At 44.9% G+C, this 71691-nt stretch overlaps 1 protein-coding gene and 1 pseudogene across 2 annotated transcripts; one reads left to right on the forward strand and one right to left on the reverse strand.

Annotated features, from left to right (window-relative positions):
- Positions 1-17354: 17354 nt before the first annotated feature.
- ITGAM (integrin subunit alpha M) lies at positions 17355-55150 on the reverse strand. Of its 2 annotated transcripts, XM_089895860.1 has the most exons (30): positions 55062-55147; positions 53968-54073; positions 51082-51185; positions 50706-50776; positions 50442-50559; positions 44917-45047; positions 44328-44473; positions 43423-43576; positions 42035-42185; positions 40977-41050; positions 38231-38360; positions 37818-37960; positions 32324-32464; positions 32026-32235; positions 28033-28163; positions 27324-27487; positions 25079-25233; positions 24851-24982; positions 24605-24678; positions 24231-24372; positions 24013-24135; positions 22316-22395; positions 21364-21447; positions 20940-21015; positions 19978-20085; positions 19695-19778; positions 19423-19536; positions 19236-19337; positions 18899-19009; positions 17355-18452 (listed from the first exon to the last, which is right to left on the reverse strand). In XM_089895860.1, the coding sequence occupies exons 1-30, from the start codon at positions 55087-55089 to the stop codon at positions 18381-18383; spliced, it is 3459 nt and encodes a 1152-aa protein (XP_089751986.1). In that variant the 5' UTR covers positions 55090-55147; the 3' UTR covers positions 17355-18380. The 2 variants fall into 2 exon arrangements, with proteins under 2 accessions (XP_089751986.1, XP_089751987.1); XM_089895861.1 differs by lacking the exons at positions 17355-18452; positions 18899-19009; positions 19236-19337; positions 19423-19536; positions 19695-19778 and having other exon boundaries at positions 20879-21015; positions 55062-55150.
- Positions 55151-59212: 4062 nt separating this feature from the next.
- LOC111182296 (small ribosomal subunit protein eS26 pseudogene) lies at positions 59213-59747 on the forward strand (annotated as a pseudogene).
- The last annotated feature ends 11944 nt before the right edge of the window (positions 59748-71691 follow it).

Consider the following 71691-nt stretch of genomic DNA (forward strand, 5'->3'; position numbering starts at 1 on the left):
GTGTAGGGCACAGTTTCCTTGGGAGCTAGCTGGAGACAGATCATTCAGGAGAGAGGTGATGAGGGCCTGTGGGTGAGCTGGTGGCCATGGGGATGAACTGAAGGCTAACTTGTCCCTAAGGTATGGACAGTGGTGATGGTACCTGTGTACTGGAGGAGGGACAGGTGCTGGGCTAGGGCAACTTTGGTGTTGAGGAAACCAAAACATGGTGTTTAAGAGTTTGAGCTCATAAAAAAGAATGAAATAATGTCATCTTCAGCAACATGGATGGACCTGAACTAAGTCAGACAGAGAAAAACAAATATTATATGATATCACTTATATGTGGAATCTAAAAAAATGGTACAAATGAACTTATTCACAAAACAGAAATAGAGTCACAGATATAGAAAACAAACTAATGGTTACCATGGGGGAAAGGAGGGTGGGGAGGGATAAATTTGGAGATTGGGATTGACATATACACACTATATATATAAAATAGATAACTAATAAGGGCCTATTGTATAGCACAGGGAACTCTTCTCAATACTCTGTAATGACCTATATGGGAAAAGAATTTTAAAGACTGGATATATGTATATGTATAACTGATTCACTTTTCCGTACAGAAATTAACACAACATTGTAAATCAACTATACTCCACTAAAAATTTTTTAAAATAATAAAAATAAATTTAATTTAATTAAAAAAAAAGCGTTTGGGCTCTTTCATTGAAAACCACTGCTCCCAGGGAGGGAGATGTGGAGGGAAAGGATAAGGGCCTGTTATTTTTCATAGCAAAGCTTGTAAAATAATTTGTGCCTATGTATAACTTTGATAAAAATACAAACTTTAAAAAATAAAAATTTTAAAAGTTAAAAAAAAAACAACGTGGGCTCTTCCGACCTCTGTATGCCTGTTTCCTCCTCTGCAAAATGGGGTGATAATAAAAATACACACCTCCTATTTTTGCTGGGACAGTTGAGTTTGTAAGTGTGAAAATGCTTGGAAGAATATTTAAGAGCTTTTATTATTGGCTATTATCCTTACTATGCTATGATGATTATTGTGTTAGGTAAGTGCGCTTCCCAAGGGGGGAAACCTCCACATCCTGAAGGTGTGCAGGGCTGGATCTCAGGAGAAAAATCTGGGCTGGAGATGAGTTCTGAAACCATCGGCAGAAGTGCTGGATGAGATACTGATGGGAGTGTGAAGAGGAAGGAGAAAAATGGGCCTGGGCTGGGTCCCAAGGAAACGCCAATGATGGCCACAGAATAGGGGCTCAAGAAGGTGGGGAAAGAAAGTGTCTGCAAAGAAGGAGAGAGAAGGGCACAGTGCAAAGGCAGCGTGGAGAGAAGGAGTATGAACAACATCACAGGCTGCCGTCAAGTGACACTGAGTGAAGTAAGAAATGAGGAAGTCTCTGGATCTGGCTACAGAGGCCACTGGTGACCCTGGAGCGGGCTGTGCCAGGGCAGTGGGGGAGGGGGAGGGGACGGGGATGGGAGTAGCAATGTCACCGGAGGGGAGCAGCCCTGAGGAGACCTCAGACACAACATGGCTGGATAAAGGCCCTGGAATTCTTGGCAATGAAGAAAATTTGAGAGAGGGAGAGAGCGAGGGTGCAGGGGTTCAATTCCAAGAAGGAAGTGGTGACAGAAAAACCCAATAAAGAGAAAGGAGAAGTGGCCCAGGTCCTGGAGAGGATAAAAGACAACCAGAAATGATTTAAACCAGAAGAAGCCTGGGAGACTCAGGGCTGGTGTTGTGGACAGGTCGAGAGACCACCAGCCTTCGAAGGACCTTGAACCTGGCCTTTCCTTCGCTCTCTTTTCTTAGACTTGGGTTCCACCCTGGATGAGTGAGGATGGACAAGATAAGAATCCTGGATGAGTAAGACTCCATCTCTTCTCTCAAGCTGCCCAACATACTTCCATGATGTTTCAGAGAAAAGCCACGGTAAGGCACCTTGCCTTTGGCAAGGATAACTTGGATCGTAAAAGTGTAGAACAGGATGGGTTCTTAATTCAGCGCACTCATTTTACAGGTGAGGACAGTGAGGCTCCAGCCAAGACCTTAGGGTGTCTAAAACTCACAGCCCTATTTCAGTGAATCATGACTTTGACATTTCCAGAAAAAGATGGCAATTGAAGGGGATGATATAAGCAAGGAAGGGGTGGACACCCCAGTTACTCATCTTCTCAGCCCAGTGGGATCATGAATCAGTCACATCCAGCTTTTTTTTTTGAATTTTTGAACTTTATTTATTTTTTGTATACAGCAGGTCCTTATTAGTCATCAATTTTATATACATCAGTGTATACATGTCAATCCCAATTGCCCAATTCATCACACCACCACCACCACCACCCGCCACTTCCCCCCTTGGTGTCCATATGTTTTTTCTCTACATCTGTGTCTCAATTTCTGTCCTGCAAACCGGTTCATCTGTACCATTTTTCTGGGTTCCACATACATGCATTAATATATGATATTTGTTTTTCTCTTTCTGACTTACTTCACTCTATATGACAGTCTCTAGATCCATCCACGTCTCTACAAATGACCCAATTTCATTCCTTTTTATGGCTGAGTAATATTCTGTTGTATATATGTACCACATCTTCATTATCCATTCGTCTGTCAATGGGCATTTAGGTTGCTTCCATGACCTGGCTGCTGTAAATAGTGCTGCAATGAACATTGGGGTGCGTGTGTCTTTTTGAATTATGGTTTTCTCTGGGTATATGCCCAGTAGTGGGATTGCTGGATCATATGGTAATTCTATTTTTAGTATTTTAAGGAACCTCCATACTGTTCTCCATAGTGGCTGTATCAATTTACATTCCCACCAACAGTGCAAGAGGGTTCCCTTTTCTCCACGCCCTCTCCAGCATTTGTTGTTTGTAGATTTTCTGATGATGCCCATTCTAACTGGTGTGAGGTGATACCTCATTGTAGGTTTGATTTGCATTTCTCTAATAATTAGTGATGTTGAGCAGCTTTTCATGTGCTTCTTGGCCATCTGTACGTCTTCTTTGGAGAAATGTCTATTTAGGTCTTCTGCCCATTTTTGGATTGGGTTGTTTGTTTTTTTAATATTGAGCTGCATATATATTTTGGAGATTAATCCTTTGTTGATTCATTTGCAAATATTTTCTCCCATTCTGAGGGTTGTCTTTTCGTCTTGTTTATGGTTCCTTTGCTGTGCAAAAGCTTTGAAGTTTCATTAGGTCACATTTGTTTACTTTTGTTTATATTTCCATTAAACTAAGAGGTGGATCACAAAAGATCTTGCTGTGATTCATGTCAAAGAGTGTCTTTCCTATGTTTTCCTCTAAGAGTTTTATAGTCTCCGGTCTTACATTTAGGTCTCTAATCCATTTTGAGTTTATTTTTGTGTATGGTGTTAGGGAGTGTTCTAATTTCATTCTTTTACATGTAGCTGTCCAGCTTTCCCACCACCACTTATTGAAGAGACTGTCTTTTCTCCATTGTATATCCTTGCCTCCTTTGTCATAGATTAGTTGACCATAGGTGTGTGGGTTTATCTCTGGGCTTTCTATCTTGTTCCATTGATCTATGTTTCTGTTTTTGTGCCAGTACCATATTGTCTTGATTACTGTAGCTTTGTAGTATAGTCTGAAGTCAGGGAGTCTGATTCCTCCAGCTCCGTTTTTTCCCTCAAGACTGCTTTGGCTATTCAGGGTCTTTTGTGTCTCCATACAAATTTTAAGATTTTTTGTTCTAGTTCCATAAAAAATGCCATTGGTAATTTGATAGGAATTGCATTGAATCTGTAGATTGCTTTGGGTAGTATAGTCATTTTCACAATATTGATTCTTCCAATCCAAGAACATGGTATATATCTGTTTGTATCATCTTTAATTTCTTTCATCAGTGTCTTATAGTTTTCTGCATACAGGTCTTTTGTCTCCCTAGGTAGGTTTATTCCTAGGTATTTTATTCTTTTTGTTGCAATGGTAAATGGGAGTGTTTCCTTAATTTCTCTTTCAGATTTTTCATCATTAGTGTATAGGAATGCAAGAGATTTCTGTGCATTAATTTTGTATCCTGCAACTCTACCAAATTCATTGATTAGTTCTAGTAGTTTTCTGGTGGCATTTTTAGGATTCTCTATGTATAGTATCATGTCATCTGCAAACAGTGACAGTTTTACTGCTTCTTTTCCAATTTGTATTCCTTTTATTTCTTTTTGTTCTCTGATTGCCGCGGCTAGGACTTCCAAAACTATGTTGAATAATAGTGGTGAGAGTGGACATCCTTGTCTTTTTCCTGATCTTAGAGGAAATGCTTTCAGTTTTTCACCATTGAGAATGATGTTTGCTGTGGGTTTGTCATATATGGCCTGTATTATGTTGAGGTAGATTCCCTCTATGCCCACTTTCTGGAGAGTTTTTATAATAAATGGGTGTTGAATTTTGTCAAAACCTCTTTCTGTATCTATTGAGATGATCATATGGTTTTTATTCTTCTATTTGTTAATATGGTTTATCACATTGATTGATTTACATATATTGAAGAATCCTTGCATCCCTGGGATAAATCCCACTTGATCATGGTGTATGATCTTTTAATGTGTTGTTGGATTCTGTTTGCTAGTATTTTGTTGAGGATTTTTGCATCTATATTCAACAGTGATATTGGTCTGTAATTTTCTTTTTTTGTAGTATCTTTGTCTCGTTTTGGTATCAGGGTGATGGTGGACTCATAGAATGAGTTTGGGAGTGTTTCTTCCTCTGCAATTTTTTGGAAGAGTTTTAGAAGGATGGGTGTTAGCTCTTCTCTAAATGTTTGATAAAATTCACCTGTGAAGCCATTTGGTCCTGGACTTTTGTTTGTTGGAAGATTTTTAATCACAGTTTCAATTTCATTACTTGTGATTGGTCTGTTCATATTTTCTATTTCTTCCTGGTTCAGTCTTGGAAGGTTATACCTTTCTAAGAATTTGTCCATTTCTTCCAGGTTGTCCATTTTATTGGCATAGAGTTGCTTGTAGTAGTCTCTTAGAATGCTTAGTATTTCTGCAGTGTCTGCTGTAACTTCTCCTTTTTCGTTTCTAATTTTATTGATTTGAGTCCTCTCCCTCTTTTTCTTGATGAGTATGGCCAATGGTTTATCAATTTTATTTATTTTCTCAAAGAACCAGCTTTTAGTTTTATTGATCTTTGCTATTGTTTTGTTTCTATTTCATTTATTTCTGCTCTGATCTTTATGATATCTTTCCTTCTGCTCACTTTGGGTTTTGTTTGTTGTTCTTTCTCTAGTTCCTTTAGGTGTAAAGTTAGTTTGTTTATTTGAGATTTTTCTTGTTTCTTAAGGTAGGCTTGTATAGCTATAAACTTCCCTCTTAGAACTGATTTTGCTGCATCCCATAGGTTTTGGATCGTCGTGTTTTCATTGTCATTTGTCTCTAGGTATTTTTTTATTTCCTCTTTGATTTCTTCAGTGATCTCTTGGTTATTAAGTAGTGTATTGTTTGCCTCCATGTGTTTGTGTTTTTTACGTTTTTTTTCCTTGTAATTCATTTCTAATCTCATAGCGTTGTGGTCAGAAAAGATGCTTGATATGATTTCAATTTTCTTAAATTTACTGAGGCTTGATTTGTGACCCAAGATGTGGTCTATCCTGGAGAATGTTCCATGCACACTTGAGAAGAAAGTGTAATCTTCTGTTTTTGGATGGAATGTCCTATAAATATCAATTAAATCTATCTGGTCTGTTGTGTCATTTAAAGCTTGTGTTTCCTTATTAATTTTCTGTCTGGATGATCTGTCCCTTGGCGTAAGTGAGGTGTTAAAGTCCCCCACTATTATTGTGTTACTGTCGATTTCCTCTTTTATAGCTGTTAGCAGTTGCCTTATGTATTGAGGTGCTCCTATGTTGGGTGCATATATATTTATAATTGTTATATCTTCTTCTTGGATTGATCCTTGATCATTATGTAGTGTCCTTCCTTGTCTCTTTTAACATTCTTTATTTTAAAGTCTATTTTATCTGATATGAGTATTGCTACTCCAGTTTTCTTTTGATTTCCATTTACATGGAATATCTTTTTCCATCCCCTCACTTTCAGTCTGTATGTGTCCCTAGGTCTGAAGTGGGTTTCTTGTAGACAGCATATAGATGGGTCTTGTTTTTGTATCCATTCAGCAAGCCTGTATCTTTTGGTTGGAGCATTTAATCCATTCACATTTAAGGTAATTATCGATATGTATGTTCCTATGACCATTTTCTTAATTGTTTTGGGTTTGTTTTTGTAGGTCCTTTTCTTCTCTTGTGTTTCCCACTTAGAGAAGTTCCTTTAGCATTTGTTGTAGAGCTGGTTTGGTGGTGCTGAATTCTCTTAGCTTTTGCTTGTCTGTAAAGCTCTTGATTTCTCCATCGAATCTGAGTGAGATTCTTACCGGGTAGAGTGATCTTGGTTGTAGGTTCTTCCCTTTCATCACTTTAAGTGTATCATGCCACTCCCTTCTGGCTTGTAGAGTTTCTGCTGAGAAATCAGCTGTTAACCTTATGGGAGTTCCCTTGTATGTTATTTGTTGTTTTTCCCTTGCTGCTTTCAATAATTTTTCTTTGTCTTTAATTTTTGCCAGTTTGATTACTATGAGTCTCAGCGTGTTTCTCCTTGGGACTCACTGCGCTTCCTGGACTTGGGTGGCTATTTCCTTTCCCATGTTATGGAAGTTTCCAAGTATAATCTCTTCAAATATTTTCTGTTGTCCTTTCTCTCACTCTTCTCCTTCTGGGACCCCTATAATGTGAATGTTGTTGCGTTTAATGCTGTCCCAGAGGTCTCTTAGCCTGTCTTCATTTATTTTCATTCTTTTTTCTTTATTCTGTTCCACAGCAGTGAATTCCACCATTCTGTCTTCCAGGTCACTTATCCGTTCTTCTGCCTCAGTTATTCTGCTATTGATTCCTTCTAGTGTAGTTTTCATTTCAGTTATTGTATTGTTCATCTCTGTTTATTCTTTAATTCTTCTAGGTCTTTGGTAAACATTTCTTGCATCTTCTCGATCTTTGCCTCCATTCTTTTTCCAAGGTCCTGGATCATCTTCACTATCATTATTCTGAACTCTTTTTCTGAAAGGTTGCCTATCTCCACTTGATTTAGTTGTTTTTCTGGGGTTTTATCTTGTTCCTTCACCTTGTACATAGTCCTCTGCCTTTTCATCTTGTCCATCTTTCTGTGAATGTGGTTTTTGTTCCACAGGCTGCAGGATTGTAGTTCTTCTTGGTTCTGTCTGCCCCCTGGTGGATGAGGCTATGTAAGAGCCTTGTGCAAGTTTCCTGATGGGAGGGACTGGTGGTGGGTAGAGCTGACTGTTGCTCTGGTGGGCAGAGCTCAGTAAAACTTTAATCCGATTGACTGCTAATGGGTGGGGCTGGCTTCCCTCCCTGTTGGTTGTCTGGCCTGAGGCAGCCCAACACTGGAGCCTACCTGGCCTCTTTGGTGGGGCTAATGGCGGACTCTGGGAGGGCTCACGCCAAGCAGTACTTCCCAGAACTTCTGCTGCCAGTGTCCTTGTCCTCACGGTGAGCCACAGACACCGCTCACCACTGCAGGAGACCCTCCAACACTAGCAGGTAGGTCTGTTTCAGTCTCCCCTGGGGTCACTGCTCCTTCCCCTGGGTCCCGATGTGCACACTACTTTGTGTGTGCCCTCCAAGAGTGGAGTCTCTGTTTCCCCGAGTCCTGTCGAAGTCCTGCAGTCAAATCCCACTAGCCTTCAAAGTCTGATTCTCTAGGAATTCCTCCTCCTGTTGCCTGACCCCCAGGTTGGGAACCTGATGTGGGGCTCTGAACCTTCACTCCAGTGGGTGGACTTCTGTTGTATAAGTGTTCTCCAGTCTGTGAGTCACCCACGCAGCAGTTGTGGGATTTGATTTTACTGTGATTGTGCCCCTCCTACCATCTCATTGTAGCTTCTCCTTTGTCTTTGGATGTGGGGATCTTTCTGGTGAGTTCCAGTGTCTTCCTGTCGATGATTGTCCAGCAGCTAGTTGTGATTCTGGTGTTCTAGCAAGAGGGAGTCCACATCCAGCTTTGTCCACCTGGCACCCCGAGCCTGGAGCAAGAGGTCAAGGGCAGCGGGAGGGTCTGGGGAGATTTGGAGAACAGTCATCCTTTCCAACTGCTGGCATTCCTGGCTCAGTAAGTCTCTACTCTGTCCTTGAGCTCAGAGATGCTGAAGACGATTCCAGAAGGATGGTGGGGCAGGAGGGGCTGCATCTGATCTGCCACATACTGGGGCAGGGTTGGGGTGGTGGAGAAACCAGGACAAAAGCTGTTTTAATTCAGGTCTGGTTTGCCTGAGCTAAGTGGAACTGAATTATTTGGGATCTGTCTCCTAGGCTGTTTCTTTTCCATGGAAAAAAGAGAACAGAAATCTAATGGGCAGAAACCCTCGGGTTTCTCATGTATTTCCACCCCATGTTCACCCACAGGGCCTGAATGGATTTTCCCTAAAGTTTCTGCCCTTCCTCCTGCTACAAGCAACCCGTCTCACTTCTCTGTCTTCGAAGGACAGTTTCCTACCTTGCCCCCACATTTTCTCAAAACAGAATTTATTTGAATTGTATCGTGTAGAAACACACACAGGCATAGGTACTCAGGAAGATGCTTCTCTCCAAAAGCATCTGGTTCTCCCTACACTCCTGGATCCCTGGGCATGGAGTTCTGGTGTGATGGATGATTTGAGGGTGCTGGAGAATTTTAGCCAATGCTTGGGAAGGTCGGGACATGGAAGGGAGAAGCAGGCATAGCATAATAACATCTTACTGGCAGAAAAAAGGAGCTGTGATAATCCTAACATTTATGTCACTGTGCACTTTATTTTTTTCCAGTTTTATTGAGATATGATTGACCTACAGCACTGTGTAAGTTTGACATACAACGTAATGATTTGACTTACATACATCATGAAATGAGGACTATAATAGTGTTAGTGAACATCTATCATCTCACATAGGTACAACATTAAAGAAATAGAAAAAAATATTTTTCTTTGTGATGAGAACTCTTAGGATTTATTCTCTTAACAACTTTCATTTATAACATACAGTGGTGTTAATTATATTTATCATGTTGTACATTACCTCCCTATAACTGGAAGTTTGTACCTTTTGACCACCTTCATCTAGGTACCCCTGCCCCCAAACCCTACCTCTAGTAGCCACAAATCTGATCTCTTTTTCCATGAGTTTATCTAATTGTTTTTGAAGTCTAATTGACCTACAATACTATGTTAGATCCTGGTACACAACATGGTGATTTGATATTTCTATACATTACACCATGATGAGTCTAGTTGTCATCTGTCACTGTACAAAGATATTACAAGGTTATTGATTATATTGCCCATGCTGTACATTTCATACCCATGACTCATTTACTTTGCAAGTGGAAATTTGCACCTCTTAATCTCTCTCACCTATTTCTCTCTTTCCTCCATCCCCCTCCCCTCTGGCAACCACATGTTTATCCTCTGTATCTATGACTTTGTTTCTGTTATGTTTGTTCATTTGCTTTGCTTTTTAGATTCCACATATAAGAGAAATCACAAAGTATTTGTCTTTGTCTGACTTATTTCACTTAACATAATACCCTCTAGGTCCACCCATGTTGTCACAAATGGCAAGATTTCATTATTTTTTTATGGCTGAGTAGTATTCCGTTGTGTGTGTGTGTGTGTGTGTGTGTGTGTGTGTGTGTGTATCACATCTTTATCCATTTATCTGTTGATGGACACTGAGGTTGCTTCCATATCTTGGCTATTGTAAATAATGCTGCAATGAACATAGGGATGCATGTATTTTTTTGAATTAGTGTTTTTTGTTTTCTTCGGATAAATACCCAGAAGTGAAATTGATGGATCATCTAGTAGTTTTGTTTTAATTTTTTGAGGGACCTCCATACCGTTGTCCATAACAGCTACACCAATTACATTCCCACCAACAGGGTACGAGGGTTCCCTTTTCTCCACATCCTCACCAACACTTGTTATTTGTTGTCTTTTTGGTAATAGCCATTCTGACAGGTGTGAGGTGATATCTCATTGTGATTTTGGTTTGCATTTTCTGATTATTAATGATGTTGAATATCTTTTCATACGCCAGTAGTCCATCTCTATGTCTTCTTTGGAAAAATGTGTATTTAGGTCCTCTGTGCGATTTTCAACTGGGATTATTTATGTCACTGTGCACTTTACGTCTATTAGCTCATTGAATCCTCACAACAGCCCTAGGGGAAGGGGGCAGCTATTATCCCATTTTACAGATGCATAATTGAGGCACAGAGAAGTTGAGTCATTTGCCTCTGTTTGCCCAGCTAGTACTACGTGAGGATAGGTTTCAAGGTGCTGGAGTCTTAACCACGATGCTGATGATCTTACTTCCCCCCTCTCTACCCCCCCTGCTGCTTGGGTAGCGTTATTTCACTCAACCATTCATCCCATACATAGGAGCTGCTCACCTGACCCAGGGCTGTAGACCAGCTGCTGGGGAAGCAAGACATGCAGCAAAGGGGGCCAGCCTTCAAGGAGATCATACCCTACAGGGAGAAAATATTCTCATGCGTTCGAATAGAAGTTTTACTGTACAGCACAGTGACCTGCAGGAAGTGATTAGTTCTGCTTTGGTGACTCTCAGAAGGAGACACTTGGAGAAGAAAAAAAAAAAAGGAATGACTTGATGTGACAAGGATTTGGGGGAGGGCTATAGACCTCTTCAATGTAGGGACTGTGTCCTTCTAGCTCCTCTATCCCCAGCACCCAGCACAACACCTGACACATAGGAAGCACCCCATCAATACCCAGTGCATAAACGAAGTTAAAGAAAGGCAGCGATGATCTCGGGCAAGGGAACGGGTCTCTCTGTACAGAAGATGCAGGTTAGTTCCCATCCCAGTCACAGTTGGTCCTAAGTTGGAAGCAGGGCCAAAAATTAGGGGAGCTGTCAGCAAAGCACAGGATTCTAATTTCTCCCTATCTTTGTCAACACTTACTTTCTGTTTGTTTTTATTTTTATTATTTTTTTTTCGGCTATGCCGCGTGGCATGAGGGATCTTGGTTCCCTGACCAGGGATCGAACTGTGCCCCAGTCTTAACCACTGGACCGCCAGGGAAGTCCCTGTTTGTTTTTAAATAATAGCCATCCTAAGGGGTGTGAAGTGGTATCTCATTGTGGTTTTGATCTGCATTTCCCAAATGACTAATGATGTTGAACATCTTGCCATGTGCTACTGGCCATTTGTATATCTTTTTTGGAGAAATGTCAAGTCTGCCACTTACATTCTTTAAAGTATATACTTAGGGCTTCCCTGGTGGTGCAGTGGTTAAGCATCCGCCTGCCAGTGCAGGGGACACAGGCTCGAGCCCTGGTCTGGGAAGATCCCACATCCACGGAGCAACTAAGTCCATGCGCCACAGCTACTGAGCCTGCACTCTAGAGCCTGCAAGCCACAACTACTGAGCCTGCGTGCTGCAACTACTGAAGCCCACGTGCCTAGAGCCCGTGCTCTGCAACAAGAGAAGCCACGGCAATGAGAAGCCCACGCACCGCAACGAAGAGTAGCCCCCTCCTTGCCGCAACTAGAGAAAGCCCACACTCAGCAACGAAGACCCAACGCAGCCAAAATTTAATTAATTAATTAATTTTAAAAAAATCTTCCAACAAACAAAAGCTTAGGACCAGATGGCTTCACAGGTGAATTCTATCAAAACTTTAGAGAAGAGCTAACACCTATCCTTCTCAAACTCTTCCAAAATATAGCAGAGGGAGGAACACTTCCAAACTCATTCTACAAGGCCACCATCACCCTTATACCAAAATCAAACAAAGATGTCACAAAGAAAGAAAACTACAGGCCAATATCACTGATGAACATAGAAGCAAAAACCCTCAACAAAATACTAGCAAACAGAATCCAACAGCACATTAAAAGGATCATACACCATGATCAAGTGGGGTTTATCCCAGGAATGCAAGGATTCTTTGATATACGCAAATCAAGCAATGTGATACACCATATCACCAAATTGAAGAATAAAAACCATATGATCATCTCAATAGATGCAGAAAAAGCTTTCAACAAAATTCAACACCCATTTATGATAAAAAACCCTCCAGAAAGTAGGCATAGAGGGAACTTACCTCAACATAATAAACGCCATATATGACAAACCCACAGCCAACATTGTCCTCAATGGTGAAAAACTGAAACCAATTCCACTAAGATCAGGAACAAGAAAAGGTTGCCCACTCTCACCACTATTATTCAACATAGTTTGGAAGTTTTAGCTTCAGCAATCAGGGAAGAAAAAGAAATAAAAGGAATCCAAATCAGAAAGGAAGAAGTAAAACTGTCACTGTTTGCTGATGACATGATACTATACATAGAGAACCCCAAAGATGTTACCAGAGAAACTACTAGAGCTAATCAATGAATTTGGTAGAGTAGCAGGATACAAAATTAATGCACAGAAATCCCCTTCATTCCTATACACTAATGATGAAAAATCTGAAAGAGAAATTAAGAAAACACTCCCACTTACCATTGCAACAAAAAGAATAAAATACCTAGGAATAAACCTACCTAAGGAGACAAAAGACCTGTATGCAGAAAACTATCAGACACTGATAAATGAAAAATGAAACCATTTCCACTAACTTGCAGGAACAAGACAAGGTTGCCCACTCTCACCACTATTATTCAACATAGTTTTGGAAGTTTTAGCCACAGCAATCAGAGAAGAAAAAGAAATAAAAGGAATATAAATTGGAAAAGAAGAAGTAAAGCTGTCACTGTTTGCAGATGACATGATACTATACATAGAGAGTCCTAAAGATGCTACCAGAAAACTACTAGAGCTACTCAATGAATTTGGTAAAGTAGCAGGATACAAAATTAATGCACAGAAATCTCTTGCATTCCTATACACTAATGATGAAAAATCTGAAAGAGAAATTAAGGAAACAATCCCATTTACCATTGCAACAAAAAGAATAAAATACCTAGGAATAAACCTACCTAGGGAGAAAAAAGACCTGTATGCAGAAAACTATAAGACACTGATGAAAGAAATTAAAGATGATACAAACAGTTGGAGAGATATACCATGTTCTTGGATTAGAATAATCAATATTGTGAAAATGACTATACTACCTAAAGCAATCTACAGATTCAATGCAATCCCTATCAAACTACCACTGGCATTTTTCACAGAACTAGAACAAAAAATTTCACAAGTTGTATGGAAACACAAAAGACCCCGAATAACCAAAGCAATCTTGAGAAAGAAAAACGGAGCTGGAGGAATCAGGCTCCTGGACTTCAGACTATACTACAAAGCTACAGTAATCAAGACAGTATGGTACTGGCACAGAAACAGAAATATAGCTCAATGGAACAGGATAGAAAGCCCAGAGATAAGCCCACGCACATATGGTCACCTTATTTTTGATAAAGGAGGCAAGAAATTACAATGGAGAAAAGACAGCCTCTTCAATAAGTGGTGCTGGGAAAACTGGACAGCTACATGTAAAAGAATGAAATTAGAGCACTCCCTAACACCATACACAAAAATAAACTCAAAATGGATTAAAGACCTAAATGTAAGGCCAGGCATCATCAAACTCTTAGAGGAAAACATAGGCAGAACACTCTACCACGTAAATCACAGCAAGATCCTTTTTGACCCACCTCCTACAGAAATGGAAATAAAAACAAAAATAAACAAATGGGACTTAATGAAACTTCCAAGCTTTTGCACAGCAAAGGAAACCATAAACAAGACCAAAAGACAACCCTCAGAATGGGAGAAAATATTTGCAAATGAAGCAACGGACAAAGGATTAATCTACAAACTTTACAAGCAGCTCAATATCAAAAAAACAAACAACCCAATCCAAAAATGGGCAGAAGACCTAAATAGACATTTCTCCAAAGAAGATATACAGATTGCCAACAAACACATGAAAGAATGCTCAACATTGCTAACCATTAGAGAGATGCAAATCAAAACTACCATGAGATATCACCTCACACCAGTCAGAATGGCCATTATCAAAAAATCTACAAGCAATAAATGCTGGAGAGGGTGTGGAGAAAAGGGAACCCTCTTGCACTGTTGGTGGGAATGTAAACTGATACAGACACTATGGAGAACAGTATGGAGGGTCCTTAAAAATCTAAAAATAGAACTACCATATGACCCAGCAATCCCACTACTGGGCATATAACCTGAGAAAACCATAATTCAAAAAGATTCGTGTACCACAATATTCATTGCAGCTCTATTTACAATAGCCAGGACATGGAAGCAACCTAAGTGTCCATCGACAGATAAATGGATAAAGAAGATGTGACACATATATACAGTGGAATATTACTCAGCCATAAAAAGAAACGAAATTGAGTTATTTGCAGTGAGGTGGATGGATCTAGAGTCTGTCATACAGACTGAAGTAAGTCAGAAAGAGAAAAACAAATACCGTATGCTAACACATATATATGGAATTTTTTTTTAAAATGGTCATGAAGAACATAGGGGCAGGATGGGAATAAAGATGCAGACCTACTAGAGAACGGACTTGAGGACATGGGGAGGGGGAAGGGTAAGCTAGGACAAAGTGAGAGAGTGGCATTTACATAATACACTACCAAATGTAAAACTGATAGCTAGTGGGAAGAAGTCACATAGCACAGGGAGATCAGGTTGGTGCTTTGTGATCACCTAGAGGGGTGGGAAGGAGGGAGACACAAGAGGGAAGAGATATGGGGATATATGTATATGTATAGCTGATTCACTTTGTTATAAAGCAGAAACTAACACACCATTGTAAAGCAATTATACTCCAATAAAGATGTTAAAAAAATAAAATAAAATAAAATTGAAAAAAGAATAAATGGTGCACCAGAACATTCACACTCCAGCTGGTGAAAAGATGGCAAGGAGGAAAGGAGCATACTCCTTCTCTCAAAGGACCTGACTCCAAAGTTGTTCACTCACTCTACTCACATGCCCTCCATCAGAATCTAGCTACATGGCCACACCTAGCCACAAAGGAAAATGGGAAATGTTCTTTCATTGTTTGGCTGTATTAGTTATCCATTGCATCATAACCAGCCACTTCAAAATACAGTGGATTGAAACATCCACAATTTATGATTTCTCACAGTTCTGGGAAGTGACAATCTGGGCAGTTCTTTTGTTGGACTTGCCTGTAGCCACAGCTGTTGGATGGTTGGACTGGGCTGGAAGGTCAAATGTGGACTCATGCATGTGGTTGTGCTGGCTTGTCAGCTGAGGGCCTCAGCTGTCTCATTCTCCAATAGGCTAGCTGGGTCTCAGCACAGTGGTCTCAGGAGTCTGAGAGGGTGAGCACAGAAGCTGCAGTGCTTCTGACGGCCCAGGAACTTGAACAATAGCCCTTCTACCACATTCCATTGGTCAAAGCAAAGCACAAGAGCAGCCCAGATTCCAGAGGCTAGAGAGGAAGACCCCACCACTTGATGGGAGCAGCAGCAATGTCACATTGCAAGGGAGTGGGATGCAGGGAAACACAATTCACTGAGGGTCATAACTATTAATATAACAATATAACAATCTTCCATGGTGTCCCCAATAAGAACCTATTACTAAGTAAGAAAAGAAGGGTAGAGACTGCAGAGATTTGTTTATTCTGAACCCCAAAAAGTAAAAACAAGGACAGACTTTCCTGGGTTTATCTGCTTCTCACCAGAGGTTTATGGCCCTGTTTATTAGTAACTTTGTGATCATGCTAGGGTAATTTGTCACTACAAATAATTTACTTTTTAACCTATCATAAAGCTCCTATCTGACTGAATTCAACACAAGTTTCCAGTGCAAAGAGGCCAATGTGGACGCTGAGCCTTGACTGCCCATCCAAGGACAGGTGCCTGCAAGTACAGAGGCCCTCTCCTTTCTGGGTCAGTTAAGGACATTTGGAGATCTTGAGGTCTTTTGTCTTTCAACGTAAGGAAGAAGAAAATGGATTTTTAATGGATTTTGAAGTCAGAAGAAGAAATTGTGTAGAACAATTTCAAGTGACATGTGTTGCAACACCCCCAAAGATACAAAGGGCCATTATCTTATCAGTCATCCTTTGATGACATCCAATTGCGCTTTGAATAAAACTCAAACTCCTCACTCTAGTTTACAGAGCACATATGCCCAAGCTCCTGCCCACTCTTTTAGCCCCACCTGTGCTGCCCTCTGACTGGAAGACTCTTGCCCCTACTTGAGTCAGGGGTCGCCTCCCCTAGGACACTTCCCTCACCTGCCTTCCTTCCTATCACATCTGGAGCAGATGTCCATCTAAGCCATGATTTTCTTGTATCTCGATGAACTGCATGCAATTGCCACTTTTGTCAACAAACGTGTCAGCGATTTCATAAGGTTCACCTGATATTATAACAGCTAAACAACAGCCACTCTCTCCCCCCTACCTCCCTCGTGCCTGCTGCAGGCCATTCCTCTGAGGCCATTGGGACAGTTAAAGAGAAAAGCTTTGGAGCCAGACAGAAACAGGTTTGAATCCCAGCTCCATCTCCTCTTTATCTGTACGACCTCAGGCAATTGAGATGATCTCTCTAAGTGTCAGCTTCCTCATAAGTGAGATTCAGACATCAGTAAATAGCGAGAGATGGCCACTTAACAGGACTGATGTGAGCATTAGGATGGGTGCTAAGGGCAGAGTCGTGGGTACTGCACTGGCAAAGGTTGGGTGATGGGCAGTGGGAGAACGCCCCAGAGGAGGGAGGGCTACCTAGAAACAGCTATCAAAACTTCATCTGTACACACTCTTCATAGCAAATGCTGTTGGTACCCTGCCTGGATCCCTGTGGGCCTTGCCAGGGGCTGTGCTCACCTGGCAGACTTCCAACTGGCAGCATCTGTAGCCCTTTCTCTGGCCACCAGAGCTGCTCTGCCTACATTCAGGGCCGGCCCAGAGGTGCCGGGGAATTAGCACTTCCTTCCCCACGAAGAGCAACCCTCAGCCAATAACTATGTGGAACTGGTGTATCCACGCGCCAGCTCCTTCTCTACTCGGGTGGGAAGTATCAAGGTGCTTGTTCTACTTTGCGTCCCAGACCTCCCCGGTGGGGTTACACTCCAGGAGCTCATAACGGTCCCTCTGTTGATAATATACCCTTTACTGGCTGCCTTTCCCTCCCCAGCTCACGTCCCTCCCCCACTGGTATTTCCTGGAGTCTCTCTTAAATAAGCTTCTTTCACTCAAATTCTTCTCTTGGGGTTGCTTCTGGCAGAATTCAGACTTCCTGGAATGTATCCTATAAATTGTCTTACACATATGCAAAAACGACATGTATTCAATTTATTAATTCACCATTGTTTGTCATTGCGAGAAGTTGGAAATAATGTATCAGAGGGAGATGGTTAAGGACGTTAGGATCCACCCACACAGTGGAACGTGGTGCGTATATAAAAGAATGAAAAAGTACTTTATGTCTTCATATAAAACAATGTCTGAGCCATGTTAATGAAAAAAGCAAGATGCAGACAGTATAAACAACGCATGCTGCCATTTGTGTAAAAAAGCTTGTGCGTGTGTATGTGTGTGTGTGTTTGCATATGCCTAGAATCTTTGTGAAGGAGACCCCCAAATGCATAACCTGGACTACCCTTTACAAGAGACCTAAATGGCTGGCAGACCAGGATGGAAGGGAAACTTCATTACACACCCTTGCTTGTCTTTTGATTTTGATACTACAGACCTGTTCATCCATTCAAAAAATAAAAGTAGCATTAAAATAATAAAGTGAATACATAAAGGGAGGTGCACCATTGTGCACCGGACACATCAGCTCTAGTGCGGAATGGGTTGGACAGGTTCCTGCTGGCTTGTCCGGGTAGGCTCAGGCCCAGCTGCATGGGTTCCTGCTGGCCTGCGGGCTCACCCACGAAAGGAGGTCTCACTTCCTATAGCTGGGGGAGGATTTCTTGCACTTCCCTTTGTGTTCGCCCGCAAGAGCTGCCATCACCTCTGTCCCCGAGGAAGAACCAATGGCACCTTCACCCACGCACAAGGAAGCCCAAGCAGCTCCCTTCTGCCTGAGATTTGTGCCGAAGGCACTTGTCCTCATGCAAGAGAGATCTGAGCCACACACACAATTCACACTCGTGCATGCACGCGCACGCACACACACACACACACACACACAGGAATGGAAACCCAAGCAGGTTGCTCCTGAGTGAGACATCACCGCCCTGGTCTCCCAACAGATGTGTCCATCCAGCAGCCTGGGGACCCGCTCGCTCTTCGGTCTGACCACATCCTGTTTGCTGCAGGGGAGGCCACTCAGCAAGGAGTGGGGAAGGAGCTGCTGTTACTGCGGGGGAGCAGTTTCAGGGCCAGCTTCAGTTATCATGTCCTTGTACTGTCGTTTGAAGAAGCCAAGCTGTGGAGGCAGAGACAGGGGAGTAAGGGCACCAAGGCCAGGAGGGCGAGTGAAGGCTATGCAGGCCAGGCTGGGAGATGGTGGGACCAAGAGATGCAAAGAATAACGTGGCGGAGTGCAGAATAGATCTGGGGAAAGTGGGACAGGGAGGGGGATGGCATCACTATTGAGAAAGAAAAGAGGGAAAGAAATCTAAAATATAATAATAAGTACTCTTTATATAGTGTTTACTCTGTACCAGAGACTATTCTAAGTGCTCTAGAGATACGAACCCAAAGAGCTCCACAGGATGGGTATTTATAGTCTCATTTTACAGCTGAAGAAACTGAGGCTCTGTGAGCTGCCCGAGGCACAGCTGGGAGCTGAACCCAGGAAGGCGCTGCTGAGTGAGAAGCCATGGGGGTGGGGGGAGGGGAGGGGCAGGAAGAGGGCCCCGGGGGACTTACCTTGTACAGGCCACCCGTGATGAGGGCCAGGAGTAACAGCCCCCCAGCCGAACTGCCCACGATCAACGGGACAGGGTTATGTACTTCGTAAGGCTCCACCTTGGTCTCTGTCTGGAGCAGGGAGAGGGGGAGGGGGGGCATCAGGGGAGAAAGACTCTGAATTTCTGGGGGTTCCCCAGTCAGACCTTGTGTGCTCCCCGAACCCCATGACTAAACCCCCTGTGCCCCCCAACCCCAGCCCTCACTCCTCCTTCCCGGCCCCCCCAACCTCTCTCTCTCCCACAAGCCCAGCCCCCTCTCCTGCCTCCAGCGGTTCTTCTGTGTCCGAGACAGATACCTGGGCCCTCACAAACGCGCCCTGTCCTGGGAGCAGGGCAAACTCCGAATCATCAAACAAGATCTCCGCCATGCTCACAACCTGAAGATGGTTATGCAAAGTCTGTGGGAGAGAGAGGATGGGAGCTGGACCCATTGGCCCTGGAGGATCTCATCTGTGCCCAGCCAAGCCTCAGGCGCCCACATACCTTGATGTACCAGTCAAATGAGAGGTTGCCCTTGAGGGTGACCTTGAATTCTTCCTGGACACCAAAGGACGGGATGTCACACTGGATTCTCTGGCAGACAGCGATGGAGCAGTTCTGGGGAAGGGAGGAGGGGAGAGAGGTGAGCAGGAAAGCTGGATGCAGGCCACATCCCATGCACTCAGCCGGCAGTTGAGAGCCGGTACTGGGCCCAGGTGAGGGGGCAGTGCGGAGTCTGTGTGCAGCCCCGAGGCTGAGGCTGGGCTTAGTCTCACCAGCAGTGGGGCCTTCTTAAGCTCCCCCAGGAAGTCAGAGTGACGAGGGTCAGTCTTGTTGGTGTGGCATCTACTGGAGAGGTTCTGAGGAAAGAGGGACACTGTGAGGACGGATTGAAGCGAGGGCTCCTGGGTCCACCCTCCGGGAGGTGAAAAAACCGAGGTCCAGGAGAGGGTCAGAAATGGCTCCAAAACCCAACAGAGGAAACAGAAGTGATTTTAGGAAAGACCAGGGCTGTGGAGAAAGGAGTTGGGCCCAATCCTCAGGCCCAGCTGCGCTTACCTGGGAGAAGGTGACTTGGAGCTGGTCCCACACGGTCACCTGGTTCAGCTGGATGGGGACCAAGAAGACCACGCTGATGGGGAGCTTCCTCCCGCCCAGGTTGTTGAACTGCGTTGGGTGGGGAGGGGCAGATATCAGGGTTCTGGCCTTTCTGCCCCCACCAGCAACTAGAGTCAGGCTCCCCACTCCCGAAAGCCCAGTACTGAATCAGGCCTCACAGACCCAAGCATCCTGCCTCTTGATGCTTTCTGAGAGACAGGAGAGCACAGGGGTTAAACACCCATTCCAGAGCCAGACAGGCTGGCGGAAGCAGTGGCTCTTCCACTCTCTAGGGGTGAGACTGTGGGCAATTTCTGTTAGCCTCTCTGAGCCCCAGTTTCTTCGTCTATAAACTGGGGGAGACAACAGTACCTCCGTCACAGGGTCATTACGAGGGTAAAATGAGTTAATTACATACATGTATGTATACACATACGGATGCACGTGGTGGTGTGTGTGGATTCACAGCAAGCTTAGAACAGAGCCTGGCCCAAAGCAGGCACCTCATGCATGTTTCCCATCTTTTTTTTTTTTTTTTTTTTTGCGGTACGCGGGCCTCTCACTGTTGTGGCCTCTCCCGTTGCGGAGCACAGCCTCCGGACGCACAGGCTCAGCGGCCATGGCTCACGGGCCCAGCCGCTCCGCGGCATGTGGGATCCTCCCAGACCGGGACACGAACCCATGTCCCCTGCATCGGCAGGCGGACTCTCAACTACTGAGCCACCAGGGAAGCCCTCCCATCATATTTTTTTTGGCCACGCGGCATGCGGGATCCTAGTTCCCCGACCAAGGATCAAACCCATGCCCACTGCATTGGAAGGCGAAGTCTTAACCACTGGACTGCCCGGGAAGTCCCTCCTACCATTCTTCCTGTGTTCCCATCTTCTCGATTTCCCTCCCCAGGCTCCTTCTCAGCTCCCCACCTGATACTGATGCTCTATAATGTGGCGGGTCTTCTCTGAGGCTGTGAAGTTGAGATATTTGGTCGAGACCTCAAGGCTGATGGGAGAAAGAAGAAGGGGCAGGAGGTGACAGAACATCAGGGGAGTCCTGGGAGGGGGTCTTGGGCTAAGTGTGTAAAGGGGTGAACAGGCACGCGGGTAACGCAGCCCTGAAGGGGTGCGAGCGGGATGGTGTGCAGGGGCAGTGCGGGTGGGACCTCCAGCATGTGCCAGTTTGGGCCCCTCACACACACACGTACACATGCACGTACAGACACACACGTGCACACACATATCCTCAGACTCACTCACAGGCACACGTGCACAGACTCGTGCACACAGGTACTCAATGCGCCATGTCCAGCCCAGTGGTGAAGGCAGAACTGAAAGCCCCAGCAGCCAGTACCTGGTGACCACCACGTAGACAGAGTATTTCACAGGCAGCTGCAGCTGGAATTCGGTTTTGTTGTTCCCAGGTATGTTTTTCTCACTGAAGGGAAACAGAGAGCTCTGGTCAGCTCTTGAGAATTGAGAATCAGCCTTTCCTTCTCCTTCTTCCTCTCCCTCACCCTCCGTCGCCAACCAACCACCAAGTCCTGTCCTCTCAGCATCCTAAACGCTGTCCTCTAAATCCAACAGAGGAAACAGAGATTATAGGAAAGACCAGGGCCGCCCCTGTGTAGCCCAGGCCCATCCCCACTCACCAGGACGGATGCCTGCAGAAGGGTGCCTTCTTCTCACTGGTCCCCTGAATTCAAAATGACTCCCACTCCAATCCCCCCGCTCCTGGAGAGTGATCTTTCTAGCATGCAAGGGTGATCACATCACTCCCAAGTTAAGTTGCAAATTCCCTAAGAGCACTCGTCGATCATTTCATGACACGGCCCATGTCTAACCAACTCCTTCAATCCTGCCTCCTGTGCTCAGACTCAGCCTGACCTTTGCAGTCTCCGGGCTTTGCTTGGTCCACACTTCCTTCTCTCTGTCTTCATGCCCAGCCTCAATTCATGCCTTTGCTTGGCTAACTCACGGCCTGGATGTATAGTCTTCTCTGAACACCAATCTCCCAAGAAGACTGGACATCACTCATTTCATACTGTATCATAATCATAGGCTTTCCTGTCTGTCTTTGCCCCTAAATTATAACCTCTGTGAGGGCAAGAGTCACAGCTGTCTTGTCCATTGCTGTCCCACCAGCACAGGGGGCCACGCCTGGCACGTGGTGGGTGCTCAGTTGGTGTTTCTTGAGTAAACAAATGAGCTGAAGGGAGAACCAGTGGGGAGAGGGCAATGGTCCACCCTGAGCAGGGGGGCCGGGGGCTGGGGCCTCAAAATGGAGGAGGCCAGGCATAGCGCACCTGGTCACGTTGGCCTTGAGAAGTAGTTTGTTTCCAAAGAAAGCATCAGGGTTCACGTCAAATGTGATATTGAAGGTGATCTGGAGTTGGAGAAAGAAGAGACGGTGACAAGAGTAAGAGAGAAGGAACAACCCATTCAGCTAAAGAATGGGTAAATAAAATGTGGCACATCCGTACAACAGAATATTATTCAGCCGTCAAAGGAATCTGAATATTAATACATCCTGCAACACGGGTGATCCTTGAAAGCATGATGCTCAGTCAAAGAAGCAAACCTATTATATGATTCCATTCATATGAAACATCCAGAATAGGTGACTCTCAAGACAGCAAATAGATTAGTGGTTGCCTAGGGCTGGGAGAGATGGGACGACACGGTCCCATGGCTGAGGGGAGCAGGGTCTTTTCTTGGGGTAATAAAATACTCTAACATTGATCATGGTGATGGATGCACAGCACTGCGAACATTGCAAAAGCCACTGGATTGTATACTTGAAGTGGGTGAATTGTGTGGTAGATGAATTTTATCTCAATAAAGCTGTTTTTCAAAAAAAAGAAACATCTACTTTAAAAAAAAAAAAAAGAAGGGGGCTTCCCTGGTGGCGCAGTGGTTGAGAGTCCGCCTGCCGATGCAGGGGACACGGGTTCGTGCCCCAGTCCGGGAAGATCCCACATGCCGCGGAGCGGCTGGGCCCGTGAGCCATGGCCACTGAGCCTGTGCGTCCGGAGGCTGTGCTCCGCAACGGGAGAGGTCACAACAGTGAGAGGCCCACGTATCGAAAGAAAAAAAAAAAAAAAAAAGAAGGGAATTCCTAACCAATGGCGGTCCATTGGTTAGGACTCCATGCATTTTCACTGCCGAGGGCGCAGGTTCAATATCTGGCCAGGAAACTAAGATCCCACAAGCCATGGGGGGTGGGGGAGGGGGCGGGGGGAGGGGGGGGAGGGGAGGGGGGGGAGGGGGGGAGGGGAGGGGGGAGGGGGGGAGGGGGGAGGGGGGAGGGGGGGGGAGGGGGGAGGGGGGAGGGGAGGGGGGGGAGGGGGGGAGGGGAGGGGAGGGGGGGAGGGGGGGAGGGGAGGGGGGGGAGGGGGGGAGGGGAGGGGAGGGGGGGAGGGGGGGAGGGGGGGAGGGGGGGAGGGGAGGGGGAGGGGGGGAGGGGAGGGGGGGAGGGGGGGAGGGGAGGGGAGGGGAGGGGGGAGGGGGAGGGGAGGGGAGGGGGGGAGGGGGGGAGGGGGGGAGGAGGGGAGGGGAGGGGGGGAGGGGGGAGGGGAGGGGGGGAGGGGAGGGGAGGGGGGGAGGGGGGGAGGGGAGGAGGGGAGGGGGGGAGGGGGGAGGGGAGGGGGGGAGGGGAGGGGGGAGGGGGGAGGGGGGAGGGGAGGGGGGAGGGGGGGAGGGGAGGGGGGAGGGGGGGGAGGGGAGGGGGGAGGGGGGGAGGGGAGGGGGGAGGGGGGAGGGGAGGGGGGAGGGGAGGGGGAGGGGAGGGGGGAGGGGAGGGGAGGGGGGAGGGGAGGGGAGGGGGGAGGGGAGGGGAGGGGGAGGGGAGGGGAGGGGAGGGGGAGGGGAGGGGAGGGGAGGGGGAGGGGAGGGGGGTGGGGGAGGGGAGGGGAGGGGGAGGAGGAGGAAAGAAGAAGAAGAACTAGGGAAGAATTCAGAGGAAGACAAAGGAGAAAAAGGGAGAAGGAGGCAGCAGCCTGACCTCCGAGTTGCCTGGGAAGATGGGGTGGTTTATGCTGCAGCTGGTGCTCTTCAAGGCCCCAGGCCCTTCAGTGGAGACGTCAGACTCACAGATCAGGCGCCAGGACCGCTGTGAGCGCTGGTTCTGGAAGGCAAAGGAGGCAGAGGTGATGATGTCAAACACCAGCCATGGGGGCAGGGAATGCAAAGTCAGATGGAGCCTGAGAAGGGTTTGGCTACCTGGGCTCCTGACACCCTCCGATAGGACAAGCCAGATGGGTAGAAGAAGGTGACCTGTGTTCTGTAGGAGTCCTCGCCCTGGTTTCTCACAGTCAGCGTCACGTTTAAGTCCCGAGAACCACCTACCACCAGGGTGTCCAGGCTGTGGTGGGAACAAGCCAGGCCATGAGATGCTGAGGGCTTTCCTGCAGCAAGTCTGCTCCAGCAGGAGGGAGGCGCGGACACTCGGAGACAGAAGACAGTGCACGAGGCAGCCACAGAAACACACCTCTGAGGCAGCTGCTCTGTGCTGGGCTCCCTTGGGGGCCAGGAGAAGAACAGAGCAGTAGGTCATGGTGCAGGTCTGGGGGTAAAAATGAGGACAGGAAACTCACCTCATAAAACTGAAGGTGATGCTGAGGTCATCCTGGCAAATGCTGTCATTGCCACAATTCTTCTCAAAGGGAAACTGCCAAAAACAGAGTATGAGAAAAATGAAAGGAAATCATGAAAAGACGTGAAATGAAACAGTAAAATGAAACCTTGAAATAAAATTATGTGAAATGAAATAAAATGAGCTTCAACAACCTTGGCCTCTGGTCCCTTCCACACCCCTGCTGGACCCCAACTCCCAGACTCACCGAGGCTGTGAAGAGTGTTGGAGCTTCTACATCCAGCACTGGCCGGAGGTTCCCAAAATTGGACGAGGGCTTCCCCACCAGAGAGAAGTTGAGGCGCAGGGCAATGGGGGTCACTGAGTCCTCTACACAATCCTGAGAGACAGTGGGGGTTTGGTGGTCTGCCCTCCTCAGCATCCCAAGCCCACCCCATGCTTGGAGGACCCAGGAGTATGGTCACCCTCTGCTCACCAGTAACCGGAGCTTCAGGGTCTCACATTTCTCACTCAGCCCCAACGTCACTATATGTCTGAGAGTGTTGTTCTTAGTCTCATCAAAGATGGCCTGGGAATGTGGGCGACCTGGGTCCAGAGCCAGGTCATATGTGATGGTGCTCTGGGTATCTCCTGAAGGGCCAGGGAAGAATGGTGGTGAGGAGCCTGGGTTTGGAGTCAGACTGGCAGGAGGTGGAGGCCCAGCTATCTGAATTTGGACATGTTAGCTGACCTCTCTCAGGGCCTCAATTCCTTATTTTAAAATTGAAGATAATAATTGGACCTTCCCAATAGTAAAAACGAAATAGTGCCTACAGAGCATTTAGCACAGTGCCTGCCACACAGTAACTGCTCAATAAATAGTAGCTATTCTGTCACATACTGGAAAATTAAGTATATTTTTTCTGGCTGCTTTTAACTTTTTTTCTGTCTTTGGTCTTCAGCAGTTTGTGCCTTAGGATGGTACAACGTCTAATGTTATCTTGCTTTGATTTGGTAGAGAATCTTATTATTTATTTATTATTTTTAGCCGCATGGCATATGGGATTTTAGTTCCCCAACCAAGGATCAAACCCACACCCCCTGCATTGGAAGCAGGGAGTTTTAACCACCAGACGGCCAGGGAAGTTCCTAATTTGGTAGAGAATCTTGATGTTTTTCATCAATTTTAGAAAATTCTTTACCACCATTTCTTTTTTTTTAATTTTTATTTTATATTGGAGTATAGTCGATTAACAGTGTTGCATTGGTTTCAGGTGCACAGCAAAGTGATTCAATTATACATATACTTGTTTCTATTCTTTTTCACATTCTTTTCCCATTTAGGTTTAACTGTTGCTTCTTTCTTATTCTCTCTCTCTCTCTCCCTTCCTTTTGGAATTCCAATTACATGTTTATTAGATCTTTCACCATGTCCCATATGTCTCCTATGGTTTATTTTTCATCCTTTTTTCTCTCTGTGTGTTCACCTGGATACTTGCAATTGACTTACCTTCCAGTTCACTAATTCTCTGTTCTACTTGTTTAAAATATAAGTATAGTTGATTTACAATATTGTGTTAGTTTCAGGTGTACAGCAAAGTGATTCAGTTATACATATATTTTTTCAGATTCTCTTCCATTATAGGTTATACGAGATATTGAATATAGCTCCCTGTGCTATACAGTAAATCCTTGCTGTTTATCTATTTTATATATAGTAGTATACATCTGTTTGTTCTGTTTCTAATCCACTATTAAATCTATCTATTGAATTCTCAATTTCATTCAGTGTATTTTTCAGTGCTAGTGTTTCCATTTAACTCTATTTCATGAATTCCAGGTTTTATTTGAAGTTCTCCATCATTTCCTGTTTTTTCTTGAAGATATTAATTTTAGTTATCTTTTAAATTCCTATCTGATAATTCTAATTGCTGAATCACCTATGGGTCTATTTCTATTGTCTATTGTTTCTCTTGGTTTGCTGGTTTCAATGGACATTGTCCCAGTAGAAGGACCAAGGTGTATTTTAAGGTCCCTCTCAAATCTCAGCTTCCTAGATTTCTGTTCAACTCTTGAGCTCTCCAGTTGCTGTCTTCCACTGAGTTTCTAAGAGTATTGATCTGGATATGCATGGCTTAGAAGTCAGCCAATGACTTACAGGAAATTTCTATGTAGATTTTGGGACACCTTCTCTGTAATTCTCTAGTCTCCAAGACTTTGCTCTCAATTTCTAGCCATGCTGGCTGCCCAAAATTCTGACTGCTATCTCCTCAGTCTGGTAAGATGACTGCTAGAAACAAATTTTATCCCCTCCCCCTGTTTCCCTCTAGAACCACCATTACTTTTCCTCACCCCAAGCACAATGCCACTCTTTGAGAATAGAGACAAGGAAGGAAGTCAAGTTCGTTGTGATAAAATGCATATCTGAATGCTTTGTGAGTTTGTGTTTAGCTTCATCAGCTCAATCTCCCCTTTAAACGAGTCATCTCTCAGTTTAAAAAAAAGACCTGGTTAGTTCACATGGATGGGGCCCTTCATTCTCTGGAGAACTGAGAGTGTAAAGGAGTGCCACATGCTTATTTATTTAGGGGTGTTTGCTGGGCCTCCCCCCCCCCCCAGCAGGGGAACCACCTGCTCACTCCACCCAAGCTTGAAGAAGGCTATCGGAGCCTGTGAGAACTTTACTCTGGGTCCATGTCCCCAGTCATTTAACCTCTTGAGACCTACCCACCCAGCCTCACCTTCTCTCAGCCTGTCCCGTGTGTTCTTGCGGACACGGAGGCAGACTCTGACCTCCCCAGCGATCTTTCCTTTCACCACCCGCTCACGACACTCATACACATCCCTTGCCACTTCCCTGGGTGTGAAATCCATGGTCACCTCAACTTTCAGCACTGGCTGGGACCTGTGGGGGGACACCAGAGGGCCCTCAGGGGTCTTCATACAGCAAAGCCACTCCTTAAAAAGAAGATACCTGGGGGACTTCCCTGGTGGTGCAGTGGTTGAGAATCCACCTGCCGAGGCAGGGGACACTGGTTCGAGCCCTGGTCCAGGAAGATCCCACATGCCACGGAGCAACTAAGCCCATGCGCCACAACTACTGAGCCTGTGTTCTAGAGCCCACAAGCCACAACTACTGAGCTCACGCGCTACAACTACTGAAGCCTGCGTGCCTAGAGCCCACAAGCCACTGAGCCCGCGTGCTGCAACTACTGAAACCCGCACACCTAGAGCCCGTGCTCCGCAACAAGAGAAGCAACTGCGATGAGAAGCCCACGCGCCGCAACGAAGAGTAACCCCCGCTTGCCGCAACTAGAGGAAGCCCGAGCAGCAACGAAGGCATAATGCAGCCAAAATAAATAAATAAATATATTTTTTTAATTATTAAAAATAAAAAGAAGTACATATGTTAAAAAAAAAAGAAAAAGAAGATACCTGGTGTGCTCTCACCTGAGCAGCAGCACGTGCCCCTGAGCCCCTACAGCCAGGTCCACCAGTCCATCCATTGTGAGGTCCTGGCCCCCACTCAGTGACTGCCCAAAATACTGGAGCCTCGGAGAGAACTGGGAGCCTGTGATCCGCTGAGGGTAGAAAAGAGGAGGAGAGAAAGGGGTAGGAAAGAACAGGAAAGAGTGTAACTCAGTCTCCTGGGATGACCCAAGGAGAGATTGTCTGGGCTCTACTCAGTCATATCTCCCACACCTTCTCAAGGAATTAGGGTAACTATTAAGCTTTAGACCACAACCTTGAGATGATACCCAAAGTGTCAATCAATTACTGGGTTTTCCAGGGAAAACAAAAAATATCACAGGAAAGAAGTGATATAGTACACTATTTGACTCAGTTGAATCTCTTTTACATGGCCAGGAAAATGCAAACACTGAACATAGATCTAACCCAAATTATCATATAAATTTAAGGGATGGGAGGCGTATGAATATGTGGCAAGAGGGGCCTGAAAGAGAGCTCAATCCTCACCTCCCATAGTGGGAAGTCAATGCGAAAACAAAAATCAAAAAGCAGCAAAATAATTGTGCCCTTGGGAAGTGTGGAGAAACATTGAAAGAGCTGGAAGTGGTTTCCTCAGAGGAGGGAAAATGAAGAGGAAATCACAGTGTGGGTGTGGAAATTGTTGCTTTTCATAATAAGCTGTTAGGAACAATTTTGACTCTTTAATCTATGTGCAAAAGTAACACTGAAAGGATAACAGCCAAATATATTAAGAAATTTTAAAAGTGATTTTGTCACGTACTTAATGCCGCTGAAGTGTGCACATAAAAATGGTTAAGATGGTGAGTTTTAGGGCTTCCCTGGTGGCGCAGTGGTTGAGAGTCCGCCTGCCGATGCAGGGGACACGGGTTTGTGCCCCGGTCCGGGAGGATCCCACATACCGCGGAGAGGCTGGGCCCGTGAGCCATGGCCGCTGAGCCTGCGCGTCCGGAGCCTGTGCTCCGCAACGGGAGAGGCCACAGCAGTGAGAGGCCCGCGTACCAAAAAAAAAAAAAAAAAAAAAAAGATGGTGAGTTTTAGGTCATGGATATTTTACTGCCATTTTTTTAAAGTGAATTTATCAACTAGAAAGAATGAGGAAGTGCGGGATGTTGGAAATGTGCTATATCTTAACCTGTGTGGTGCTCACTCGAGTTCACAGATAGGAAAATTCATCACTTGAGATTTGTGTGTTTACTGCATGTACATTACACTGCAAATTTTTTTGAGAAAATGTTAGCGTATTCTGTTGGAAGGATGCTTTGTTTTGAAATTATATAATAATGGTAGTTGGGAGAGCCACAGCAGTTTTGCTCGTCCGCATACTGATCACCCTAGCCCCAGTCACAGGAAAAGAGCAAGTAAAAAATGCAAACAGTAGAGCAATAGTATTGCATGACTCTTTTTGCATTTGTTTTTAATTCCAAAGTCTGTGGGGTGGGAGTGGGTATATGGGGGGTTTGGTTGGTGAGAGCAGGTATGTAGGTGTGGGTGAGGGTGGGTGAGTGTGTGGACCCTCCCCTTACCTTGTTTTCCTTTCCAGGTGCAGATAAGGGGAGGGGGTTAAGACTTTCACTGTTGTTGTTTTTTCTTCTTCTTCTTTTCTTATTATTTTACAAACCCTTGTGTCGAGGGCTGACTTTCAATAGATCGCAGCGAGGGAGCTGCTCCGCCACGTACGAAACCCCGACCCAGAGGCAGGTCGTCTACGAATGGTTTAGCACCACGTTCCCCACGAACGTGCGGTGCGTGACGGGCGAGGGGGCGGCCGCCTTTCCGGCCTCACGCCGTGTCCCAGGACGAAGGGCTCTCCGCGCCGGACCCCGGTCCCGACGCGCGGCGGGGCGCGCCGGCGGGGACGGCGGGGGACCGGCTATCCGAGGCCAACCGAGGCTTCCGCGGGCTGCCGCATCGTTCCTCCTGGGCGGGATTCTGACTTAGAGGCGTTCAGTCATAATCCTACAGATGGTAGCTTCGCCCCACTGGCTCCTCAGCCAAGCACATACACCAAACGTCTGAACCTGCGGTACTGTTTACTTTAGATTTTTAAATTTGTACAAGCATGTAAAGCTTTTGTAATAAAAATGAAGTAAAACCAGAGCCTTCAAATCCCATTTACACAGAGAAACAACAGGTGCCAATGAAAAGAGGCATATTATAGTCTTCACACAATTGTGGAAAGAGGCTCCGTGACACAGAGGGAAGAATGTGAGGCAGCAGTGCTTAGCCCGGGCTGCAACTAAAGAGCGTGTGAAAAATACTAGGGCCTATGTAGTGTACTATTCCATACACTAGAATGGGCAAAACTAATCTGTGGTGGAAAATAATTGGAACAGTAGCTTCCTCTGGGAGGGAGTGGGGTCAGAAATTGACTGGATGGGGGCGGGAGGGAACTTTCTAAAGTGATAATTATGTTCAGCATCTTGATAGGATTGTGGATTATATTTTTCAGAATTCTTTGACTGGCTAAAGATTTGTGCTTTTCCTGTCTGTACATTTTATCTTAAAAATAACAGTAAGCATATCTGAATATTTTAGATTCTAGTTAATGATATACACGCTGAGGTATTTAGGGGTGAAGTTGGACTGGTGTTGCAGATTACTTTGAATTGCATTAGAAAAAATAACGATGAACTTGATGGACAGGTAGAAAAAGTCTGAATACAAAGGATGGAGATGTGATAAAGTAAATCTAGTAAAATCTTCCTCATAGATTTTAGCTCATAAATATATGGATGTCCACTGGACAATTCTTTCAACTTTGCAGTAACTTTGAAAGTTTTCTAAATAAAATGTTGAAAAAACTCTACTGATGCCTGGGGCCCTGACCCCAGACCAATTAAATCAGAACCCCTAGTGGCAGGGCCCAGGCACCTGTTTTTTAAGACCTTCAGGTGATTTTGATGTGTGGGTAGGGTTGAACCTCTAGGGTGAGGGATTTGGCAGGAGTGATGAGGAGACAGAGAGAAAGGACAGAAGAAAAACGTGAGGCTGGAAGAAAACCAGAGACCAGAAGCCAGCAGACTGGATGGCCTCGGCGGGCTGTGATGGGAGACTGCCAGACCGTGGGGGTCCCTCCACACAGTGGGCTTCATCCAGCAGGAAACAGGGAGCCAGTTGAGAGAGGAAACCATCTGTGGTGACCCGCATTTCAAGTGACCAACCATCAGGATCAGCTACATAATTTGCAGGACCCCGTGGGGAGAAAAAAATGCAGGACTCCTTGTTCAAAAGTTATCAAGAGTTTCAAGATGGCCAGAGCAGAGCCTTAATCTGAGCACAGCACCGTTCTGAGAGGAGCCCCGTGTAACTGCACAAGTCACAAGCCTGTGAAGCACGCAGTCCTGGAAGGGTGACCAACCATAGGGCTTCCTGAGCTGTGAGACTTTCAGTGTTAAAACCGGGACAGACCTGGGCAAACCGGGTCTGCTGGTCATCCTACCAAGACTGAGATTCAGGGCTTCCCTGGTGGTGCAGTGGTTGGGAGTCCGCCTGCCGATGCAGGGGACACGGGTTCGTGCCCCGGTCCGGGAAGATCCTGCATGCCGCGGAGCGGCTGGGCCTGTGAGCCATGGCCGCTGGGCCTGCGCGTCCGGAGCCTGTGCTCCGCAACGGGAGAGGCCACAACAGTGAGAGGCCCCCGTACCGAAAAAATAAATAATAACAGACTGAGATTTGGAGGAAAGGAATGTCTACATCCTAACACTTCCAGCTCACCATTCATCACCTCTGAGCCTTTATCTTCTCATCTGTAAAGTGGGAGTGATGATGGCCCTGTGCACCTCCTCTAGTTGTGGTAAGAATGAATCTTTTCTGTGAAGTATGTGTTATTTTTGAAGCTTCCAAAAAGGACTACTGGGAGAACTGATCAGGCAGCTGTCGGAACATTGAATTAGAAAGGGACAGATTGGCAAAGAGGCTACAGTTGTAACAAAAACAGTGACCGGGCCTCACCTGGCTGTGGGCGGGGCTGATGCCCAGTCCCGAGGTTCCGTGAAACAGGTAGACAGCACCCTGGTTCTCCTGCTCTCCTGGGGCCCCGATGGCCACGTCCGACAGCCTGTCCCCGTTCACATCCCCCAGCACCGTCAGAGCTGCCCCAAAGCGGGCCCAGAGGTGGCCTTGCTCCCCTCGCAGGACAGCACCACACTGCCACTTAGCCCTCTGCAGAACACAAACAGTGTCAGGTCCCACCCCAGGCGACCCCTCCACACCCAGACCCCGCCCAGCCCGGGTCTCATCAGCCACTCACCCCCCGGGGAAAGGGGCACACGGACACCTGCCCGCCCCGGCTCTGCTCATAGTAATGGGGGGCCCCGATGAGGACCAGGTCGGAGCTGCCATCTCTGTCCACATCCACGGAGCTGAGGGAGGCCCCGAAGTAGGAGCCGATCTGAAAGAGATAAGGCCAAGATCACATACTTCTTTCCACCTAAAGCAGAGCACGAGGATTTTTCTCCCTGTGAAGAAAAATCATGCCTGCTGAGGAAAGCCCTTTGGAGCGGATGTGATCCTCTCTCTGTTTCATGATCAATCCTTGTTTGAATGTACTGCCAGTTAGAGGAGTATATGATAGAGTTGACAGGTAGTGGGTGAGGATCTACCCCAAACGGTGTTCCAGGGAGATGATTAAGGCAGCGAAGAAATTGGATTTGAAAATACAGACAGAAAAGCCTGGAAAACCAGACAGGATATCCTTTCAATATATTGCAAGTCTTTAGGGAGGTAAGTCAAATTTGGCAGTCTGGCTAACAAGGAATCAACTGGCTTAGACGAAAAACAACTATTGCCACAGGAATTTTTTTGCATGATATTGAGAAATAATGTCTACCTTTAAAAAGAATTTTAAAAGTATGTTCAAAGAAACACCAAAATATGTTCAATGTAAATAGGTAGAATTCATCCATAGGAATCATCAATTTAGTCATTCTTTCATTCAATAAACAAGGGTTTGCTATTTGCTAAGCATGAGGCTGGGTAGTGGAGACAGTGCCTTCCAAGGCTCTAGGTGCAGCAGGGTGGAATGGAGGGGAATAGTAACAGATAAAAGGGAGATGTATATGGAAATTTCAAACTTCTGGGGCAAGTTCTAGGAAGGAAAGTGCAGAGGATGTCAAGACATGACTCACTACAGTCTGATTTCTGCCCCACATACCACTGAGGGAGGCCTCCCAATGGTCCAGTAAAGGCATTTAAGCTTCATCCTAAAGTCAACAGGATTTTTTTGTTTTTGGGTCAAGTTTATTGGGGCATAATTTCCATACAAAAATATTCAGACTTTTTAGTGTAGTTTTATGAGTTTTGACAAACACAAAAATTCATGTAACTGCCACGATGGTCAAGATTCAGAACAGTTTCATCACCCCCAAAATATTCCCTTATGCTGTAATCAACCTCTTCCCTCAGTCACCAGCCCCTGACAACCACTGATCTGTTTTTTGTCCCTATAGTTCTGCCTTTTCCAGAATGTTATATAAATGGAACCATACAGTATGTAGCCTTTTGGGTCTGGCTTCTTTCAACTAGAGTAAGCATTTAGGATTCATCCAAGTTTTTGCGTGTATCAGTAATCTGTTCCCTTTTATTTCTGACTAATATTCCATTGTATGGATGTACCACAGCTTGTTTATCCGTTCCCCAGTTGAGGGATATTCAGGTTGTTTCTAGCTTTTGGCAGTTACAAATAGAGCTACTAGAAACATTCATATACAGGTTTTCCAGTGAACATCTATTTTTATTTCTACTGGATAAATATCTGAGTGTTATGGCAATGGCATGTTGAACTTTGTAAGATACTGAAAACTGTTTTCCAAAGCAGCCATGCCATTTTCCATTCCAACAGCAATGTCTGAGAGTTTTAGTTGCTACACATCCTTGCCAGAACTTGATATTGCCAATTTATTTCCTTTTTTATGTTAACTATACTAATCGGTGTGCAGTTGTATCTCATTGTGGTTTTAATTTGAATTTCCGTAATGATTTAATGACATGGGACATGTTTTCACGTGCTTATTTGCCATTTACATATCTTCTATGGTGAAGTGTCTGTTCAAATACTCCACTTATTTTTGAATTGGATTGTTTGACTTCTTATTCTTGAGTTTTGAAATCCTTTATATATTCTGGATTAAGTCCTTTGTCAGATATGTAATTTTGTAAAAAAAGAAGTAAAATTTACAAATATTTTCTCCCAGTCCGTAGCTTATCTGTTCATTCTCTTAATGAACAGAGCAAAACTTTCCATTTTGTTGAAATCTTAGTTATCAATTTTTTTCTTTATGGACCATATGCTTTTAGTGTTATATCTAAGAATTCTTTGCCTAACACAAGGTCACAAAAATTTTATCCTATGTTTTCTCCCACAAGTATAGTAGTTTTAGATTTTATATTTAGCTCTATGATCGATTTAAATTAATCTTAACATGGTTGAATTGACAAGATATGGGTAAGGATTTTGTTTTGTTTTGTTACCATGGATGTTCAATTGTTCCAGCACCATTGAACTCTCCATTGAATTGTCTTTGTGCCTTTATTGAAAATCAATATGTGTCAGACTTATACTTCAGGCCTATTCTGTTCCACTGATCTTCATGTCTATCCTTTTGTCAATGCCACGCTCCTGCTTACTGTAACTTTATAGAAAGCCTTAAAATCACATAGTGTATGAATCTTCCACTAAATACCTAATGGTATTTACATAAGATCCTTTTCAAAACTGTTTTGGATACTCTACTCTCTTTGGTTTTCCACATAAATCTTAGAATTAGCTTGTCAATTCTACAAAACAAAATAGGATTTTGATTGGCATTGTGTTGAGTCTATAGATCAACTTGAGGAAAAGTGACACCTTAACAATATTGAGTCTTCCAGTCCATGAACACAGTATATTTCTCCATTTATTTAGGGCTTTGATTTCTCTCATTAGTGTTTTGTAGTTTTCAGTATAAAGATGTTGTACACATTTTGTTAGATTTATACCTAAGTATTTCATGGTCTTTGGTGCTATTGTATTAATAAATGGTCCTTTTTCTTTAAATTTAAATTTCCAAATGTTCATTGTTAGTATAGAAATACAACTGATTTTTACATATTTATCTTGTATCCTGAGAACTCACTGAAATAAGTTATATAGGTTTTTGTAGATTCTTTGGGATTTTCCATGCAAACAATCATGTCATCCCCAAATAGAGACAGCTTTATTTTTTCCTTTCCACTCCGCATGCTCTTTTTTCTTTTCTCTTCTTGTCTTATCGCACCAGCTACGTCTTCCAGTATGATGTTGTACAGGAGTGGTAAGAGTGGATTTTCCTGCCTTGTTTCCAATTTTAGGAGAAAAAAATTCTCTTTTACTTTTAAATATGATGCTAGCTGTAGATTTTTTGTAAATGTTCTTTCTTAGGTTGAGGAAGTTCCCTTTAATTCCTAGTTTGCTGAGAAGAAAACATCATGAAAGAATGGATTTTGTCAAATTCTTTCTGTGTATCTGTTAAGATTATTACGTTTTTCTTCTCTAGTCTATTGTTATGGTTAATTACATTGATTTTTTTTTCAGAATGGCTCTTTTAAATTGAAATAAAATTTACATTACATAAAATTCATCATTTTAAAGTATAAAATTTAGTGGGTTCTAGTATATTCACAATGTTATGTAACCATCACCACTAATTCCAAAACATTTCCATCACCCCAGAAAGAAGCACTGTAACTGTTAGAAGTCACTCTCAATCCCTCCCCCCCCACAATACCCTGGCAACCACTAATCTACTTTCTGACTGTGGGTTTGTCTACTCTAGACATTTCAGATGAATTAAATCATATAACATGTGTCCTTTTGTGACTGGTTATTTTCATGTAGCATAAATTTTTCAAGGTTTATCCATGTTGTAGCAGGTATCAACACTTCACTCTTTTTATGGCTAAATAGTATTCCACTGTATGGATATACCCCATGTTGTTTATCTATTCATAAGTTAATGAACATTTAGGTTCTTTCTACCTTTTGACTATTATGCATAATGCTGCTATGAACATTCACGTATAAGTTTTTGTCTGAACAACTATTTTCATTCTGGAAAAGGATATATACCTAGGAGTGAAATTTCTGAGTCATATGATAAATCTATATTTAACTTTTTGAGGAACTGTCAAATTGTGTGCCATAAGGGCTGTATTATTTTACATTCCCACCAGCAATGTATGAGGGTTCTAATTTCTCCACATCCTCACGAACATGTGTTGTTTTTCATTTTTTTCTTTAAATAGCCATTCTAGTGGTATCTCTATTGTGGGTTTGACTTGTATTTCCCTAATGATGAATAAAGTTGAATATCTTTTCATGTGCTTATTGGTCATTTTTATATCTTATCTGGAGAAATATCTATTCAAATCCTTTGTCCATTTTTACATGAGGTTGGCTTTTTATTGTTGAATTGTAAAAGTTCTTTATATATTCTAAATACTAGACCTTTATCAGATATATGATTTGTAAATAGTTCCTCCCATTCTTTTCGTTTTCTTGATAGTGTCCTTTGCTGCTCAAAAGTTTTTAATTTAACGAAGTCCAACTAATCTATTTTATCTTTGGTTGCTTGTGCTTGTAGTGTCATATCTAAACAATCGTTGCCAAATCTAAAGTTACAAAAATTCACCTATGAATCCCTCTAAGAGGTTTATAGCTTTAGTTCTTACATTTAGGTCTTTGATCTATTTTGAATTAATTTTTGCACATTGTGAGGTAAGGGTCCAAATTTATTCTTTTGCCTGTGGACATCCAGTTGTCCCAGCACCTTTTTTGAAAATCAATTGACCATAGATGTATGGGTTTATTTCTAGACTCTCAGTTCTATTTCACTGGTCTATCCTTATGCTAGTACCACCCTGTCTTGATTACTGTCACTTTGTAGTAAGTTTCAAAATTGGGGTGTGAATCCTCCAACTTAGTTCTTCTTTTTCAAGATTATTTTGGCTATTCTGGGTCTCTTGCATTGTCATATGAACTTTAGAATCAGCTTGTCCATTTCTGCAACATTGTTGAACAAGCCCTGCATCATTATAAACCACAACTGGTCACGATGTACTATCCTTTTTATAGACTGCTGGATTCTGTTTGCTGATACTTTTTTGAGGGTGTTAAAAAACAGCTTTTGCAGGGGTGATATTCAAAATATTGAACTCCTGGGACTTCTCAGGCACCAACCATGAGCTTAGCTGGAGTGGGTCCTAGAGGTCCCCCCTAGAGGTCCCCACCCCCTGGAGTGGGTCCTAGAGGTCCTAGAGGTGTCTTCTCAGGCACCAACCATGGGCTAAGCTGGAGTGGTCACTGACTTCATAGTTGCTGGATCATGGGGAAGTTCAAAGAGTATTGGGGGGAGGGGTCAGAGTGTATGGCAGGTGCAGGGGGGAAGGATGTCTCAAGGAAACAGCTATTTATTGACAGATACAGAATTATTTCAATATTTTAATAACTAATATGGCTATACTGGTTATGGACTGGTCAAATGCCAGCTTTGCGTACAGGTAGACTTGTAGAGAGCTCTGTACAGGTCAAGTGTTGTTATTTACCGTTATTAGAAAAGTGAGGACACAACATTCTCAAATGCAAAGTTGGTCCCATGACTCTCCAGCTTAGAGCCCTCTGCTTTACAAGACTCTGCCACACTTGGAATCTGATGATGCCCATCCCAGAAGCCCTCAGCCCCCAGGGTGCCTCTGTTGGCACATCCATGCCCCACACACTCTGCACTCACCTGGCTGCCCTTGATTTCAGCGTTTTTCTCCCAAGCACCTGCGTCCTTTTTGAATATCACCACCAGGCCGATGTGCTGATATCGAGGTGCCCCCAGAAGCAGGCTTTGCACCCGGTTCCGCAAGACGACTTCAGCAGCATAACCTGAAGATGATGAACTAAGAGGAAAAGCACTGCCCCCTCCAACAGGACTATCCCTTGAGCAGGGGCAGTGGGGCAGCCCCATGCTTGGGAACTTGGGGTAATTGGACCTTGCACTATATTCCTCTTCGTTAACACAATTAAAATGAAGCTTTGAAATTTCTGCCTTTAAACCTATCCCAAGAGCTTATGAAAGATCCAAGGACATCTAAACTAGTTGAGTTATGCCATATCCTGACCCCTTCTTAAAGTAACCCTGCCCTCTCTACTTACCCAGGTAAGCATCATTCATGTCTGAATCTACCCTGGTTGTGTTGATGAAGGTGACTTTATCCTGTAGCGTATGCAGAAAGGCTCCACCAGCCCAGTCAAAGCTCCCCACAGCACCCAACAAGGGACCATCCTGGGCAAGAACGTAGAACAGGATTGAGAAATCTAGAGCTTCAGTGTTATCCCTATCAAAAATCCCAATGGCATTTTTTCACTGAAATAGAACAAACAATCTTAAAATTTGTATGGAACCACAAAAGACCCCAAATAATCAAAGCAATTTTGAGAAAGAATAAAGCTGGAGGCATCACACTTCCTGGTTTCAAACTGTATTGCAAAACTATAGTCATCAAAACAGTATGGTATTGGCATAAAAACAGACACATAGGTCGATGGAACAGAACAGAGACCCCTGCAATAAACCCATGCATATATGGTAAATCAATATACAACAAAGGAGAGAATAATATACAATGACGAAAGGACAGTCTCTTCAATAAATGGTGTTGGGAAAATTAGACAGCCACATGCAAAAGAATGAAACTGGACCACTATCTTACACTAGTCACAAAAATCAATTCAAAATGGATTAAAGACTTGGACATAAGACATGAAATCATAAAGCTCCAAGAAGAAAACATAGGTAGTAATCTCCTTGACATTTGTCTTGGCGATGATTTTTTAGATTTAACACCAAAAACAAAATAAGCAGTGGGACTACATCAACTAAAAAGCTTCTACATAGCAAAGGAAATCATCAACAAAATGAAAAGGTAACCTACAGAGCAGGAGAAAATATTTGCAAATCATATATCCAATAAGGGGTTAATATCCAAAATATATAAAGAACTAATACAACTCAAAAGTTTGTTTTAAAACCTGATTTTTAAATGGGTAGAGGATCCAAAAAGACATTTTTCCAAAGAAGACGTACAGATGGCCAACAGGTGCATGAAAAAAGTGCTCAACATCACTAATCATCAAGGAAATGCAAATCAAAACCATGATGAGGTATCACCTCACACCTCTCAGATGCCTGTCATTATAAGAGAAGAAATAAGTGTTGTTAAGGACGTGTAGAAAAGGGAACCCTTGTACACTGTTGGTGGAAATGTAATTGGTGAAGCCACTATGGAAGAGAGTATGGGGGTTCCACAAAACTTTAAAAATAAAACTACAGTATGATCCACCAATTACACTTCTGGGTAAATATCCAAAAGAAGTGAAAACACTAACTTGAAAAGGTATATGCAACTCCATGATCATTGCAGCATTTTTTACAATAGCCAAGACATGGAGGCAATGTAAGTGTTCATCAACGGATGAACAAATAAAGAAAATGCGGTGTATATGTACACAATGGAATATTATTCAGCAAGTAAAAAGAAGGAAATCCTGCCATTTGTGACAACATGGATGGACCTGGAGGATTATGCTGAGTGAAATAAATCGGATAAAGTCAAACACTGCATGATCTTACTTATATGTGAAGTTAAAAATAACAAAATTATACATACAGAGAACAGACTGGTGATTGCCAAAGGCAGCGGTGGGTGGTGTGCAAAATGGGTGAAAGTGGTCAAAAAGTACAAGCTTCAAACAAAATTGAGTTATTTGTAGTGAGGTGGATGGACCTAGAGTCTGTCATACAGAGTGAAGTAAGAAAGAGAAAAACAAATACCGTAAGCTAACACATATATATGGAATCTAAAAAAAAAAATTTTTGTTAATGGTTATGAAGAACCTAGGGGTAGGACAGGAATAAAGATGCAGAAGTAGAGAATGGACCTGAGGACACAGGGAGAGGGAAGGGTAAGCTGGGATGAAGTAAGAGAGTGGCATGGTCATATGTACACTACCAAATGTAAAATAGATAGCTAGTGGGAAGCAGCCGCACAGCACAGGGAGATCAGCTCGGTGCTTTGTGACCACCTAGAGGGGTGGGATAGGGAGGCTGGGAGGGAGACGCAAGAGAGAAGAGATATGGGAACATATGTATATGTATAACTGATTCACTGTGTTATAAAGCAGAAACTAACACACCATTGTAAAGCAATTATACTCCAGTAAAGATGTTAAAAAAAAAAAGTACAAACTTCCAGTCATAAAATAAATAAATCCTGGTAGTGTAATGTACAGCATGGTGACTACAGTTAATAATAGTGTACGGGGGCTTCCCCGGTGGCGCAGTGGTTGAGAGTCCGCCTGCCAATGCAGGGGACACGGGTTCGTGCCCCGGTCCGGGAAGATCCCACGTGCCGCGGAGTGGCTGGGCCCGTGAGCCATGGCCGCTGAGCCTGCGCGTCCGGAGCCTGTGCTCCGCAACGGGAGAGCCCACAACAGTGAGAGGCCCGCGTACCACAAATAATAATAATAATAGTGTATTGTATATTTGAAAGTTGCTAAGAGAATAAACCTTAAAGTTCTCATCACAAGAAAAAAAAATTGTGTAACCGTGTAAGGTGATGGATGTTAATTAGACTTATTGTGGTGATCATTTTGCAATGCTATATACATATATTAAATCACTGTGTTGTGTACCTGAGGCTATTATCATGTTTATGTCCATTATATCTCAATTTTTTTAAAAAAAGAACAGGATTGACAAGGAAGAGAGAAGGGACCACTGCTGCCCATCAAAGAGGTGCCTCCCAACAAACACGTGTTACAGAGATGAGCCCCCAAACCTTTGAACCTCTTCTCCCTCTTCGTCTTGCCCCCAACCCCAATTAAACAAAAGAACACTTACGGAGGTGAAGACGGCACTGACGCCTTCCTGAGACATCTCATACTCAAAGGAGCTGGTACTTCCTGTGTGCGTACCTGTGAGGAGAAGGACATTTACATTAAAGAAAGTAGAGGAGCCTAGAACAGGGGTTGGAAACTCAGGGCTGTGGTGGCCAGACAAAAGGAGGCTCAGATGGAAGCCATGTGCACCCCCCTTTTTCTTACATGTCCTCTGTTATGCTTTCCTTTTTTTATTGAAGCATAGTTAATTTACAATATTAATGTTAGTTTCAGGTGTACAGCAGCGTGATTCAGTGTTTTTGCAGATTATACTCCATTATAGGTTGTTACAAGATAGTGCAGGGACTTCCCTGGTGGTCCAGTGGTTAAGACTCCGCACTTCCACTGCAGGGGGTACAGGTTTGGTCCCTGGTCGGGGAACTAAGATCCGCATGCCTCATGGCGTGGCCAAAAAAATAAATGAATAAATCGGAAAAAAGAAAAGATAATGGCTACAATTTATATGTTTGTTGCTTATCTAGCCATATGCCCCTTTTAAAGGGATGGTGGCTATTTGGCTCCAACTACTTTTTGCCAAGTGGGAATATGGTCCTAAAGGTGTCTAATCTTCCAAATTTTCAAGAGAAACCATAAATCCAGACTGTATATGAACCTTCCCCCAACTTTTAAATTCTTTTATTCAACAAACACTTATTGAGCACCCTTTATGTACCAGGCATTATTCTAGGCACTGGGGATACAGCAGTGAACCAAAGAGACAAATGTTGGCAACACATCCAAATTTTGGGGAAAATACTGTGAGGGATTTGACTCCCCTACCGTCTAATTTTTCAGCCTATAGCCAAGATTGCAAAATTAGAGAGAAAAGTCTAAATCTTTCCATTTCAAAGTAATTGAGCAAGAGAGGCCAGAGTTGCTGGGAAATGGAAGAAGAAAGGAGTTGATGCTGAGGCTCAGGGTTCCAAGGGCTAGGAGGTTCTTGTTTCTACAGGGAAGTACGTGTTTTGGGATAAGGAGCTGCCTTTGGAGCTGCTCCAGGACTACAAAACCTTAGCTCACCCTCAATCGCAAAGATCTTTTCCTGAAGCTGGTTCTGAATGGTCTTCAGAGCTTCAAAGTTATTCACCTGGAACACGTGATCACCACGCGGCTTGGATGCGATGGTATCGAGCTCTTTTAGAGATTTGTCACTGAAGAAGGCATCTCCCACCTGTTACAAAAAAACAGAAGCTGAATCAGACACTTTCTGGGGGTAGTACTCTCCTCCAGCAAAGAAAATTCTGCAGGAAAAGAATCTGAAACAATCTCTGTCCAAGGAAGGAATGCACCAGAAGGTCCCTGGGACAGAGCTGCCAGGTACGGTAGAGCAGGTTGTACACTCTACATTCTGTCAAGGGAGAAATTGGGGCTGAAATCCAGCCTTTAGTCCATTTGCAGCCCCTCCTGGTGTGGGGCTGACCTCTCTTCAGAACAAGGGGACGCTTTCTCCTTCATATGAAGGTGTTTCCTACTTGCCAAGCCAGAGACCCGTGATGATACCTCTTCCTATGTCATGCAAGATATTGTAGTAGTTTGAGGACACTGATGTTCCCAACCCTTTGTCCCTTCCTGTAGCCAAGGCCTTTCTCCAAAGCTGTGCTCTACCCTCCTCCTCTTAGCAGAGTATTCTGTTCCGCTCATTGTCTCTGGGCTCAACCATGTGTACTGCTTTAGCCCACGCACATTATCATATGTGATAAAAACAGAGGCTGGGGCTTCCCTGGTGGTGCAGTGGTTGAGGGTCTGCCTGCCGATGGAGGGGACACGGGTTCGTGACCCGGTCCGGGAAGATCCCACATGCCACAGAGTGGCTGGGCCCGTGAGCCATGGCCGCTGAGCCTGCGCGTCCGGAGCCTGTGCTCCGCAACGGGAGAGACCACAACAGTGAGAGGCCCGCGTACCGCAAAAAAAAAAAAAACCAGAGGCTGGAAAAAGCGCTTGCAACATTTCCACTTGCTCTTTTGTTCCTCTGCCTTCACCATGAGGACACACCCAGGCTAGCCCACTGAAGGATGAGGCACAGGGAACAGAAGAGCCAAGTTACCCCTGTCGTTCCAGCCCGGCAAACAGATATCGATGGCAACCCTCAGAAATGGAGAGAGCCCAGCCAAGATCATCAGAGCTGCCAAGCAACCTGCAGCTGGTTACAGACGCAGGAGGGAGTCCAGCTAGGACCCGAAAAGTTGCCCAGCTGACGCACAGACGCACTTACTGTTTCAAGCCACTGAACGTTGGGCTAGTTTGTTACATAGCATTATTACGACAATAGTTCACTATTGTGAACATATGGGCTAGCAGAGATGAGCCTTGCCCCACTTTGATTTTATTGATGTTTGCAAATTCAAAGGAGGGTGTATCCAAGTAGAACCCTCTACAGAAGCATCAGGCCGGAGAGCCACATTTCCTACCCCAATGACGTAGCGAATGACCCCCTTTCTATCCGCTTCAGGGATGACATCCTTGTAGTCCAAAGGATCGCCAAACTTTTCTCCATCTGTGATGACAACCAGCATCTTAAGGGCATTCTCCCGGGCTCCGTTTCTGCTGTGAAACAGTTCTCTTCTGTCCAGGGTAGAGGAGGGAAAAGTCAAATTCGAGCCGACAGAGATACGCTTGATGCTAGGGAAGGAACGTCAGCAGTGACAGATGCAACTGGGCTCTGTCTAGGAGGCACTTGGGTTCTCCTGGGACAAGCACTGAGATGTAGCTGCCCCAATATCTGGAAGGGCAGCAGGAGAACAGGAAAGAGTGGAGGGAAAGGAAGCCTTCATTGCCGTTATATACTTTGGCATAGATCGATTTTTTTTTTAACTGAGTATTATTCCTTCTAAATTAAAAAGAAATTAATAAGCTTAATTGTGCCTTCATCAAACCTCTCCTGATGTGAGGCAATGGTTCTCCAGCATATCATCCTGCACTTTTGTCCCAATCCCCAGCCTTGACTCTACACAGACACACACACACACAGAGATCAGAGTGAACTTTCTAAAACAAGATATGGGTACGTGTCCCCACTGCTAAAACCTTCAATGGATCCACTGGCTTTTCAGTTGCCTTGATGATCTGGCCTCAACTGATCCTTCTAGCCTCTCTCTAGCCTTCCCTTCCCTCCCCGCCCCCTTAATCCCACCTTTACTCACGACTTGTATGTCATGACCATACCGGGCACAGTCCCTCCTCCACACGTTTACTCACCCCTCCACCGGAAATACCCTCTACCCCAGCCCTGTCTGAACAACTCCCCTCTTCCTGCAAAGCTCAACGAAAAATAAAACCTCCTCCTTCTATCCTAAGCAAAGAGGGAAGAGCTTACACAACTTTGCGGATCGCTGTGGCCGTGTGTGTCCTCCCCAACAGCTGTGTTATTGGCCTCACCAGCGATTCCGGGGAAGGGTTTCTCTTGAAATCGTTGAAGGTGAAATGAGTCTGAAATTCTTCAGAGTACTGCATCAAAGAGAACTGGGAACGGGCACCTGGTATTACACTGGAGAAGGTGTCCCTCCTCCCCCTTAACCATCTCAGCAAGCTCTCCATAAATCTTGAAACACTCTAGTCTCCAAATTCCTCCCAATTCTGCCCTGCCCCCAGTCCTTCCGCCTCACCAGGACAGAGATCGGCCATCAGCTCCCACTTCCCAGCACTAGAACTCAGCCAGAGATGACATGTGGGCTTCATGTCCCACGCCAACCCCTATCAATTAGTCTGCCTGCTTTACAGGGGGCTGGAGGAAAGCTGAGGCCACATCCAGACAGAGCAAGGAAGCAAATCATGAAAGAAAACAATGATCAACTGGCAAGTTGGCAACATCTCTAATAGAAGCAGGACAGGGACGTGGCAGCCTGGTTGCCACGTATTTTCCAGCCTTATGCAAGCTGTTCCCTAACCTACCCACTGACCCTTACCAAGGTTTTGGACTTTTGGAATTGACTCATCACAGTTGAGACAAAGTTCTTCATCCGCTGAAAGTCTGTCGGGTTGATGCTACCAGAGCCATCAATCAAAAAAGCAATGTCACTCTCTTTCTGAGGGCACCCTGGGGAAAAAGGAAAAGGAATTGATTACAAGAGACTCAGCATTCATTTTCTGCATGTCAGCACTCTGCTGACATGAGAATGAAAGGTAAACAAGATGCAACCCATGTGCCTAGCTAAATAAAAACATGGGACAGAGTGGTATGGAAAAATATGGTTCATTCTGCTCAAGGCAGTCAGGGAAAGCAGTGCTATCACAGATACCTCATGAAGAATAAGAAATAATTTGCCAAAAATACACAGGGAGAAATAAGTTACAGGGGAAAAAAGGAATAGCGCATATAAACGTATGCTGGATGTCCTCCCTCCAGCCCCCCATTCTGCCCCAGCCCCAAATCCACTTTCTACCATTCCCCACTTTGCCCGGAGCTCAGCCCACATGGGACATGTCAACAGGGCTCTTTCAACCTCTGGCTTGTTTGCCCAATTAGGAGCCTCAACAGGAGACTGGAGGGAGGGAAGAGGGTGAGAGCAGAGTATTTCCCTCAGCTCCCTTCCTGCAAGCCTGCTTTGGGCCAACTGTGTCCCTCAACAGATCAGTGCTCCTCTCAAGGAGGCCCACTCCCCATGACTCCCTGTCCTTCCAGATTCTGGGGACTTCTGCCTCTCTTTGTCCCATCAGCCTAGGGTAGCAACAGCTCCACTGTTGTTCACCCTGGGTTCCTGGACCATCCCTTGTAGCTTCTTTAGACCCTGCCACACCTTTATAATTAGTCCCTTTCTAAATACAGTTGACCCTTGAGCAACGCAAGGATGAGGGGCCCCCACCCTCCATGCAGTTAAAAATGCATGTATAACTTCACAGTCTGCCCTTCGTATCTGCAATTCCATATCCGCAATTCTGCATCTGCGGATTCAACCAAACTCAGATCCAGCAGTACTGTAGCATGAATTTAGTGGGAAAAAAAATCCACATATAGGTGGACCCACGCAGTTTAAACTGGCCATTTTTCAAGGATCCAGTGTAGAAAAGGGTAGCACAAAGGATTTTTTTTTTTTTTCCTGTACGTGGGCCTCTCACTGTTGTGGCCTCTCCCGTTGCAGAGCACAGGCTCCAGACGCGCAGGCTCAGCAGCCATGGCTCACGAGCCCAGCCGCTCCGAGGCATGTGGGATCTTCCCGGACCGGGGCACGAACCCGCGTCCCCTGCATCGGCAGGCGGACTCTCAACCACTGCGCCACCAGGGAAGCCCAGCACAAAGGATTTTTTAGGAGGTAAAAGAATTCTTTCGTATCCTGTTCATGTTGCTGTTTACACAAATCTAAGCATGTCTTAAAATTAATTGAATTGTACACCACAAGGGGAAAAAAGGTCAATTTTACTGTATCATCAGTGAAAAAATAAGATAAAAGTATTGGCTTTTAAAAAAATAGACAAGCAGATTCTAACATTTATATAGAAAATAAACAGGGACGATAAGCCAGAAATTTTCTTGAAAATCTCAAAGGTACACTAAGTGAAAAGAATCAAGGTACAATCCAGTGTGTAGAGCACGCTACCTTTTGTGGCACAGGGTGAAGTATACAGACGCCTATGTCAGTAAATATTGATACGTGGAGTACCTCCAGAAGAAGCCATGAGACGCTGGTAACAGTAGCTGCCTCTCAGGAAGGAAAGAGGAGCTCCGAGACCCAAGAAGGAGAGGTTTTTATAGTGTAACCATTAGTGCCTTTTGAACTATGAACCGAGTGCATGTTTCTTCTATTTTTAAGGAAATGAAAATGTTTTCAAAAAGAAGAGTCTGGAATGCTTAAGAGTGAGGACTGAAGAGAGAAACGTGGGGGTGGGAGCTGAAGCAACAGAATTGGATGCAGTCAGACACGAAGAGCACATGGGCAAGAACAGAAGCTGTAATCAGGTGGGCAGGGGAGGCAGAGGAAGACAGCTTGGAGCTGGAGCTTCGTAGGAGCCCTCAGTAGGGGCACAAGTAGGAGGAAGAGAAGAGAGGAGAGGAGAGATGTCTGAAGCCAAGGTGCTGGGGGAAGGAAGAGGTGATCTGCAGGTCACATTGGAAAAGTCAGAGAACATGAGGACAGAATAGAGATTTGGCCTTTAGAGGGTCACAGATGCCACTGGCAACAGCAAGGTCTATATCATGGGTGGGCAGGAGCCAGATGTCAAAGGGTGAAGGATCACAGCATGGGGGCAATGGAGACAAGGAGAGAGATCCCTTCCAAGAAGGTTGGTGATGAAGGGAAGGAGAGAGGGCAGAAGATGGAGAGGAGACCGGGGGAGGGAAGGTTATTTTCATTGCTATCAGTTTGAGTGGTTGATTCTTTTTAAGTTATGGGTAGCATGAGCAGGTTTACATTCAAAGGAGGGGTTGGGATTTAGGTTCCTGGAGAGAGCAAGTGATTAAAGATGTGAACCCCAGAGTTGGTGATGCGAGAGAGCCTCAAAAGCCCAGATGGAAAAATTACTCATGGAAAGGACAGGTCTTCCTCTAAAACCAGTGAGATGCTGCCAAGAGTGGTGCCATCGAGGAAATCTGGACAAGGAGAAGGAGGACGTGGAAGGAGTTTACACCTGGCAGCCTTGGTTTATTCTGTGAAGAAGGAGGGAAGGTTATTGGTTGAGAGTGAAGTTCAAAGGAGCTTGAGAAAAAAAAAAACTGTAAAAGGAAGACATATCTGCCCTTGGTTCCAGAACCAACTTGGAAACAAGCAAAAAGATGGCCAAGGAGTTGAAGACATCGTTGTCAGAAATCAGCTGGATATGGGACTTCCCTGGTGGCGCAGTGGTTAAGAATCCTCCTGCCAATGCAGGGGACACGGGTTCAAGCCCTGGTCCAGGAAGATCCCACATGTCACAGAGCAACTAAGCTCATGTGCCACAACTACTGAGCCCGCGTACAACAACTACTGAAGCCCGTGCGCCCTGGAACCCACGTGCCACAGATACTGAGCCTGCGTGCTTCAGCAACCACAGCCCATGCTCCGCAACAAAAGAAGCCACAGCACTGAGAAGCCCGCGCACTGCAACGAAGAGTAGCCCCCACTCGCCGCAACTAGAGAAAGCCCACGTGCAGCAACGAAGACCCAACACAGCCACACAAAAAAAAGAAAAAAAGAAAGAAATCAGCTGGATAAAAACATTCATTCACTTACTCTCTTTCAATCAACAGATGCTTGGGGAACAAGGGTAAGGAGCCACCAAGATGGTCCCCAAGATTCTCACCTCCTGATAGAGTTAACACCCTTGCATAATCTCCTCATGTTGATTGTGAGCTGGAGTTTTTATTTATTTATTTTTACTGAAGTATAGTTGATTGACAATATTGTGTTAGTTTCAGGTGTACAGTAAAGTGATTCAAGTATATTTTTCAGATTTTTCCATTTAAGGTTATTACAAGATATTGAATGTTATCTGCTGTGTTATACAGTGAATCCTTTTTGCTTATCTATTTTATATGTAGTAGTGTGTATCTGTTAATCCCAGACTCCTAATTTATCCCTCCCACTTCCCTTTCCTCTTTGGTAACCATAAATTTGTTTTCTATGTCTGTGAGTCTGTTTTTGTTTTGCATGTAGGTTCATTTATATTATTTTTCAGATTCCACATAGAAGTGATACCATGTGATATTTGTCTTTCTCTGACTTACTTCACTTAGTGTGATATTCTCTAGGTCCGTCCAGGTTGCAGCAAATAACATTATTTCATTCTTTTCTGTGGTTGAGTAGTATTCTGTTGTTTCTGTTTATGTGTGTGTGTGTGTGTGTGTGTATATATATATATATATATATATATATATATATATCACATCTTCTTTATCCATTCTTCTGTTGGTGGACACTTAGGTTCTTCCATGTCTTGGCTATTATAAATAGTGCTGCTATGAACACTGGGGTCCATGTGTCTTTTTGAATTAGGGTTTTTGTCTTTTCCAGATATATGCCCAGGAGTGGGATTGCTGAATCATATGGTAGCTATATTTTTAGTTTTTTAAGGAACCTCCGTACTGTTCTCCATAGTAGCTGTACCAATTTACATTCCCACCAACAGTGTAGGAGGGTTCCCTTTTCTCTACATCCTCCCTGTGAGCTGGACTTTTTGACTCACTCCCAAAGAATACAACATGGCAGAAGTCTTCTGAGATTAGATTATAAAAGACTGTGACGTCCATCTTGGGTTCTTACTCTCTCTTGCTCTCTCACTGCCTTGTTCACTCACCCTGAGGGCAGCCAGCTGCCACGTTGTGAGCTGTTCTGTGGGGAAGCCCATGGGACAAGCAAGTGAGGGAAGCAGGAGCCAGCAGCCAGTGTGGACTGAGGCCCTCAATCCAACCATCTTATAAGTGAGCTTGGATGTGGATCTTCCCCAGTCAAGCCTTCAGATGAGATCACACCCCTGGTTTGACAACTTCAAGCTCTTGAGAAACCATGAGACAGAGAACCCCAACTAGTCTGTGTCCAGATTCCTGATTCACAGAAACTGTGAGATAATTAATGTTTCTTGTTTTTGGCTGCTAAGTTCAGGAGCAATTTGTCAAGCAGCAAGTGAACAAGCTCGACAAAATCTCTGGCTATCACAGAGCCTACATCCCAGAAGAAAGGACATCTAAGAAATAAGTAAAGGGCTTCCCTGGTGGTGCAGTGGTTGAGAGTCCACCTGCCGATGCAGGGGACACGGGTTCGTGCCCCGGTCCGGGAGGATCCCACGTGCCACGGAGCGGCTGGGCCCGTGAGCCATGGCCGCTGAGCCTGTGCGTCTGGAGCCTGTGCTCCGCAACGGGAGAGGCCACAAAAGTGAGAGGCCCGCGTACCGCAAAAAAAAAAAAAAAAGAAAGAAAGAAGTAAAATATGGATATATAGGTATGAAGAGGGCAAAGCAGGGCAATGTGGTAGGAAGTGATGGTGGAAATGATTAGAAGAGCCACTCAGGGAAGGTCTCTCTGAAGAGTTAACATTTGATTAACATTTGAGCTGAGATGACAGTAATAGGTTGTCAGCTGAGATCTGGGGAAAGAGCATGCCAGGCTGAAGGAATAGTAAGTGCAAAGCCCCTGAGGCAGGGACAGCTTGGTGTGGTTCTTGGAGAAGAAAGGCAGCTGGAGCACAGTGACTAAGGTAGAAGGGTTGGGAAAGAAGTTGGAGAGGTGGACGAGGGCCACACCAGCTAGAGCCTCAAAGGCTATGGTCAGGCACTGTGGCCAGGCTGAGTCCAGGCACTAACTCTAAGGACAATGGTTGAGACATTGTCTCACAAAGATGGGTGGCTATATCAGGACTTTCCTCAAAGTGCAAGATCCTAGAACCTCTCCAGAGCCCCTCTCTGCTTTGGAACCCAGTTCCCTCATGCTTCTGCACCAAGACTTTTAAATAAACCCCCAGACTATGAGCCCCTCAGCCCAGTACTGCCAACTCCCTCCAGTCTCATGCTACTTGTCTGTACCCACCTCTGAGGGCCTCTGGGAGCCTGCTGGGTTGCTGCAGTAGGCTGGATTGAAACAGGAAGCAGAAGCCGATCGCGTAGGTGTTGTCCTTGCAGATTCGGTGCCCAGTGGGGCCACAGGCCTAGGGCGCAGGGGACAGGTGGGAGGGGCTGTCCCTGCTTCCTGTCCTTTCACCCCAGCACCTCCACCCAGCAAGACCCCAGCCCCAAGAGTCTTAGGCCCCCAACTCCTTCCCTTGGGACACTCCCATGACCCAATGCAACTCACCAGCAGTTGGAAAGGTTTGGTGGCGAATGCCAGAGACAGGCCCAGGGACATGTTCACAGCCTCCGGGGGTACTGAGGGGACAGATATATATATGGTCACCCTGGGGGATGGACGGGACTGTGTAAGAACTGGACAGGGGATGGACAGGAACCTCAACCAGGGAGACATGGAGGTGTGAGGGGTTCAAAGAGGCACGTAGGTCATGGAAAGGGACACAGAGGGGTGTCCAAGGGTGCCTGCATACAGCTCAGAGGTCAGGGAGCTGGCTCCCTGGGCCCCCATCACAGATCCCAAGACAAAGGCAACGTCTGGCAAGTCCAGGTGTGTACAGAGGTGGAACCCTAGCCCTGGGTCCCAGCGAGGGGCAGTGACTCACCCTGCAGGGGGATGGGTTCACACTTGCCCATACTGCAGTCGCACTGGTAGAGGCCGCCCGTTTGATTGGAAGCCTTTATCTCCTGGGGGGCTCCAACCACCAGCCTGGGGGGAGAGGTGGGAAAAGCTCACCACAGGGACAAGAGAGCGCTATGATAACTGGGGAGAGAAGGAGACCATGGAAGTTCCGCCACCCAAAATAAAAGCGGGGGAGTCAACCTCACAGGGATTCCCCAACTCCCAGAAATAGGAGGAAGATTCAGCAAAGAAAAACATGGGAATTTTTTTTAACCGCTGATTGTTTATTGTGAATATTCTCATAATCCAGTCATTTGAATTCCCAGAGGTCACTTCAGTAAATTCAAGAATTTCTAAATCCTGAAGGCCAAACAATGAAGGTAGACAGTCTACCTTCCCAACTTGGAATCACTTCCCCATTCAGGCAGGGATGCAATAGTGCATAGAGGACAGGAATAGAGGCCTTGGAGTTTTACTGCCCGAAATTAAAATTTAGTCCCACCCTTACTTCCTGTGTGACCTTGGGCAAGTCAACTAATGACCTTATTGTGCTTCAATTTTCTCATCTCTAAAATATGGATAATAGCAGCACCTACCTCAAGGTTATTATCAGGATTAAATGAGTTAATCCATGTACAATCCAAAAATGGGAAAATGTTTAATCTTGGAGTGAGAAGGAACTCTCTGAGAATGACATAATACCCAGAGGTCATTTTAAAGTGAATACATTCAACTCCACAGTCATTTTAAATAAATTTCTGTATCTGATCAAGTACCAAAAGCGAAGTCAGAAAACAAACGATAAACCGGGGGAGGGAGATGAGCAACTCATACCCCAGACTACTTTCCTCAGTATAGTCAGAGCTCCCACAAACCAGTAAGGGAAAAAAAACAAACCAAGAGAAAAATGGGCAACAGATAAGAAAAAAAATGTTCACAGAAAAGGAAATAAATCTCTCCTTAAAAAAGAAATGCAGGGCTTCCCTGGTGGCGCAGTGGTTAAGAATCCGCCTGCCAATGCAGAAGACGTGGGTTCGAGCCCTGGTCTGGGAAGATCCCACATGCCGTGGAGCAACTAAGCCCGTGCGCCAAAACTACTGAGCCTACGCTCTAGAGGCTTCGAGCCACAGCTACGGAAGCCCACGTGCCTAGAGCCCGTGCTCCACAGCAAGAGAGGCCACCACAATGAGAAGACCCCATACGGTCATAAATTAATTAATTTTTTTAAAAAAAGAAATGCAGTTTAAAAGTAAATTGATATACCGTTTCTCACCTGTTCAATTTACAAAGATCATAAGTTTGCTTACACTTTGGGTTGGCAAGTGGGTGGGGAAGTAGGTGTTTGCATAAACTTCTGGTGTCAGTGCAAATTGTTGCCACCCTCATAGAGGGTAATTTGGAAAAATCTATTAAAATTACATATGCACATGTACCCTTGGATCCAGCAACCCTAGTCCTAGGAATTTACTTCCAAAATATACTTGCACATGTACAAAATGCCAACATTGTTCATATAGCAAAAGTTTGGAAACAATCTAATGTCCATTAAGAAGAGATTTGGGGACTTCCCTGGTGGTCCAGTGGGTAAGACTCTGTGCTCCCAATTCAGGGGGCCCGGCTTCAATCCCTGGTAGGGGAACTAGATCCCACATGCTGCAACTAAGAGCCCACATGTTGCAATTAAAGATCCTGCATGCCGCAACTAAACATGCCGCAACAAAAATGCCGTGTGCCGCAACTAAGACCCAGGCAGCCTAAATAAATAAATAAATAAATAAATTTTAAAAAGAGATTTAAATGTAATATAAATGTAAATTACAATACTTCCAAATAATGGAATGTGATGTAAGCATTAAAAAGAACAAGTAAGCTCTTTTTTCATTTGTTTGGTAAAATCAGCAAGCTCTATTAATTTAAAAAAAATGCAAAGGACAGTATGGAGCAGAGGCCAGCAAACTTTCTTCTAGAAAAGTAACATTATTTCCATAAATATTATTTCTGTAAAGGTAAATATTTTAGGCTTTGCAGGCCATAGAGTCTCTGTCCCAGACTCTCTGTTCTGCTACTATAGCTCCAAAACTGCCCTAAAAAATAAATGACTAGAGATTATCATACTAAGTGAAGTAAGTCACACAGAGAAAAATGATGTAAATGAACTTATTTACAAAACAGAAACAGACTCACAGATTTCAAAAACAAACTTATGGTTACCAAAGGGGAAACGTGAGGGGGAGAGATAAATTAGGAGCTTGGGATTAACACACACACACTGCTATATATAAAACAGATAACCAACAAGGACCTACTGTATAACACAGGGAACTCTACTCGATTTTCTGTAATAACCTATATGGGAAAAGAATCTGAAAAAGAATGAATATATGTATATGTACAACTGAATCACTTTGCTGTACATCTGAAACTAATGCAACGTTGTGAATCAACTATACTCCAGTAAAATTTTTATAAGTATTGGAAAATAATAAAAAATAATAATAATAAATGACAAGTGGGGAGTAGGGGTAGCCAAGTGTCAATAAAATGTATTTACAAAAATAGGCAGGAGGTTGTAGTTTGAGTATAATGTGTGCAATAAATTGTGTGTAGGATGATGTGGAGGTCTATGCACTGTAGAATCTCTCTGAAAGGACACACGAGAAACCATTCAACAGGGACCCTGCTAGGGAGGGAATTGGGGGAAGGGAGTGAGGAAGAGACTTTCTTACTATCACACTCTTTTGTATCTTTTGAATTTAGAGCTCTGATAAATTAAGGAAAAAACAAATCAAGGAAATTGTGATTTTTTTTTCAGGTATGTTAAGCCTTGGAGGGAAAGTGCGTGAGCAGGGAGTCCCCCTGTGGCCCTTACCGGGATCCCTCAAGCTGGACCACGCTCTGCCCGAAGCCCCTTGCATTGTTTTGGAAGATGACTGCTTTTTCCGTGTCCAGGTTGAACCCGTGACATAAGGCCAAGGCTGGAGGGAGAACAAGGGGGGCGGGAGTCAGGAGGACAGAAGGAGACAGTTAAGAAAGCAGCCTGGGAACTTCCCTGGTGGCGCAGTGATTAAGAATCCAGGGGACACGGGTTTGAGCCCTGGTCCAGGAAGATCCCACATGCCGCAGAGCAGCTAAGCCCGTGCGCCACAACTACGATCTGTTGTTTGTTTTGTTTTGTTTTTAACCTTGAAGGAACATATCCCTGACTTGTTTGATGTTCTTTGTTCTGACAAGATATAGAACTGTGCTGAAAACCATGCTTCTCCGGAGCAGTTCCTCAGAGTTCTCTGAGAGGCTGTCTCCTGGGCTATAGTCCTCAGTTTGCTCAAAGAAAACTCTTTTCTTGTTTATTGATTATTTCCATCAACAGGTGCATTCAGCCCCTCTCTGAGCCCCACCCTGGGTTCCCACCCCACTGATTTGCCCAACAATCAAGTTCCTAAAGACTCAGGTAATTTCCTTCCTATGCAACTTTCAAGCATTTCTTTCCCTTCTCTGGCTCTTAGTCCACAAAACACAGATACAAAGGGAAAAAACTTGAATCATTTTGATCAGTCAGTCATTCAACAAACATTTACACCTGAGTCCTTGGAAAAGAGGAGGCAAATAGGAGGAGGTGAGGTGGAATCCAAGAAGAAACACTCCAAGAAGAGAAGCCAAGACCTGCTGTGCACACTTAGACGTGTCATTTCACCTCTCGGGGCCTCAGTTTCCTCCTCTGTGAAGAAGGGACCAGCCAAACCCCCTTGCATAGTCCGTGAATTGAGTCATTTATCCAAAGCTTCTCTGCTCATCGCATCTCGGTCTAGTTCTACTCTGCTGCTTGAATCCCTTAACCTTCCCCCAATCCCCTTTGTCTCTCCCAGCCTAACTCCTAAGTATTCTGTACCCTTTATCTCCACAAACTCACAAACCCAAAAACTGCCCCCCCTCCTCACTCTGAGGGCCCCCCAACTCCTGGCGCACCTGTTAGTAGAAGGACTCTGTGAGTCATCTCTGGAGACAGCAGGAGCCGTGAGGCTGCAGGCACCACTGAGCCACTTCAAGGAGGCCACCAAAGCCAGGAAGGACCGAAAAAGGGAAGTAAGAGGCAGAAGTCTGTCAGAGACCCAAAGGAAGAGGACGGAGGCTCAGTGAGCACACAGACCTGCCAGACCTACCCCCTCTACCCAGCCTCCCGGCCCAAACCATCAGGGTCGCCAACCCATAGGTGGCTTTGTTTGCCCACCTGCTTCTAGAAACATTATGAACAGCAAAGCACAGTCTTATGACCTGCCCCCCAGAACATGTCTCCCTGAAAGCACGCTTTGCAAAATGTCCCTCCCTCCTGCCCAGGGAAGCGGGAATACCTGTCAGCCAGAGCTATCCTCCTGTGTGGCCATCAGTAAGGTCAACTCGGGTACAGAGAAACCTGGTGCTTTTTTTTAAATATAAATTTAGTTATTTATGTATTTATTTTTGGCTGCGTTGGGTCTTCGTTGCGGCACAAAGACTTCTCAGTGAGGTGGTTTCTCTTGTTGCGGAGCACAGGCTCTAGGCGCCCAGACTTCAGTAGTTGTGGCGCCGGGCTTAGTGGCTCCGCAGTATGTGTAATCTTCCTGGGCCAGGACTCAAACCCGTGTCACCTGCATTGTCAGGAGGATTCTTAACCACTGCACCACAAGCAAAGTCCTCAACGCGGTGCTTTTTTAATATTATTTTGCTTTAAAAACAAATAAAAAACGGCCTCAGGACTTCCCTGCTGGCGTAGTGGTTAAGAAGCCACCTGACAATGCAGGCAACACGGCTTCGAGCCCTGGTCCAGGAAGATCCCTCATGCCGCGGAGCAACTAAGCCCGGCGCCACAACTACTGAGCCTGCGCTCTAGAGCCCGTGAGCCACAACTACTGAAGCCCATGGCCTAGAGCCCGTGCTCCGCAGCAAAAGAAGCCACCGCAATGAGAAGCCCACACACCGCAACAAAGAGTAGCCCCCACTTGCTGCAACCAGAGAAAGCCCGCGCACAACAACAAAGACCCAACGCAGCCAAAAAAAAAAAAGCCTCAAACTCTTTTGCCCTGGAATTTTCACTTCCAAGAATTTATCCTAAGAAATATCTGAGAAGTACAGTCAAAGATGTCTGCGCAAGCTGTTTTCAAAGACACAGGAGCATATCTTCATGAAATTACATAGAACACCAAACCATACTTGTGTGTGTCTGCTAATGTGATTCCACAAGCCAATCATTTTTCATTCTCTCTCCATCATATTTTCTCTTGCCCTTAGTTCGGCTTTCTTAATAACCAGAGCAAAGAAATGTGTGCGCTCTGAAAAAAATTCCATTAAAATTCTGAACATTTTGTTTTAAAATTACCTGTTTAAAAATACGTATGTGTTGGGCTTCCCTGATGGCGCAGTGGTAGAGGGTCCCCCTGCCGGTGCGGGGGACGCGGGTTCGTGCCCCAGTCCGGGAGGATCCCGCGTGCCGCGGAGCGGCTGGGCCCGTGAGCCATGGCCGCTGAGCCTGCGCGTCCGGAGCCTGTGCTCTGTGGCGGGAGAGGCCACGGCAGTGGGAGGCGCGCGTACTGCAAAAAAAAAAAAAAAAAAAAACGTATGTGTAGGAAAACCAAAATGTTAATAGTGGTTGTCACTGGATCATAGGACAATGGGTCTGTTCTACTCTATTGCTGCAGAGCAAACTACTCCAAATAAAACGGCAACTTCTTTTTTTAAAATTTATTTTACTGAAGTGTAGTTGATTTACAATGTTGTGTTAGTTTCTGGTGTACAACAAAGTAATTCAGTTATACATATACAGAATAGTTTGCATCTGCTAATCTCAAGTTCCCAGTTCATCCCTGCCCCCTATCCCCTCTCCCTTGGCAACCACAAGTCTAAAACAGCAACTTCTCATTGTGTCATGGTGCTGTGGATTGTCTAGCCTCAGCAGTTCTCACTAGGGAATCTCGATGGCTGCAGTCAGATGGTGACTGGGGCTGGAGTCCTTGAAGGCTCAGCTCGGCTGGACTTTCAAAACAGATCACTCCCATGGCTGGAAGTTGGTGCCATCAGCAGGCCAGGAGCTCGGTTGGAGCTATCAGCTGGAGGACCTCCATGTGTCCTCTCTATGTGGCTTAGGCTGCTCACAGCATAGTGGTTAGACTTTAAGAGCAAGTATTCCAAGAGATAAGAATTGAAAGTTCCCAGTCTCTTAAGGTGTTGATCTGGAAACTGTCACAGAGTCACTTCCACTATATTCTAGTGGTCAAGCAGTCACAGAGCTCGACCACGTTCTAAGAGAGGGGAACAAAGATGTCACGTCTCAGTGGGAGGTGTGTCAAAGAATTTGTGATCAGCTTCAATCTGCCACAGGGTGATTTTAATTTTCTTCTATATATATTTGTGTACTTAAAACTTTTATACAAAAAAAAGTGACGCTTATAATCAGAAAAAAAAGAAAAACACCAATAAGTAATTTAAACAACAAAGGGCCCATTCTTGTTAGCAGGAAAGGAGGCTGAGGAAAAAGAAATAAGACCATTGGATCAGGATGAGAAGCTACCAACAAGGGTGTGGGGACATATTTTAATAAATAAGCTGGTGGGACTTCCCTGGTGGCACAGTGCTTAAGACTCCGCACTCCCAATGGAGGGGGCCTGGGTTCGATCCCTGGTCAGGGAACTAGATCCCACATGCATGCTGCAACTAAGAGTTTGCATGCCACAACTAAGGAACCCATGTGCTGCAACTAAGACCCGGCCCAACCAAATAAATAAATAAATAATTTTTTTAAAAAAAGAATGAATGCAAAAATAAATAAATAAGCTGGGTTTATTTTTGATAAAAAAACTTTCACACTCTGATCACCACAGGAAGTTGCTCGGATATCACGGCCCCTCTGTGCCCTTAGCAGTGGCCAAGGGCCCACTTTAAAGGCATAGGCAATATCTCAGAAAGATTGTCCAATCCCCAGAGCCTTTCTTAATGACCCACCCTATGGTGTGCACCTGACCAGGTAACCACAAGGTGGGCACCTAGCTATAAGCTCCCATCCATCCCCTACCCCTACTCTTGACAAAAGCTTCGCTTGGGTTCCCCTGTACATGAACACTGAGACAAGGGGAAGTAATTTATTTGAGAGGTAATCCAGGAAACACTGGTGAGGAAGTGAGCCCATAAAAGCTGTGAGATGGAACAAGTTACTGCTGTGGATGATTGGAGCTCAATACACTGAGGAACTCTGAAATCCAGGGTAGAACATGCCTCAGAGTTATCCACCTGAGAGGAGAGGGGGCTAGATTTTTATCCACAACTCACATCAGCTATCAGTGGAGGGCTGCTCTCCGGGAAAGCCTTACTTCTCTGGTGCATCCAATTTGCCCTGCACCCAGGCAGAGAAGGCTCCAGGAGCCAGAGAGAGCCCTCAGGCAGGCAGGTACTGGCAGCTGGAAACCTGGCCAGCTTGCATGAGAATGATAAACACTGATGGGACGTGAATGGAGCAATTGCAGTGTCTGCTACAGATACTCAGATATTTTTTCATAGCACTCATTATTACATGAAACTATATTGCATATTTATTTAGTTTATCTATTGTCTGACTCCCCAGCTAGAGTCTATAAGCTCCAGAGAGCAGAGATTCTTGTCTGTCTTGCTCATCACTCTATTTCCAGTGCACAGAAGAGTGCCTGGTTCATAAGAGAGATCCCCCCCGCCCCTCCCTCAGAGAGAGAATTCTGGAAAGAGGGCAGGGTAGCAAGCACCAAGAATCCTTCCTCCCCAGCTAGATAGCGATTGTACCAGAAGAATCTCTCTGATGTAACTATTTAGGAGCTCTGAGTCTATAATGCACCAAAAAAAAAAAAGACCTGTGGTTAATTTCAGTGTATTTCCGCTCTTAGCACCGTAGCAGCTACCAACCCCTCACTAACTGCAATCCCATGGCAACCTTTGCAGGAGCAGGTTGCATGAAGCTTGTAGGAACCAAGGTGTCAAGAACCCATCCTTTTATGATGCCTATCATGGAATCTTAAATACAAAATCTTCAAAACTTGAAATAATTTGAGTGAACCAGTGTTCCTAACATCAAATCAATCTAAATAGAGCATAAGGCGTTTTGCTGGGTCAGGTTGAAAACAACCACCATGCTCTCTCGCCTCCTCGCTTCCAAGACGACCAGGAAAAGAAGGAATAATGGTCGTGCCAAAAAGGGGCGCGGCCACGTGCAGCCTATTCGCTGCACCAGCTGTGCCCGATGCGTGCCCGAGGATAAGGCCATTAAGAAGTTCGTCATTTGGAACACCGTAGAGGCCGCAGCCGTCAGGGACATTTCCGAAGCGAGTGTTTTCGACGGTGAGTGAGCTCCTGGCGCGAACTGTCCTATGTGCTTCCCAAGCTGTATGTGAAACTACATTACTGCGTGAGTTGTGCCGTTCACAGCAAGGTAGTCAGGAGTCGTTCTCCGGAAGCCCGGAAGGACCGAACACCTCCACCCCGATTTAGGCCTGCGGGTGCTGCGCCACGACCTCCGCCAAAGCCTACGGAAGGAGCTAAGTCCTTAAAGGCTAAAGAAATACGGTCCCCTGGAAAGACAATAAAACGGAAATTATACTTTTAAAAAAACCCACCATTTGCTTAGTGATTTACGGGTCCCTTTCACAGGCATAATCTCTTCTGATATTCATGCTCAAGCTATGAGTTAGATGCTATTATTAATTCTAATTATCATCTTTCTTGTGCAGAAGTTCTTTTGTTTCATGTGGCCAAATTTATTATAAGGCTTTTCTGTAACTTGTTTAATAAATCTCCAGAGTTAGAAAATATTTTTCATCTATATATTCTTCTCAAATACTTCTTTTCCTTCCATTATTTAACTTCTTACTTTGTGTACTGTTGAATTTTGGGTGTGCAGTGTGAAACAGGGAATCCAGTTTCATTTTTGTCCATATGAACAAATAATTTTCCAGTTCCATTTACTGAAAAGAGTTTAAAATAAGCTTTTAGAAGGAAATTTTACTTTCCTATATTTGTCAAATTTTTTTTTACTACCCATCTGTTTTCTACCCAAGTCAGTGTAATGCAAGATTCCAGTGTTACGTATCACCCCGGTGCAATTATCTTCTTTCTGAGTCTGAGTAAATTAGGGTATCCAGAACCCACAGCCCAACTCTGTGGAAAACCACTTCAAAGAGAAGAAACTTTTGTTTCTTCCCCAAGGGCAAAAATGATGGGCAGCAGGAACCTCGAATCATAACCCTATTTCCTACTTGAGGCAGATTCAATGGGCAAAAAAGTCATCATTTGCAGAAAGTATGAAAACCCAAGACCATTAAGTGATAACTTGTTAGAACTAATCTTATTCAGCAAGATCAACATATAAAAATCTAACCCATTTCTTGTTCAGCTAAGACTAATTTTCTGATTAGAAAGTATAATAGGAAAAACACCATTTGTAGCACCAAAAAGGTATAAAACATGTAAGCATAAATCTGACATGAAATATGTGTGAACTATTTATTTTTTAAGCTATTAGTCTTTCCTGAAGGACATAAAAGAATAGAGAGGGCTTCCCTTGTGGCTCAGTGGTTGAGAGTTCGCCTGCCGATGCAGGGGACACGGGTTTGTGCCCCGGTCCGGGAAGATCCCACATGCCGCAGAGTGGCTGGGCCCGTGAGTCATGGCCGCTGAGCCTGCGCGTCCGGAGCCTGTGCTCCGCAACAGCAGAGGCCACGACAGTGAGAGGCCCTCGTACCGCAAAAAAAAAAAAAAAAAGAATAGAGAGAGATGCCATATTCATGGGTGACAAGGCTCAACATTATAAAGATATCAGTTCTCCGTCAGATTACTCAGTAATTCAGTGTACCCTCACCCAACAGGATTATTATCAAATTTGACAAGCTGATTCTAAAAATCACCTGGAGCAGAAAACACACAAGAATAGCCTAGAAAACTATGAAGCATACCTTATTACATAACTCCATTCCATAGCCAGACATGCCATATCACAGCACTACCTTAAAGTCAGATAAGCAAAGGTAAAGTGTTGGTTCTGGAATAAATACATAAAACCAAATACATAAAACCAATACTGGTGTATATACAAAAATCTGATATTCCCACCAGAATTAATATATTTCTTTTAATGAAAAAGCAAACAAACTTTATCTGATCCCACTTCCCCCACCAACCACTGCCCCATTTTTTTGTGTCCCTTTTGCAAAGCAAATTCCAGATCAGTTGTCTGTATTTGCTGTGCCCAGGTCTGCCCTTCCCACTCTCCCTTGAACCCATTCCATTCCAGCCTTTGCCCCACCCCAGCCTCCACTTTTCCAAAACTTTTTCCATCACTGTCACCAAGGATAAGTGGTTAACTCCAAGAACTGGTTTGCAATCTTCATCTTAAGGGATTCCGCGGCAGCTTTTCACATTTGCCCACTCCTTCCAGGGATTAATTTGTATATTGGCTTCCAAGGACCCTCAGTCACCTGTTTCTCCTTCACCTCCATCTCTCCTTCCAGGTTCTTTGGCCAATCCCTCCTTTTCTCCCCAACCTGGTAAGGAGGATTCCAGAGCTCAGTCCTTGGGCCTCTTTTTTTATCTACTCCTGTCCTTAGGTGGGCTCAGGGCTATAAACATCACCCATATGTTGATAATCCTCGGTTTCTGTCTCCAACCCAGACCTCTCCTGAGCTCCAGACTCGGATAGCCAAAGGCTCACCCCATGTCTGACAAGCTCCGCAAACCAAGTATGTCTAGACCTGAACTCCTGATCACTCCCAATCATGCTCCCTGCATCTGGGCCCATCTCAGCCTCAAGCGCATGAGACAAGGCTAGGCCAAGGCACGACTGATTCCACCGGTAAAGTTACAATGAGCCACTGTTAGGTCCATACAGTTTATTACTTACATAGACAGCAAAACCAATCCTTCCATAGTCGTCCTACACATCAAAAAGGACGATACCAAAAAAGGGAGGCTATATCCTAGACTAAGAGACAAAGCAGTTTTAATCTGGAGCTCTGTTGGGGGGCAGGGGGCGGTGGGTGAGGCAGAAAGCCTCATACATAGTCAGAACCTGGGACATGAGTCATGACTCCTGAGACCCTCCTAAGGGACGTAGGAGGTGAGCAGGGGGTGGCCCCCGAGCAGCTCCTCATCCTCTGTTCCAGGAAGATCACAGACGTTCTGCTGAAACTCAGACAAGCTGTGGTTCAAGCCTTTGCCTGTGTGGCCTGTGTGGTAGTGCCAGGTGGCTGGGGGCACCATGGCAGCACTATTCCCCCACTTTCAATCAGTGGCAGTAGTGTCCTTCTGAGACAGGCTGGTGCCTGGGACTCTTTGCTGCAGTGCTGTAATGCTTGCACCCGGACAAATGTCTCCTTTAGCAACAAAATACAAAGAAACTGTAAGGGGCTGTAACTGCATGCATGCGCAGTTGGGGCAAATTCTGGACAAAAGATACAAAAAGACCAAAAAAAAAAAAACAAACGCAACTGCCACTTCTGAAGAAAAGGGACCTAAAACAGGGTACTGCACATTACCCCTGCAGTCAACACCACCTAAGGGGTGGGCAAACCACCTAAGCCACGCCTCCAACCCCACCCCCTGGACACACCCCTACCCTCGCCCCATATAAGGAGCTGGCTCATCCCCGCCCCCTTCGGGGAGCGAGCAAGGAAACCTGTTACTTGTTTTTACCCCCTCCTACAGCTGCAGGAACCCCAGTACAGACTTGCCTGAAGTTCCTCACTGGCCTCTTCTCAATTTCAGTTGATTGGGGAAGGCCAAAAACCCTGGTCAGTAACACAGTCACTCAGACTGAAAGTCATAAGGAAATCCTATGGCTCTACCTTCAAATATGTCCAAAAATATAACCCCTCCTTACCAACTCCACTGTTACCAAAATTGTGGAAGCCACCATTGTCCCACCTGGAATGGAGCCTTAGACCTTGTCTGTGCCCCACTGCTTCTCTATTTCCCCCCAACAACACAAAGCCAGTTTTCAACATCGTAGCTAGAGGGAGCCTTTCAAAACACAAGGCATATATTATTCCTCTGCTCCAAAGCTTACAAAGTCTCCTCACCTCGCTGAGAGTCCAAGCCAGATCCCTGCGTGATCTGTCGTCCCAGCCTCCACCCTTGCCCCTCCTTCTCTTTGAGCCCTTGCTCCCCCCACTCCAGCCACATTGGCCTCCTTGCAGTTCTTCAAGGCCAGCACATCGGCTCTTCCCTCTGATTGGAGTATTTTCCCCCCAGATCTTTGCATGGGTCACTCCCTCACCTCCTTCAAACAAGTGGGTTTGCTATCAAATGATTCTCCACGCTCAGCCTTACAAATCCTCTCTGCCGTGTTTCTTCTCCCAAACTTTTCTGGCTTTGCTCTCAAGAGAAAGAAGATAGCAGGGTCTCCATCTCCTGTTGTCCCATGCAGCACCCAGGATCAAGGCTCCTCTCTCCCCACCACAATCTCTCAGACCCATCTCTCCAAATCTCTTTTCCCTCACCTAGCCAGACAACTTACCTCTGTCTAAACCCCTCCAATTTGCCTGACATACCACATTCAAAGGCAATTGCCTCACAGGATCAACCCTCCTAAGAAGGTTCTGGGAAGTACCAACAACGAAATATTGTTTTTCCATTACACTGAATTGCCAAGGAAAGTTCCACTTGAATGTTATCCTCAACAATCTGGTTAAGCCTTTGATGCCTGGGGCCAGACTTGGGGGGTTAAAATCCTAGCTCTATAAGCCTGGGACCTTGAGCAAGTTACTCTCTGGACCCCGTTGTCCTCAACTGGGAAATGATGGTAATAATAGTACTCACCCCTTGGGGTTGTTGTGATGATTAAATGAGATAATAGATGTCAGAGTGCACGTAGTGAATATTCGGTCAACATTAGCTATAATTATTTGACCCACTGTGTCTTGGGCTGACCATGATATGGCTGGCATGGCCCCAATGGCACATAAATGGTATATTGGCATCAGAGTTGCCTGTCACTCAGTTGGAAGCATTCTAGACTTTTCCACCTGCTCCCTCAGTTGTCCAAGCAGGGAGCCAAACGTCAGGCAGATCAGAGAAAAATTCCTACCACAGGCTTGATGGGCGTCTTGGGCGTTTCCACCAAAATCACACTAAGAACATGGTTGGTCAGAGGTCATTCACAGGGCAGGGTCAGACGTGCACTGCCACCACCCCTGAAATACTTCCTCCTGCTTCCCATCCTTGAAAGCAGAAGTAGCTCAGGATCTGACCTGAGCAGAACAGAGGAGAAAACTACTAATTCCTGGAATAGGACGGGGAGGAAGTTGTGCTTCTGTCAGGGGAGGAGAAGAACCAGAAGCTCTTTTGAGCAGATTATTTTGCTTCTGGGGTGAGGGGGGTAGACGCAAATGTAAAAGGGCAACTGCCTCTCCCCAACCCCACAAGGCAGGTTCTTCTGGAGCGTGAGTCTGATGTGACCTAAGATATCTGACTGTTCAACCCCTAAGAAGTTGGGGCAGGCCTAGGAAGCCACTGTAATTGTATTTCTTTCTCCCAATTGTATGAGCTATGCAAACAGTATTATGACAATACTAAAGAAAACAAGAAAAAACAACACAGAGTCCCACGACCATAATATATCAGCTTTTCTGCACAGATACTATTTACAAACTTGTCATGATAGGATAGGTTTGATTCTGTACTATGGTTTTTGGGGGGTTTTTTTGCGATACGCGGGCCTCTCACTGTTGTGGCCTCTCCCGTTGCGGAGCACAGGCTCCAGACGCGCAGGCTCAGCGGCCATGGCTCACGGGCCCAGCCGCTCCGCGGCATGTGGGATCTTCCCGCACCGGGGCACGAACCCGTGTCCCCTGCATCGGCAGGCGGACTCTCAACCACTGCGCCACCAGGGAAGCCCTGTACTATGGTTTTGTCATATAACGTTTTAGCACAAATATTTCATGTAGCTTTCCAAGACTTTATTTTTAAAATTTTATTAGGGTATAGTTGATTTACAATGTTGTGTTAGTTTCAGGTGTACAGCAAAGTGATTCAGTTATACATATATTCATTCTTTTTTAGATTCTTTTCTCATATAGGTAGGTTATCACAGAATATTGATAGAGTTCCCTGTGCTATACAGTAGGTCCTTGTTGGTTTTCTATCTTATATACAGTAGTGTGTGTGTGTTCACCACAAGCTCTACAGGGCTTATTCTAATGGTATAAAATATTCCATTAAGTTGAGAAATTTTAGTGTTTGACTATTTTAGGCAATACTGCATTAAACAACTTTCTACACACAGCTCTTTGCAATTCTTTTCTTCAGATATAATTTTTAAAAACGTTTTATATTTATTTTGTCTGTGCTGGGTCTTAGTTGCGGCATACAGGATCTTCATTGTGGCATATGGGATCTTTGTCGCAGCATGCGGGCTCTTAGTTGCGGCATGCGGACTCTTAGTGGCGGCATACGGACTCCTAGTTGCAGCATGCATGTGGGATCTAGTTCCCCCACCAGGGATCGAACCTGGGCCCCCTGCATCGGGAGCGCAGAGTCTTACCCACTGGGCCACCAGGGAAGTCTCCAGATAGAATTTTTAAGATGAAATGACTGGGGCTAAAATGATGCACACTTTGGGACCCTTCCTACTCACTGCCAAATGACTCTCCAAATGGGTGGTACTACATGCATTCTATTTTGAAGCCAATGCTTGCAGAAAGCTTTATAGGTTCAAGCCATTTTATAAATTTTTGTCTCAACACCCCCGGGCAGGTTGGTCTGACTTCCACCTCCACTCACTATTCTGTCTGTCTCTCCAATAGGAACTGGAAAAGCTGTTTACAGGTTTTCCCAACCTGTCTCAGAGCAAGGAGTGGTCATGTGACCCCATTCTGACCAATGAGATGTAAAGGAAAGCCTTGATGGACAGAGGGCTGACACCGCCCCTCCTTGACCATCGATGTTCCCTTCTCCCCCCTCCCCCCTTCCAGAATGTGGAAGTGATGCTTTGGGCAAACTAAATTTCGAAGGAGTAGAGGTAACAAAAAGGGAATTGGAGTCTATTCACAGAGAGGAGCAGAGATGTGAGGGAGCGGCACAGCCTCTGAGAGAGGGGTGAAGAGCAACCTGGTTCTGGGGGTGCTTAGTCCCCCAGAACACACATCCTCACACCTGAGCCCCATGTATCCTCACACCAAGCCCCCATTTTCTTGCAGAAATTTAGGCGGGTCTCTATCCCTTGCAGATAATCAACCCTGCAGGCATTACAGCAGTTCTTCTCACGATTAATATGTGAGAAGTGGGTGGATTTAAAGGATCCAGGCAATTAGGGGTTTGTTCTTCCCGAAGCACAAGAAGAGAGGAAGGTGTTCATACACCAGAGGCCCACTGATAGCTGTCTGAACCATTTGCAACCTGTGGGCGGTGTGGAGGGTGAAGCAGGTTGTAGGAGTGACAACCAGGTGTCCGTGATTTTCCAACAATCCCAACTTCAAGTTTTCTAAACTTGAAGTTAAAGCGTGCCCCCAATTTGTGGCCAAATAAGTCCAAGAATCAACAGGGAAAAGGGATCACATTAGATCCATCTTTATACCCTCTTCAAAGCAGCATCAGTCAGCAGAAAGCCAACTGGGCACAGAAGTTCTCTGTGGAAAGTGAAACATAAAGATTGGTCATAAACATAAACATTGGTCAGAGTCAATCACTGGAAGCTACGTGGCGTCATGGTTAAGAGTATGGCAGTTGACCTTGGTTCAGTTACTAGCTCTGCTTTCTTCTAGCTGTATGACTTTGGGCAAGTTAACTCACTTCTCTGAGCCTCATTTTCCTTATAATATAATTAGAGATCATGTTACTTAACAATAGTTGACGTTGGTTGTTTTTAGGCCACTCAGCATTCATTCCCCCCTTCTTTTACTAATAACAGTCAATTTCCTGTTGGCCAACTACCTCCCCACCATTGTATACAGTCCTGGTGAGACAATAAATCAAGGTAAGTTAAGGTGCCTTACCTTTTCTTAAATAAATGAGTAGCCTCTTGCCCAAAGCTAGGCAAAGTGGACTCTACATCTAATTTGAATTTTGAGCACAGTGATGCAAGAGTAGAAAACTAATATTTGGTTTATTTCTCTCTTGGCAGGACCTCCAAAGCCATGGTTTCTGTCCTCTCTGTGTCTTTCAACCCTCTCTTCCATTCTTTAAGCCACTCTATTTCCTTCCAGTAAATTCCATTTTTTACTTGTTAGCTAGAGTCTGTTTCTGTTATTTTTGCCCAGAATGCCCTACCTGATGCACTACTTAACAACAATCAAAAACTTGTAAGGATTAAGTTAAATAATGTATGTGGAAAAGCTTAGCACAGTGGCTGGCATATAGGATGTGCCCAACAAATGGTAATTTGTATTAGTCGAGGGTGAGGTTCAACTGCTGTCATAGGACCCAAAATCTTAGAGGCTTAAGCTAGACTGTCCTGCTGACAGTCCAGGGAGGTAGAGAGGCTCCACAGTGTTGGAAAGCCCGACTCCTAGCAAGTCGCTCTGTCATCCCAAGGTACTGTTCTCTTCCAGCCCATCACAGATGGCCCGCCGCCATGTCCACCCTCCAGCTGGCAGGAAAAATAGAGAATGCGGATGTGACTCTTTCCTTTAAGAGTGTGACCCAAAAGTTACACATATCATTTCCACTCCCATTTCATTGGCCAGAACTTAGTCACATGACCACACACAGCGGCAAAGAAGCCTGGGAAACGTAGTCTTTATTCTAAGTAGCCATGTGCATGGCTAAAATTTGGAGTTGAATTAGTAAAGAAAAAAGAGGAAGACAGATACTAGGAGACAACTAGCTCTCTCTGCCACGTTATCATTGCCACGACACTGAACATCCTCTGGATGAAACGTCTCCAGTTTGACAAAGTAACCTTGATCCTTGATCTGATGCTGTATCATTATTGTCACATCCAGCTTCAGGGCCTCCATATTCAGGGCTTTACAGGCCTTGGGGTTCAAAGAAAGGCTGCATGTATAAGAGCTTTCCTCCAGAAAAGTTTTGTGTGGCTTAAATAAGATCAAGAAACAGGGAGAAACAGGGACTTAGTGGTTCTAAAGGAAGGAACGAGGGTTAGAGAATGGGTACGCCTGGAGAGGCCGAGGAAGGCAGGCATTACCCACACCAAGGGGCTCCTCAGCAGAGAAAGGGCCCATGGTAAAGCTAAATATCACCCCCAGGAACACCTTGAACCTCAGATCCTGAGGACCACGAGCAGGAGATGGACCCAGCCGCACACGAGTCAGATTAGGGGCACCTCCAACAGCCAGTAGGCAGCCAGGCACATGAGGAGCCCTCTGTTCTCTCTCCAGTTCTTTCCTCCCAGTCTCTCACCCTGGAGGAGCTACAATCAGAAGAGCGAAGAGGAAAGCAGGAAGAGTAAGACAGTAGATCACAGCCCCATCCTCTCGAAGTCCCTAGAGCCAGAAGTGGACCTTATATTGTATGGTGAATTACATATACATCTATCTTTCCCCCAGACTATTCATTCAACAGATATTTACTGAATGCCTATTAGGTGCCAGGAGCTGTTCTGGGCTCTAAAGATATACATGTGAACAAGAAAGGAAAAAAATTCCCACCCTCAGAGAGTTTATGTTCTCAGGGAATAATAGACTCTGCTTCACTAGAGAGCTGGGATTGTGTCAAATTCATGGCTCTATCCCAGGGCCCAATATTATCTTTGACTGAGGCTCAGTGACTGTTGTTTAGATGAACCACATCACAATTTTGATTTTGTGTTAAACACTTGCGGTTTCCTCCCTGCGTCCAATTTCCCTCTTCTCAGCAACTTTCAATTCCCATTTGAAGGACTATGTCTGAGGGTGGAGCATGTGGACTAAACTAAGACAATTTGTATATTCCAGACCCTTGACTTCAGTGATGGGTTTAAGTATGGGCATGTGATCTAAACCAGACCAATCACGGTGGATCTGAGGAAAAAGACGCTTTTGCTCTTTCCAGTGTAATATAAAACTTGGACTCAACTGGAGCCATTTTTGCTATTGTGGAGAAAGTCCACCTGAGGATGAACCAACACATCACAGAAATAGAGCCAGATCCCACTTGAAAATGTGAAACTCTGGATCAAACCACAGCTGAAATCCTCTCCACCTCTGGACTTTCCAGCTGTATGAGTCAATGAATTCTTTTCATTGCTTAAGTCATTTTGAGTTGAATTTTTTATTTGCAACCAAAAGCATCCCAACTGATTCAGAGATTTTGTTTTACAAAGTGGAAGAATATCCAAGTAGGTATATGACGCAGACAGTTTCTAAAAGGGAGTCCAACACAAAACTGAAAGACAGAGTGTGTGTAAATCTACATGAGGTATCAAACAGCCCAAAGACAAAGCAGAGAACATCAGGGGGTTTATTTGGACATACTGGAAAGCTCTTGCCGTATAATATGGATAAGAAGAGAGAGTTCAAACTTCTAGGTGCCTTCTTCAAAACCTTTCAATAATTTCTTATCACCAACAGTTAAAAGCCAAACTCATTAGGCCCTGACAATTTAGTCCATAAATACCTTTGATTCATTTCAAATCATTTATAGCCCAAGCACAATATATCAGTTACACTTAGCGTGCCCTGTATGGAAGCCAGCATCCAAGATGGCCCCTAACAATCTTCCTATCCTAATATTCATACCCTTGTGTAGCCCCCCTTCCACGCTGAATCATGGCTGACCTATGTGACCAAGAGAATAGAGCAGAAGTGAAGGTTTGTGGCTCCCAAGGCATTTCAGCTTCTGTCTTGCTCCCTTGGATGGTTCTGTCTCTGGAGGCTGGAGGAAGCCACCCACCATGCTGTGAGGACACTCAAGCTACCCTGTAGAGAGACCCTGGTGGAAAAGAACTACTGAGGGGAAGGTATGAAGATTTCCCATATACCTCCTACCCCCATGTGTGCATAGCCTCCCCAATCATCAACATGCTCCACCAGTGACATTTTTACCGTCTCCATAGTTTTACCTTTTCCAGAATGTCATATAGTTGGAATGATACAGCATGCAGCCTTTTCAGACTGGCTTCTCTCACTGAATAATATGAATTTAAGGTTTCTTCTTGTCTTTTCATGGTTTGGTAGCTCATTTCTTGCTCGTGATGAATAACGTTCGGTTGTCTGGATGTACCACAGTTTATTTATCCATTCATCTCCTGAAAAATATCTTGGTTGCTTCCAAGTTTGGGCAATTATGAATAAAACTGCTGTAAATGTCCATGTGCAGGGTTTTGTGCGGACGTAAGTTTTCAGCTCCTTTGGGTGAACACCAAGGTGCATGGTTGCTGGATTCATGCAGTAAGAGTATGTTTGGTTTCGTAAGAAATTACCAAACTGTCTTACAAAGTGACTGCACCATTTTGCATTTCTACCAACAATGATCATTGTTATTTTAAGCCAGTAAGTCTGGGGTCATTTGTTATGAAGCTTTAGATAACTAGTTCAACCTACCATGGAACATGTCTAGAATGCCTTTCTTCTGCTTCTCTTTGTCATCCTTAGAAACTCCTGCCTGCTTTGATTTTCCTACTAAGACCCAGGCTGTCTTCCATACAGCTCTATTAAGAGTCCTCACATTGGGATCTCATTAAGTGTTTAAGAGGTTATTTTTTCCACTATTGTTTATTGAAGGCAATTTTTTAATTTTTATTTTTTATACAATCTTTAAAGGTTACACTCCATTTACAGTCACTACAAAATGCTGGCTATATTCCCTGTGTTGTACATTTCATCCTTAGAGCCTATCTCACACCCAGTAGTTTGTACCTCCCACTCCCCTGCCCTTATATCGCCCCTCCCCCTTCTCCCCACTGGTAACCACTAGTTTGTTCTCTATATCTGTGAGTCTGTGAAGGCAACAATTTTGAATTACCCAATTTATATTCTCAGGACTGAGCATGGTACATGCCATGTTAAAGGAGCTTAGCAAATACCAATTGAATAAATAAGTAACGAAAAGTTCAGCTCTGGGCAAGACAAAAAATGACTTCCACTGGTCTGGGGAGCAAAGAAGGAAAGAGTGGAGAGACGAACCAAAGATATTATTGCAGGACGGGTCTCGCTCCCAGCTCCTTAGTTCACATTGAAAAACTCCTTTTCCTGGTCATAAATATGCCAACGAAGCCTAGGTAAGCTATAGTAGGTGGTTCCATAGTGGTTTTCACTCTCAAAAAATTACCCTGCTGATAGAAAAGTGTAAGAACCATTGCAACAGAAAACTGGAGCAATCATGTGGCCAAATCTGAGTGTCATGGCCATGGTCAGGGGAGGGAAAGAGGCTGGATTTGACAGTGTCCAGAAAAGAGGAACATCTGGTTTCAGACACTTCCTGCTCACAGACAGAGCAAGAGGAAGTGGGGTTTAAAAGGGGGCCCATCAGTGGGGTTAGAAAAGCCACGGACTGGGTTCATTTTTGCAGAATCTCTATAATGAAGGTTATTTTGAGGGTAGAGAGTAGAAAGGTCTCAGAGTTAAAGCACTGAGTCTAGAAACAAACTGGAATTTGAGAAAAGGCTGGAATCATGTCCAGTTAGAACACAGGAGGGAGAGGTGCATCTTGGAAACATTAGAAAGTAGGAATGGAGAAC

The sequence above is a fragment of the Delphinapterus leucas genome, chromosome 15, assembly GCF_059928025.1.
Source record: "Delphinapterus leucas isolate spDelLeu-1000000601 "Yukka" chromosome 15, BTC_Dleu_Yukka2, whole genome shotgun sequence".
NCBI lineage: Eukaryota > Metazoa > Chordata > Mammalia > Artiodactyla > Monodontidae > Delphinapterus > Delphinapterus leucas.

Coding starts and splice junctions, on each gene's coding strand:
- ITGAM (XM_089895860.1), bottom strand. CDS start 55,089: ATGACTCACAGAGTCCTTCTACTAACAG. Junction 27,488..28,032: donor GGGCACGTGCTGCTGCTCAG/GTGAGAGCACAC, acceptor GTCCCCCCACAG/GTCCCAGCCAGTGCTGAAAG. Junction 22,396..24,012: donor TCTTCCCAGGCAACTCGGAG/GTCAGGCTGCTG, acceptor CTCCAACTCCAG/ATCACCTTCAATATCACATT.